This window comes from Martes martes, assembly GCF_963455335.1.
Source record: "Martes martes genome assembly, chromosome: 15".
NCBI lineage: Eukaryota > Metazoa > Chordata > Mammalia > Carnivora > Mustelidae > Martes > Martes martes.
In genome coordinates, this window is record NC_137903.1 from 33,626,498 (window position 1) to 33,698,586 (window position 72,089).

The 72,089-nt window shown below is 42.2% G+C and overlaps 1 protein-coding gene across 10 annotated transcripts; it reads left to right on the top strand.

Moving 5' to 3' along the window:
* Positions 1-16,288: 16,288 nt before the first annotated feature.
* On the top strand, positions 16,289-59,335 carry LOC308355543 (membrane cofactor protein-like). Of its 10 annotated transcripts, none has more exons than XM_080823861.1 (15): positions 16,291-16,529; positions 24,394-24,579; positions 24,971-25,073; positions 29,661-29,755; positions 31,184-31,381; positions 40,497-40,679; positions 41,071-41,115; positions 41,193-41,237; positions 41,346-41,390; positions 42,531-42,584; positions 48,525-48,578; positions 50,017-50,052; positions 50,595-50,649; positions 54,288-54,380; positions 56,618-59,335. In XM_080823861.1, exons 1-14 carry the CDS (start codon positions 16,409-16,411, stop codon positions 54,337-54,339), a joined length of 1,272 nt encoding a protein of 423 aa, XP_080679987.1. In that variant the 5' UTR covers positions 16,291-16,408; the 3' UTR covers positions 54,340-54,380; positions 56,618-59,335. The 10 variants fall into 10 exon arrangements, with proteins under 10 accessions (XP_080679994.1, XP_080679986.1, XP_080679992.1 ...); XM_080823863.1 differs by lacking the exon at positions 54,288-54,380 and adding an exon at positions 51,237-51,269 and having other exon boundaries at positions 56,618-57,092; XM_080823859.1 differs by lacking the exon at positions 54,288-54,380.
* Positions 59,336-72,089: the final 12,754 nt, after the last annotated feature.

Below are 72,089 nucleotides of genomic sequence, written 5' to 3' on the forward strand. Positions count from 1 at the left end.
TCTCAAAAGTTCCAGCTCAAGTTGGCTTATAGTTGGTTCTACTACCTGCCCTCACTGTCTGGATCTCCTAGTTCACAAAAGTCTCCATGATCTTCCTAAACTAAGTGAAATTTCTTTAGCAGAGTTCAACAGAACACAGCACTAAAAAAGGAGCAGGGAGGGGTGCCTGGGTGGTTTAGTGTTAAAGCCTCTGCCTTCAGCTCGGGTCGTGATCCCAGGGTCCTGGGATCGAGCCCCACATTGGGCTCCCTGCTCAGCAAGGAGTGGGCTTCCCTTCCTCTCTCTTTCTGCCTACTTGTGATCTCTGTCTGTCAAATAAATAAATAAAATCTTTTAAAATAAAAAAAAATTTTAAAAAGGAGCAGGGAAATGCAGAAACTCTTAGAATGCAGGATAGGGAGACAGAATATAAGCATATATTCACCCTGGCCCATAAATCTGGAAATTTTTACCTCGTTAAAACTAAAGAATTGCAAAATCAAAGAACAAGATACCTTTAATCCCCATTATATTAGAACAACAGATAGCTTCTTATGTGAACACCCAATAAAAAGCAAGGAGGTGATGAAACAGATATCTTCCTATGTTGAAAGTACCGCAGCGACTGGCAAAAAGCCTATGAAAAACAGTTATGCAATGTGTATAGAGAATAATACAAATATTCATGCCAATTAGCCCTCCTAGGAATCCATTCTAATGGAATATATTTTTTTAAGATTTTATTTATTTATTTGACAGACAGAGATCACAAGTAGGCACAGAGGCAGGCAGAGAGAGAGGAGGAAGCAGGCTCCCTGCTGAGCAGAGAGTCCGATGTGCGGCTCGATCCCAGGACCCTGGGATCATGACCTGAGCTGAAGGCAGAGGCTTTAACCCACTGAGCCACCCAGGCGCCCTAATGGAATATTTTGATATGAAAAATATTTCATGCATTTTTAGCAAGGGCTTCATTACCAATAAAACTGGAACAACTTAAATATATAATAGCAATTTTGGACTACCCAGATACAGCCACTAGAATAAGTTTATATTTCCCTGTCATGATTTGGATTTTTATTGCATAACTTGTACAAACTTAGATGCATGGGAAAATGTACTAGAATGGATGGCACCAAAACATTTCAGGGTAGGAGGAGTATGGGTGATATTTTGTGTTCTGTTTTACAAATTCTCTGCGAGTAATTTTATGAAAAAATATTAAGTTAAAAGAAGAAAACACATACTTTGCTGAGTGCACAAGAGAAAATGAAGTTGTATGAGGGAAATCAATGGCTTTTTATACTAGAACAACATCAGACTGTGTGCTGAAAAAATCAGGATGAATCGTCAGTGACTGATCTCCTGTTGGTAATGCTGTGAGCCAGACTGACGCTGTCCTGCTCTTGTCTTCCCCTCAGGCACAAGTGCTCTCATAGTCGGTAAGTTTTGTGAAGGGCTGGATGAGCAGCTCTAGCACCCTGAACAGTAAGTATGCACTTAGATGAGTGAAACCTAAAAGGAGAGATCAGTGTCTCCCACATTACAATTTCGGTTAGAAGGAAAGCAAGTCAAAATTCAGGCCAGAGTGTGGCAAGACTGGTATCCCCACAGGCAAACAGAGTGAGTGTCCTTGACGGAAGGTTCTATACTGGCTTTAAATTGTTACAACTGAATAATCATCCTTCCTGTTCGTAGCTGGAGAGCCCTACTTCCTCTTTGGTTTATAACCCAGGAAGTTTCCTCAGGATGGTATCATGCCCACTCCCACAAACTGGAAGCCACAAAGATCAACTTCCTAAGAGCATTTAAGAGGAGTGATTTGGTGGCAGACTCTGTGGCGGAGGACAGCTCATCCCTGGGCCTTAACACAAGGCGGGAGCGCAGGGCCCTCGAGCGCAGGGGCCAGGAGCTCCAGGGCTGTTGTCACCTAGCTGTTGAAAGGCTGTTGTGGACTAAAGGTTACAGACTGCCCTGCTCACACCTTATCAGCCACCCTGCGGTAGTAAGACTAAGCGCTAGATTAAACCAGGAACAGAGGGAAACTCCTAAAGGTAAGCCTGTGCGAGGTGTTTCTTAAAAGTAGAATTTATCTGCTTCCCCCTCTCTCTCTGCCTTCTTGTGATCTCTCTCTCTGTCAAATAAATAAATAAAATCTTTTTTTTTTTTAAAGTAGAATTTATACTTTCATTTAAAGAACTCACTGGCAACCTCGAGTGGGACTAGATGTTTAGAGTTTAAAACGTATGGGTTATATTTTCTGTGCATTCAATGACCCTGTTTTACTGCCTAGGTATTTTCTTTGGCATGATCTTCTTTCCTTCATCTGCCATTGGCTCTTGTTGGATAACTGTAAAGCGCAAAAAAGGGTAAGCATAGCCATATTGTCCTAGAAAATGTCTACGACTGTACCTGCCTCCTCTTGAAAGCCAAAGAGAAGTGAAAGTAAACCTCAAAAAAACAAAAACAAAAACAAAAACCACTACTACATAACCAAATATAATAATTCATAATTATAAAAAAGGCCCTTGATGTACATTATGGACACTAAAAGAAATATATATGATATTAAGAACACCTAAAAAAAAAAAAGTCTAGGATTTTATGGAGGACTAAAGTTTTACCAAAAGGGAAAAGAGGCAGGAGGAATTTTTTCAAAAGTGTTGATGAGACACTTGGTATCCCAGTCTTGTGGAAACATTCCCGGCTCTGAGCTCTATACATAGACCTCATCCAGGCACGAGAAGTTACACAGTGTGTCCTGCTGGCCCACACAGCACAGGCTGCCAGTGTAAAAAGCACAGGCTTTTTACAGGGCATTAAAAAGTAAATACTTTATAAGCCCACCTAATTTTGAAACTTGCTAAAACCTTCCAAGGATTAGATCTAAATAAACATTTGTGGCCAGGAAGAGAAGGCATTTAGCTTTTGTATTCGCTGATGTATTTAGAACAACATCTGTGAGGTCAAAGTCAGTAAGATCAATGTTTAACAGTGATAAGCAAATTCTATACCTATGAGACATAGCTCGTACCTTCAAGCAGTTTGCTTCAGTAAACATTCTATACACACACAGTCCCCAAAAACAAGCCTGAGAGAAACTAAAGTTGCTACTTCACATAGGATGCCAGGATACGTGTTTTGGGTTTTTTTTTAAGATTTTATTTATTTATTTGACACAGACAGAGATCACAAGTAGGCAGAGGCAGGCAGAGAGAAGAGGAGGAAGCAGGCTCCCCACTGAGCAGAGAGCCCGATGTGGGGCTCGATCCCAGGACCCTGAGATCATGACCTGAGCCGAAGGCAGAGGCTTAATGGACTGAGCCACCCAGGTGCCCCAGGGTACTTGTTTTAAAAGCAAAATATCACAGCCGAGGGTACTACAATCTAGTCAGGAACTCCATTTCATGATAAAATAATTAGTAGAGATTTACATTTAAGTTCAATCTTTAGCCTTCCTAAGTAACATTTTCTGTATGTTGTGGTTTGACAGATAAAAACACGTCGCTCTTCATTATTAAAAAAAAAAAAAAAAAAGTGAAAGTAGCCCTGATACTTTATATAAGCAAAAGTCTTTGTGCCAATAAGCTTTTCCCCTTAACGTTTTTTTAGTGCTATCGTTTGTGAGTCACTTTTTTTTAAAATTAGGCTTTTTAAAAAATTAAGGCTGAATTAAAGTAGTTGGGGCTTCTAATTTTCTATTTCCAGACCACTGTCCAGGTAAAACCAGGCAGGGCAAACGATTCTCTTTCTCTTAGAGACATTTAGGACAGTCTCGCCCCTCCTCCCTTCTCCCAAGGACTCCCTTCCGCTTTCCTAGGGCCTGTTCCTAGTTCATCAACTGAAAGATCGAATTCCCGAATCTAGCTATTGTTTCCTTCATGTAACTTAAGATTATTTCCTCATATTATCATCCTCAGGCATAAAAAAGATTCGATATCCATTTCATAAAATTTCTTTCTTTAGAAATGATTATCCGGTCTCATCGAAACACCCTCAGATCACACACCATTTCTTCCTGCGTTCCATGTCTTAAAATCTGCCTCCTGTCGTTGCCATGTTCTTTCCGAGTGTGATGTGTGATGGCCTCGCATGAGCCTTCTGTGAGCAGCAGCAACCAGGGGTGGGGCAGCAAAGATGATTATGGTCTTCCCTAACCTGAAAGCTCAGGGAGCAAAACCCTCAACCAGCAAAGTAACCCACTATCGAACCTATCATATATGTGATCCATAAACATTTCAAAACTTCTCTAAGCCTTTATTTTTTGGGCCCGTGTTTCACTTCTTGGGATAACGAGTGGGTTACTGTAAGAAAATGTTTTGTTTTCATGTTAGAAATTATATATAACTAACAGGAGGAAGTGCTGAGTTTAAATAATCAGAATCTCCAAGGTCCTTCTCTTGGAAGCAATTGGGTGATTAATCATTGTTCTATGTCCATGTATGGTGAAGCTGATAGACTATGGAGCTGAGCTGTGGCTTCTTATCTGGATCTCAAGCTTTCCTCACAGGAAGGGCAGGAAAGCCCTCTCAGAAACGAAAGGGAAGTCATATGAGAGGCACAGAATAGAAGAGGAGGGGACCTTGGCTCTTGCCCTCCCACCAGAGCAGTTTACGTCAGTGCCCCAAGACTGACAGAACAGCGTAGAAGGAACGGCCTGTTCTGTGGGAGCTGCAGGATCAAACCAGGCCCGGGGGGGTACAGGCACAACTCTGCCTCTGACAGGAGATAGCTCAGAAACTGCCTAGTTTCATTTCGTGGTAGCCCTCTGAGGGGATGTTTAGCACACTCATTTCATTCTGTAAATACTTGAGCAACTGCTCTGTCCCAGGGACAGCTCTGAGGCTGGTGTGAGTATCCATTAGTGAAGATGGACTCCTTTAGGGAGTTCTCATTCCAGTGATGGGAGAGAGACCACAAACGAGACATGTAATTAATTAATTATAATAAAGGGGATAAAGACTAGGAGAAAACAGAGCAGAGTAAGGGAGCTCGGGAACGTGGGTGTGGGGGAGACGCCAAATTTAATACGATTAGGTGAGTCCCATTGGGGAGGGTTTTAAAGTGAGGTCATGTCTATGGGTGTATATATAATATATCCTTTCTATTTTGGTCTAATTTTAATTTCTTATAGATCTTCAAACTGCTTAATTTTTTAATTACTTTTTTTATGCCTTGTATAACCAGCCAGTGAGGAGTGAAGTAGCCAGAAGTGGTGTTAGCAGGGAAAAGCGCAGCTATAAATCCAAGTCACCAGCCTGAGGTGGTGGTTAGGGTCCAGCCGAAAGCGGTGTTGTAATTAGTGGCATCTTCCCACAGTGGTGTTGTGATCCGGGACTGAAGGACCTGATGGCTGTAACTAGCCCTCTCCTCCATCACGGAATTCTGCTCCAGCTGTTTACCAGTTAGTACGTCTCTAATTGTCCTAAACTTACCCTGGGTTTCAAGGTTGCTCTTTGTTTGAATACACTAACGCTGAACTTGGGGAGCAAGCCTGTTCTAGACTAACATCACATCACTGATGATTTCCTATGCCTCCTTGATCTTTAGCTTTCCCAGTTTCAGGATGTCTAATTACTCCATGCATTTCCTCCCTCTGCCCCCACACTGCACTGCCCACTCTATTAAATTATCTTTTTTTTTTTTTAATCTCTTGTGTCCTTGGTCTCTACTATACTCCTTACCAGTGCTCCCAGCAGAAAATGAGCTTCTTGTGAGCAGAGACCACCTATTATATCAGACTCAAAATCATTTTTATCTAGTGATTTTTGACTTCCACTTCTACAGTAGTCATGATTAATAATAAGAATAGCAACAGTGGGGGTGCCTGGGGGCCTCAGTCGGTTAAGCGTCTGCCTTTGGCTTAGGTCATGATCCCAGGGTCCAGGGATCAAGTCCCACGTCAGGATCTCTGGTCAGCACGGGGAGTCTGTTTCTCCCTCTGCCCCTCCCTGCTGCTCACTGTCTGCCCCTCCCTTACAAAAATAAATAAATGAAATCTTAAAAAAAAAATAACAACAGCTAATATATTTGCTTACAAAATACTTTAAGATGTATTGTCTTTGGTCTCCAAAGCAACTCTGTGATGTAGGTAGGCTAAATAACATCGTTATCCCAAAGCAGAGAAGACTCTGAGGGGCAGAGAATTTCCGTGACTTGCTTAAAATCATACCAGTGGGAAGTTGCTCAGGGTTAGGGCTTTGGTCTTGATGATGGAACTCAGAATCCTGAGCCCATTCGGCTTCCCGGTAACAATTTCAGCTGTCACGACTTCTGAATCTCATTCTGTATCACCCAGAGCTGCATATAGTACAAAGGGGGAATATTTCCTTTTTTCTTTCAATATTGTCCCCCTATCAATTTTACTGGATTTTTTTTAAGCTACTCTGGTACATTAGGCCAGTATCCTTCCAGAAAACAGTAGGAAATCTCTCCCTTTTTACGGTAGTCTGTTATTAGCTTATAAGAAAATTGCAGTATTTCTGTAAAGGACTCTGTCCCTAGTAAGGTTTGGTGAAAATGTTCCTGTCCATTCACACAGACTAGCAAGTTCTGTAATTTAACCTTACTGGCCTTTCACTAGCGAAAAATGTGTCATCTGCTTACCTTATATTTCACTGTATATTTATATAATAATTTGTAACAAAGATTAATTAGCAGAAGTCATGCATTGGTCACTCAGGAAAAATGTTAGACTCCTCCATTCACAGCCCATTTATCCTTGCCTCTTGTTTCTGCCTCTGATCTATTCCTATTCCTGTACAAACAAGCCTTTTTGTATATACTCAGATAAGTCATTAAAGTCTTCATTAGTCTGAGGCTTGGAGCACAAAACTATGAAGACCACTCACTATAAAGCATCCGTGCATTACTCCATGTTCCCATTAACTCTCATCAGTCAGGTGGCTAGCCATCCCACATCCATGTTCCACTCATCACTCAAAACCACTTAGAACCATTCCTCAGATAACCGCTTAGCCATTGTTCCTCGGAAACGCCTCCCCGAATACCAGTCAGTACAACCCTCTGCTCTTCCTCACACAAGGATCTCAAGTTGCCCTTCCTTATCCTCTGAAAACTTTGGACTGATTCACTCTTGCTCTTTGTCTCAAGGGATGCCCTCGTTGTAATTCCTAAGAAAGGGTAAAGAGTAACTGAGTAATGAAGTACTAGCAAGTGGCCAAGTGACTTAACTCTTTGTGCTTCCACCCTGAAACCCTAATGCCAACACATACTCAAAACCTAAAGGTACCAGTATTGCATCATGTCTCATTTAATTTCTGTACAGGGAAGTGCTCGCTTAGCCCTTGAAGAGGCAGAGCAGCACACCACGTGAGATCCCAAGATTTGTGAGCAGTGAGAGCTGTGTTCACTCCCACCTACTGGCTATGAAACCCCCAGGGAGACACTTCCCTTCCCTGAACTTCATTTTCCTTGTCTGTAAAATAGGGACAGTAGTTCCAAGCTCACTTAACATAGTGCCTCGCTTAGGACGAAGGTCAAAAAATGTGAGCTATTGGGGCGCCTGGGTGGTGGCTCAGTGGGTTAAAGCCGTTGCCTTCTGCTCAGGTCATGATCTCAGGGTCCTTGGACAGAGCTCGGCATCCAGCTCTCTGCTCAGAGGGGAGCCTGCTTCCTCCCCCTCTCTGCCTGCCTCTCTGCCTGCTTGTGATCTAGGTCTGTCAAATAAAAAAATAAAATCTTAAAAAAAGAAAGAAAGAAAGAAAATGTGAGCTATCATTCTTCACACGTGATCATTACTGGCATCTCAATGCGATTAAATCCTTGGAAATACTGTCAGTCTTCCTATGCCTCATGACAAGGACTGCTGCTCTCCAAACTGTGGACGTTATTTGGACAGAACACAGAACTTCTACCTTCACTAAAGCAGAAGAGGAAGCTTTGAGTCAGACCCACTGTGCAGGGCCCCTGACCTTGAGAGGCTTCAATGTCACAATCAGGCGGTAAAGGGTTATTTGCCAGGAGAACTGCTTTGGAAGGAAGTGTTGCTTTAGGCATGGACACTTGTCTGTAAGAATTCAGACTCTTCCGACACAATGTACAGGGTGGTTTTCATAGCTTTTCCTCCTTCGAGTTTTGACTTAGTCTTGAAAGGGGGGATTTGGTTATGTTTTCCTTTTACATATCTCACAAAGATTTCAGAAACTTAGGCAAATTCTGCCCTAAATTTCAAAGTGAAAGCCACTGACAAATTTCTTCCAAGACTGAAATGTATATAATTAAGCTATTTTCCTATTTTTCCTCTTCTGCCCATTAGCAATAATACAGATGGAAAACCTAAAGAGATGATCCATTTAACATCCTCAAGAAGACAACAGTGTAAAGCCTCAGACTCTGCAAACTAATCAGGAAGACCGCAGGTACCTCACGTATATCCTGAACTCACGTCTTGGAAAGCTCAAGTACTGAAAATGAGAACAAGATCTGCATGGGTTGCTGGTCTAGCTGGATCCCTGGGGCTGGGGTGTCAGAAGGTACTTCAGGAAGTGGAAATGCCTTGGTTGCTGTTGTGTTGGATTCTGGCTGTTTCCAGCGGTTGGGTGAGGACTGCCATCTGCACTGTGCACAGGCACTGTTTTCACAGAGCATTCCTGTATTTTTGTGCAGGGGTGCCATGAACCTTTGAGAGGGAAGCTTTTGTTTTTCTTGTGGAACCCAAGCATCTGCCATGTGGGTGTGCCTCCGGGTCCCCCCACTCCCCTTAAGTGCACAGGGTCACCTCAGGATCCTGTGGAGACTTTGCATTTCCTGCTTCCCAGCTCTGACTCAATTCTCTGCCTCACCTGGCCTCCTAGGACTGCTCTCTCCCTTCTGTGCCCCTCCCCCGCCCCCAGAGGCTTGTCACCACACCTCATGCCTGCATTCCAGGAACTGAGAGCCCCAGCTTGGCTTCACAGGTGTTGTGTAGTAAATGTTGAGCTGTTTGCTGAAGGACTGGGGTGAAAAGGGAGATTATGCTACAACCCAAAGGGGCACACAGTGTAGAACTGAATAGTAGAAATCATGGAACCTAAAAGTAACTGTTTTTGTAAATAAGGTCTTACTGGAACGCAGCCTCCCTCGCCTACTATTGGCCTATTTACAGCTACAACAGCAGAGCTGAGTAGAAACCACAGAGCCCCAGAGACTCTGTGTGTCTTTACAAAACTTAATTTAAAAACTGTTTCACAAGAGGGCTTTAAATAGCATTTGATTCCTCTTCATTCCTGCCAGGTTACTGAACTACTAAACACTTCACCAGCTTTCTTCCAATTTAAGGTGCATTCATCAGGCTCGGACTCTACTTACCCAAGGAGCTCTCCCCAAAGTGCCCCAGTCCTAAGTGATGTCAATCTTTAAAACTCCCTGCACTTTCTGTCTATAACATTTTTAAAGTAAACTATTTCCTTTTAAGAATAATAAGTGCCCATTAAGGAAAATATAGAAAATAAAGAAAAATATTAAAAAATATAAAAATGACCTGAAATAGCCTCCACCCATTAGGTGGTATGCTTACGCTTGTCTGCCTACATTTACATGAGCAGCGTTATACACTGAAATTGTACTGACTTTATAATACTGAATTTTGATTTTGTTTTCAACAAATGACAACCATTTCCTTTATCAGAAAACCTATATTCCATAGTATTCAACACAATATTTCTTGATTTTTGCCTATTAACACTCTTCTATTCACTTGGTCATTCCTACTTTCTACAAACATGGATTAGTCACTTTTTTTTTTCAGTTTTGTTTTGTTTTGTTTTAATTTCAGAGAGAGAGAGAGAGCACAAGCCAGGGGAGAAAGAGAGAGAGTAGTTCACCCCCACTGAGCAGGGAGCCTGATGTGAGCCTCTACCAGGACTTTGGAATTATGACCTGAACCGAGGTCAGATGCTTAACTGACTGAGCCACCCAGGCGCTCCTGGATTAGTCAATTATGACATGCACCACACTTTGTATTGATGAGTAAGGACCTCCTTTTTAAATTTCCCTAAATTTGTGAGTAGAGACTTTATCAAATGAGAAGTATTAATATGTGAGAGTAAATTTACCAAAATTTTATTTTAACTAACATTTTGGAAGTGTTCTTTTGCATCAAGGTTTATGTCAAACTGTTTACTTTCACCGTTGATCAACTTTTAATAAATGGTAGGAAGTCCTTAATGAATTTGTCTCCAATCTCCTTTCTAAGACTGGAATTTTGGCCATAATGTTTTCCAGGAGCAGGGCTGATCATCTGTGGCAAGATACGGTAGACAAGGAATGAGTCAGAATCTTCACCCTGTGCCCAAGCCAGGTGCAAGGGCCGAGAGGGTGATATGGGTAAAGAGGCAGATTCCAAAGACACAGCTGCGCGCTAAAGGACGTGAGAATGTTCAAAGATGACACAGGTAACAGATGATGTTGGGCAATCTTGTGAGGTGGAGAGAGAACACGGAGGCATCAGGTAGCAGTAATAATAGGGGGTGTCAGGTGAGCGGCTGGGCCTCCGCAGGGATCTGTCCCCTGGTGGGAGGACAGTCATCCTGGCCTTAAGCATGGCCAGGGAAGTGTTTGGACATCTTGGACTATATGGTATCTTCTGCAAATCGTGACTGCGGTAGGGGGAGGACATGCTCTCGGAGGCAGAGCCTCGTCCAAACTACCAGCTCCTGTTTACTCGCCCTGCCGTGGCCTGGCTCAGAAAAGAGAGTCAGAAATATTTCGTGTGTTATGAGGGACCTCTATGTTTCTGGAACGAGGCTCTTTCTAGTTAGTTGCTCAATTGTGAGAACACTTTTCCTTTGGCAAAAAAGGCGACCAGGAAAGGTCAACTTCTTCATTAATCTCTCTCTTATCGACTCAGTGTCTCAACTTTGGCCATATTTTCTTGGGCCCTACACAGCAACCACTAAGGAGGGCAGAAACACGTCTTCTGAACTCGTAATTATGTGTAATGCCAGTATCACCATTTTAAGCAGCAAATTCGTGGGCCATTCCCTTGTCACTCATGCTGTCACCTGAATAAAAATATCCTGTTATTTCAGTGCCCTTCCTTGACAAAGTACCACAGAGCTGGGGAACACCCTGAATCACAATGTTGTTGGAAAGGAGCCTATTCAACAGAGTAAGATGTGAGACTCATACAATGAAGACGTGACCTCGCAGGCACCAGACATGTGCCTAAGAAGATGCTGACACGCTTCCAGGAGCCCGTAAAAGCTCCCTCCTCTTAGCCTGGATTACTGTCAGTCCTCCTGCTCTCCCCTGCTGAATGCGCACATCAGCTAGTAAGGGGAAAAGACTGCACTCAGGGTTTATAAATAGTCTCAGTTACATAAGGAAGACGGCGTCACTTTGGATTTCTGTTTACAAGTTTGTGATTTCCCTTTCTCACTTTCAAATCTTTGTACTATGGAATGGGCTCATTAACGAAAAGATCAAAATCCAGGAGGAAGATATGAAAAACAAATAAGTCACACACAATTATACTTTTAGTGATAACCACTGTTAATATTTTGATTTTCTGCTAACGTTTCTTCATACATGTTCGTTTCGTTATATACATATCTTTAATAGCCACTTTTTCTTCTGTAGAGCAAAATCTATTAGAACAGAATAAAATACAGCTAGATCTGTTTTTACTTTCACTAGGAAAAAAGTATCTTCTTTGTATTATATGTGCTGCTGAAGTGAGCATAGTTCTGTTTATATGAATAAAATCTTTTTTAAAAAGGCATTACATGAATCCGGGGAAGAGGTTTTCAAGAGAAACATCTTAAAAAATGAGATCTGGGTATTTCCTAAGCTCTATTTCAAAAGCAATTTGTACTGTGTGTATAAAACATACTAACTTAAATAAAAGGATAATTCTATTATAAAGCATGTGACTTACTTTTTGTATAGATTCAGAATAACCCAATAAACTAGGAAACCCTGAATTTAAGAATTGCAACATTAATGTACAGGTCTCTAAAGAAGTGGTCCTGGAGTCCGTAACTGGTCCACACACTTACAGATCGGCCATGCTAATGATCTATAAGATACCAGAATCTTTCTGGGTAGTTAACAATAGACTTACATATGTCGACTGCTAACTACTGTGTAATTCTGGGGTGCTTTTCAAGTGTATTGTGCCACACTTACCTTGATAAATATAAAGAGGGAACTGGATATCAACTTGAAGTTTTCTTTAAAATCATAGAAGAAAGGGGAAAAAATAGCATTAACAAAGTCAACTGACAAACTAGGAGGAAAAAATCACAACTTATATCATAGACAACGGCAACTGGCATATTTAGAGAGTAAAAATGTCGAAGACCAAACCTCCTCACCTCTCCTCCCTGTAAATGGGCAAAGGATATCCAGCCGGGCCTCCAATAAAAGAAAGGAAGTAACCAATGAATATATGAAAAGATCCTCAATGGTTTTGCTTAGTTGAAACTTGGGGAAACTTTGGGAAATATATTAGGTCTTGAGTTTCTGAAGAAGTACATTTTAAACAAGGGCTAGAAATTAACTGATGGGAATTGGCCTTTCTTAGAATTAAAATTCCCTATCACAAGAAAAAAACGTAAATTCCTTCATCCCCCCCAGAATGCAGTAGGTCAGTGAGCATTGTGATTAACCAGCATCTGATGACCATGCCATTGAATTTCAAGGATTCATGAGATTTTTTGCCTGTGACATCAGTGATACATGGGAAATACTGCTTATACTAACTATGGGTAAAATACTGACCTAACTTCATTTGCATTGTTGAGTAATTCTGTTAACCTCTGGCCTTACATTTTTCATCCGAGAAGCAGGTCTCCAAGATTATTCTTAGTGCTAAAATATAATTCCGTTTCTCATTTCCTTTTTGTGTACACGTAATTGTGAGGTGTAAGTTAAAGTCTATGACATTTAAATGGTATGTTCTATTTTCATCACTATAATGGGATGGGATTAAAAGATTTTTTTTCCTTCTAAATCTATGTCTGAAATATGGTTTGTAATATATTTACTTTTTAAAGCCTTCAAAAGCCAAGAGGAAACAAAATGAACATGCTTTCCTTCTGAGAAGTGCCACCCTCTCTGCACCTAATGGTTTCAGAATCCCTCCCTGCGTGGGGTGTGGCTTATCACTGGAATGTTCTTGCCAGTAACAGCTAAATATGAAGGTCAACTGTCTGGCAGGTGCTCACCAGGTACAAACGGAGGTGGCACAGCTCCCAGGGCCAACATCAAAAAGATGGCTTATCTTCGCTCTGTTTAGCCAGTCTCTCTCAGCTTTTCACAGCTAACCTAGTGCGTAATTCACTGTGACAGTGGAAAGCCTTTTCTGAGAGTCCTCACAGGCCCATTTCTCTGAAAAGCATGATAGAAATACACTAATTTAGGAGGCCAAGAAGCATCTGGCATTCAGATTAATTTTACAGAAGTTGGCCTCTGTTTAATGACATCCACACACCCTTCCCTCCACCCTAGTGCCATTCAAAAGGCCTTACAGGAGATCTAGCACACAGCTCCAAACCTGGTCGACACACAGGCATACTCTCCATGCTCTCCTCTTTGTCACTTGGGCAGGCTGACAAAAATCTTTAGGGGAGTTGCAGGCACCAGGAGCCTTTACTGCCCAAACTCACTCAAAGCCTTGGCTCTTGAGTTCTGTTCCTGTCCAGGCTGCAGGATGTTCAACGTCAACACTCTCCCTTTGAACTAAGTCACTGAAATGATCTCAAGGCTAAGGGACAGACAGTAGCTCCACTTCCTATCACAGCTTGCACTGCCTGAGACAGGACGTCTTCTGGGCAGACAGTTGTCCCTCCCTCCTTTAGAGGCAAACCCCACCGTGTTCCTAGTGTCTAAGATTATTAAAACAAAATCTCTCAGAACCTTCCCAGCCCTTATTTGGTAAATCCATGCTGGGGGAGAACTGGCAGAGACATGTTAGAGGCATTTGACAGCAACACCCATTTATTTCATGCAGTATTCATAGGCATTTATTATGCACCTACGAGAGACCTAGAACTGTCTTAGCACTGGAGCTACAGCAGGAAAACTCTATCCCTGTGTCAAGGAGCCTATTCAGAAAAATATGGAAAAGCGCTCCAAATTTCCAATGGAGCTTTTATTGGGGCAAATGAAAATAAATTAATCTATGTGAAATTATCCAATTATATTTAGAGTGTCTTGATGATCCCCCAGTATAGATTTTACTGATTGAAAGAAAGTTCCAGTAAAACCCCAATTCTTGACTCTAATCTAGTTTGTGTAACTAGGAAACCAAACACCTGCCATACTTTGCCACCTTTTAATTTACTCATGAGAATAAAAACTTACTTCTAAGACTAGAAATAGATGGGAAAGTATTTTCATCTTACTGAGATGTACCTGACATATACCGTTGTATACAGATGGTGGCTGAGAAAAACAGACTCTCTGTTTTCACAGTTAAGTGTCAACATTGGACAACAGAACATTTCTGTTATATAACTCTGTGTAACAGTAATAATAGAAATAATCCCCCCTCATTTTCTTACTCTCTCCATAATTATACCTCCTTTAAGTCAGTGTTGTGATGGAGTGTCTGGATTTTAGAATCTAAGACAGTGAGATGTTTTAGGTATTATTTCCACACCTTTTGTTTCATAGGCCATCAAGAATCCAAACATTGTGGTGTTCTGGGAGAAGGAGGCAATTCCATGGTTTGGTGAACCCACAGAGTTTTTAGTACCTCTCAGCTACAAAAATCTTTAAATATACAGAAAGTTTTGTAATTCCAGAAGATGCATTTGAGGTTAATACAGAAAGTTTACCTTTCCCCAGCATTCTGTTATACCCTAATTCTGTGTGATGCGGGATCAACCCCCATCATTCTATGAACAAAATAGTAGTTGATACATAGGTTGGACTGAAAAATTTTTTTCTTCCTCTCATTCCTAAAACATAGGGTCAATATAGAAAACTGAAAAGCATAAAAAAAAATACCCATAATCCTATCACTGACAGTTAATTTTAAACTAATTGCTCTATGAGAATGCCTAAGACAAACATTTATTTGGAGTCAGTTATTTTTTTTAACTTATATATTGTAGTTTGTCGCGTAGATTTTAACTCCTGCTGCATAGATGTTCATAAAACCACCTATCAAAAATTCCTTGTTCTTTGGCTAGACACTGAAGATTTAATTATTTTTTCCAAAATTATACATCTTTGGTCACAGCTCTGATGATTCCTTTGGGATAATGTGCAAATGCAACCGGTGGTTTAAAAGTCATGGTCATTTAAAAACTTAACATATGGAAAAGTTAAATTGAAAGCCAAAGTTTGAAGGTGTTGGTCCCCCCAATACATTTACTCACATTGGCTGACATTTGTCATTCTTTGCCAGCTAATGGGAAGAAAATGTCAATTCCTTTTGTGTACTCTTTTAATACAGGTTGTGACTTTTTTTTTCCTCTTCCTAGTCATACCGGTTTAGTCAGAATGCTACAAACAGATCTGGCTCATTCTTAATTTTCCACTTAGAGACTGGGTCATCAGGAAATTTCCCCCCTTATGGATTCCTCTTCATCCCGACAATAATGGCTTTAATTAAAACACTTCCAGGAGATCGAGATCGGGAATTAATACACCCTTGTCCTTACCTTTCTCATGCATCTTTTTTCCCTCTTCAATAAAGCATTTAGTTGCTCAAGGGCAGGGTCCCCAGAGAGGTGAGGCCCCAAATGCTAATGGCCCGGTGTTGTTTAATAATTCATCTACCTTGCTTTACTTGAGGGGTTGGGAGTGCAGTGGCCAAACCTTCGAGATTCTGAAACCTATCAGGCCTCCAGAGGATCCCAGAGCAGATGCTGAGAGCCCCGCAAATCACAAGTACTGTCCCTCCATATGCCCGACTCATGCCAACTTGAAACAAGGGCCAGGGAGTCCGGGCAGCTCGGAGGCCCCAAGACACACAGCAGCCGCGAGGGGTGCGGCCCCACGACGACCCGCTGCCTGGCCTTGGGTTTCTAGTTTCAGGTCGCTGTGCTTTTCGCTCAGTGAGGCGTTCGGTTCCGGAGAAGGGACAAAGAGGACCCCGCCAGCTCTGCTTCCCTTCGCACCCTCCTGAGTCCGGGCGGTGAGCCCGCCGAGCCCCGCAAGCCGCCGGGGACGGCGGGTCAGTGCGCAAGGGATCGTCGCAGGGCCGCCTGGCGCCCGCGGAGGGGACCGAACAGCTCTGTGACCCAGCGGCCCGACCCTCTCCTCCCAACGCCAGGTCCCAGAGGTCAGCGGGGCCCCACGCCCAGGCCCCGCCCAGGTCGGGAAGGAGAGCCACTTCCGCGCAAAACGCGCTGAGGCCACGCCCCCGCGGCTGGCGGCTGGCACCTGACACAGGGCAGCTGGGGATTGTTGCGTCTTCTCCCCGACTTGGGAGAGTGTCGCTTGGCTGACTCTCAGGTTCCCGCTGGTCTCCGGGAAGATGACGGTGTCCTGCGCGCCGCTCGCAGCCCATCCCTGCTGTCTGGAGAAGCGCTTTTCCTTGTTGTGTTGCTTTGGGATCTCTTTGATGGCCGCAGTGCTCCTGATACCCAAGCCCTCGGGTAAGAGCCTGGAGGGGGTGCGCGCTTCCGCGGCGAGCTGGAGCGGGTCGGGGAGCAGGCCGACGGGTCCCCAGGGCCCGGGAGCTTTGTTTGGTGGTCGGGAACAGGCGCGGTGCTGGGGCGGCCCCAGTCGTGTTTTGCGGGTACCCAGGGGGTGGAGGCCCTGTGGTGCGGGAGCTGAAGGTTTGGGCCGAGTTGGACAGTGAGCCGGGAGGGTGTTGGGCGCGGCTTGTGCTTTCCCGGGGCGAAACTGTGACCCCAGCGAATGCTTGCAGTGTGCTTCCGGGCGGAGGCACCTGGGGCAGGGGAGCGCGGACGCGGGGCCTGGGGACACTGCTAGGTCTCCGTACCCAGTGCGTGTGGTTGTTGCTAGGATCCGCGGTGTGCCCGTGGGAGGTTTTCCTGTGTTCCTTGCCGGGGTGATGGCACTGGGGAGAGGGGCGTTATTTGTGCCGGGCTGGGAGACCCCGGGCTGGGTGTTACCGGGTTTGTGCTTTAAGGAACTAACCAGGCTTGTGGTATGGATGTGGTGTGGGGTAAGAAAGCTCACCGTCTGCTGTGCTTGGGGGCTGCGAATCGAGTGTAGCTGCGCAGTGCTTGAGCGAGTGGGCTGCGGGCCCCTGGGGCTTAGAAGGTTTGGGAAGGCCACACCCTGCTTTTTGTGTCTAAGGGCACAAGTCTCCTCGCTTTCCGAGATCATACTGGTATTGGTTTGCAGGGTGTTCCTCTTTCTTTCTTTCTTCTTCTTCTTTTTTTTTTTTTCTTTATATAGAATCATCTTCCTGTTAACATTCAAGAGACATTATCCGATTCCATTACCCAATGGCTTTTTGCTATTGTTTTCCTATGGGTGGGCCATATTTGAGGGGAATTCTAAATTAATTTTAAAAGCTTTGGTAGCTTACTGTCGTCAAATGAGTAAGAAATAACCGATATATAATGTCATTCTGGTTTCCCCTACACCCATTAACGGAAACTGAAGATTCCCACCCAATAAATTTGTTTCCTGTTTCGCTGAATAAGAATTAGTGCTCATGCTAAAAAGACATGCTAGTTGTGTAACACATTTACAATGAAGCGTCGACCATTTTCAGTACTTCGGTATATTTCTGTCTTTATCTACACCTGTGTTTCTCTGCCCAAGTTATTTCTAGGATCCTGTTGCGTATACAGTTTATATGCTGCTTTCTTTAGTAGCATTCATTCTACACATAACTGCCTTGTATGTGCCAGGTTCTATACTGGGTCCTGAGGATACACTGGTAAGTGATAACAAAACTGTCTGTTTTTATGATCCTGATTTCACTATTGATCTGCTTGCACTCACACAAATAGAAGCAGACACGTTTGCTCGCTGTGAGAACCCCAGTGCCAGGCACACAGTGGCGGTGGAGAAATAGTTGCTAAAATTTATCAGGAGTGGCAGACCAAACATACTGCTCGTGAATACGTTATAACCCAAAAGAAGGGCTTTGGGGGAAAGGAGCTTGCTCCTCTGATAGCATTTACCAATCACTAGGGGACCCTGGTGGGCCAAACTCTGCCTCTGTGGGGCTTCTGTACTTACTATTCCCTCAGACTTGGAACATTCTCCTCTGGCTCCTTCTTATCTCTCAAGCTCAGTCGAGGTGTCAGCCTCTCAGGAGGCCCCTCTCTGACCACCCTATGTCAGACAGACGCACATGCTCCAGCCCTAATCCCCCCTGACTGGGAGTCACCCCTGCAAACCTGTTTTCCGCTCTCCCCACGAGAATGCAGAGAGCTTCTCTGTCTTGTCACACTTGCGGCTACAGATTTGCGATTTTTTGCCCAGTGTCAACGCTCTTGTATAAATATTGAGTACCAGAAAATGAATTATAATAATTATATAGATATAAATACATAATATAAATTAAATACATAATATAACGAAGCTGGGGCTTAGAGTGCCGGAAACAAGTCCTCCCGCTTCCAGGAGGAAGGTTCTTTAAACACCTGTCCTTAGGATGGCCTTCCTGCCGTGCCTAAGCTAAGTCAGGGGAAGCTGACCATCACAGAGGCTCTGTCTTCCCTGTTCTGTAGAGTCTGCAGAGCTCACCGTACTCTAATGTTGCTTGTTCCCGATCATGAAAAAGTTCATTTCTGTGGGGGGAGTAGCGTGGGGAAGGGCCAGGGGCAATAAAAAGAAAACAAAAAAATGTTTGTTTGTTTGTTTGTTTGTTTCCAAAAAATGTTTTGAAAAGGATCAAGTTTAGATGATCCTTGGAGCTCACAGTTGAATGTTGTTTGGAAGAGAGAAAATAAAATGACTGAGGTGCAACACGGAAGGTAGCAAAACTTAAAAATGCAGAAAAGGAAACACAAGGCCAAGTTGAAAGTTCAAAGGTAAAATCAGGATAGGTATGAAATTAGAGAAAGTACAAATGAGCCTCCTTATGTCGGTCAGGGAAAATACGGGACTAGAATACACATTCAGTTCTGAAGCAGCTCACAGGCCCGGAAGCAGGTTTGTAAGCAGGCAGCGTTGTGCCTGGAGGCTTCCCATCTCAGAGGTAGTTAGTTGCCAGCTGCATGAGATGGTAGAAGCCAACATTCGTCCAATTCAGAACAAGTCTTACTCTTCTAGAAAGGGTCTGCATTTTGGAGACAAAACCCACCATCTCCTGCTGTGAGTGGTGTCTCTTTTAGGTCTTTTCTTTTTCTCTGGTGGATGAAGCCAGGATAGACCATTAAGTGTTTACAGGGTAGTTTCTTACTTTCTTACTCTCCAGGTTATGATGCAAAGAGAGCAGTCCTTATCTGGTTAGTTGCTAGGTCACCAGAATCCTGGGAGTTAAGCAACAGAAGAAATCCTGTGGCCAGGTCTTTCTGGCCAAAGCTTAAAGATGATGCTTTTCAGTATTAGGTGCATCCCAGTATATTCTTCAGCGAGGTGTCCTGTTGGACACCAGTGGTCCTTTGAGTGCCAGATGGTTTTGCCCAGCTCCTCTGAGGGACATGCTGTGCTTGGTGTTATGGCCACATGGGTGAATGGAATCGGCCAGGGGAACTATTGAACACAGAAACCCGTGATAGTGATTGAGCGATCCATGCGGAGGACAGTCCAAGAGGAAGCCACTGGGCACTGCCTCCCGGGGGAAGCAGACGGTGCTTGCTAGAGGAGTAGTTGAGTGGATTCAGTATAAGAAGACGGGAGTGGAGTGGGGGTTGCAGCTGAGCAGGAAGGAAGGATGTTCAGAGCAGAGGGGAGCAGTGTGATCAGAGGCTTAGAGCTCTGACACGGCTGGGGGCTCCCAAGGACCATGGAGCTGCCCGGCGTGGCAGCTGGAGGGCAAGGGAGGCAAGGGAAAAGTCAAGGACTAGAACACGGAGCCAGTCACTGCGAAAAGCAACAGGATAGTGAGGAATGAACCATCCCCATAGTTAAAATTCAGGCATGATGTTGTTATCTGTCCCTTCAGGGCACTTGAGCCCTTTTGTTTGACTTAGCACACAGCAAATCTAAACCGGGGTTCCTTTAATTTCTCCAGACTCAGTAGAAGACCATTTCTTGAGGACGGCATTGCAGGGTGTTAGTGTAAGCGTGGGAGGGTTTCAGGTGAGTGTGGTGAGAAGCGGTGTCTGTAGTGGAAGCAGGCGGCCTGGCTGCTGGAGATGTTGGCCTGGGCAAGTGACTTAACCTACTGTGCCTTAGCTGGCCCATCTTAGAGAGGGGGCAATAGTGCCCAACCCGGAGGATAAGTATGAAGACAAGTTAAATTGTACTTAAAATAATAGTACAGGTAGTGTTGAACGTTTGCTATTTCTAAAATTATTAATACTATCACCACTATTGTTTTAAGAAAAAAGACGTAGAGTCTTCAGTTACCGTACTTGGGAAAAAATAAAATCCCCATTATTTGGAGTTGTCCTTTGGTAATGTTCAAATGCTGTTTCTAATAATAGCAGTAATGGAGAATGGGCCCAAAATGAAACAAGAAAGCGTAAATATTTTGACATCAAAGAAATCAAATACCCTGATTACGGGAAAGAGCTATCATTCAACCAATGAGAAAAGTTGAAGACAGGTGTAAAACAACAAAGAAAAAAATTATGATTTGTTGATATCTCTGGAAGAAGTTGGCTGAGCAGAAAAGGATGTGAGCTTTGGTCTAAGATAGTGTGTGGAATTGACAGCGGCACTCATTCAGCTCTGGTGGTCGGTGTTACAGGTGCAGTGAGGTGTCCCCCATGGTCCTCAGAAGGTAACAGTCTGGTAGAGAGCACAGACAATAACGATCCCCACTGTGGGGTAGTCTGTGGACAAAGTAAATGTGGATCATGAGGAAACTGACCACGGTTTTTTGATGACACATGTCAAGAGCCACAAGAAGTGGCCTGTCAGCTGAAACTGAAGCATGAGTGGGTAAGAGGGTAGGAGGAATACAGGGTCTCTGGTCAAAGCTAAAGTTAATTGAGGCAGGGAGGTCTGGAGTGTTGACATAATTGAGGTTATTTAATGGACACTGCCAGGAATTGAATAGGGCTTGAGAATAGGATGCAAGAGTGAGCAGAGTCCCGGTAATGATGGGCTTCACAAGACTGCTGGCCATGATAGACAGACATGATAGACATTGTCACGAGGGCGTTGGGAAGTCATTGAAAAGTATCAGACTTGGATGAGCTTTGGTCACTGTGTCCATCAGCATGACTCCGGCATGAGGTGAATGAAAGGTGGCGAGGTAGCTAAGGGGGCCTGTTCAGAAACACTGGTAGCACTCTAGAGAAGAAATGGCAGTGGTTTGAACTGGAGGGAAAGGTAGAATTAGAGAGATGGAATCGGCATTTGAATTGTCAACTTAACATCAAAAAAACAAAAACAAAAAAACCCAGATAATCTAATTTAAAATGGACAGGAGACATGGACAGTTCTCCATAGAAGGGAGACAGATGGCCAAGAGACTCATGCAAAGGTTGATCAGTATTACTGATCATCAGGGAAATGCAAATCATCTCACACTTGGCAGAATGGGCAAAATCAAAAGGATAAAGATGTGGATAAATGCCTCCTCCTCCACTGTTGTTTGGAATTCAAACTAGTACAGCCATGTGGAAAACATGGAGGTTCCTTAGAAATTTAAAAATAGAATTACCACATGATCCGGTAATGTCATTACTGAGTATTTACCCTAAGAATGTGAAAACACTAATTTGATAAGGTATATGTACCCCTGTTTTTATGGCAGCATTATTTACAATAGCCAAAATATGGAAGCAATCCAAGGGCCTATCAATAGATGAATGGGTAGAAGAAGGTGTGATGTGTATATGTTTATACACACACACACACACACACACACAGAGTGGATATTACTTAGCTATGAAAAAGAATGGAATCTTGCCATTTGCGGCAGCATGGATGGATCTAAAGGGTATAATGCCAAATGAAATAAGTCAGTAAGAGAACGGCAAATGCCATATGATTTCATGCACATAATGGAATTTTTTTTTTTTTTTTTAAGAGAGAAAGCATCGGTGGAGGGTTTGGGCAGAGGGAGAGGGATTGAGAATCTCAAGCAGCTTCCACACTTAGCATAGAGCCTGATGCAAGGATTGATCTCATGACCCTGAGTTCATGCCCTGAGCTGAAATCAAGAGTCAGACGCTTAACCAACTGAGCCACCCAGGCACCCCCATATATGGAATCTAAGAAACAAAACAAATGAACAATGAAAAAAGAGATAAACTAAAAAACAGACCCTTAAATTTAGAGAACAAACTGCTGATTACCAGAGGGGAGGTGGGGGTGGGGGAAGGAATGGGTGAAATAGGTGAAGGGGATTAAAAGCACATTTATTGTGATGATTACTGAGTAATATATACAATTGTTGAATCTCTATATGGTACACCTGAAAACTAATACAATACTGCATGTTAATTATTGAGAAATTAAAAATTTAAGAACTCATCTGTCTTGTTTGCTGGACCTGTGTGAGTGTGAATAATCAAGAGTCTACACTTTGGCTTCAAAATGTTATATGGATGGGGTGCCTGGATGGCTCAGTCGTTAAGCATCTGCCTTCTGCTCAGTTCATGATCCCAGGATCTTGGGATCAAGCCCTGCATCCAGCTGCTTCTCCCTCTCCCGCTCCCCTTCCCTGTGTTCCCTCTCATGCTGTGTCTCTCTCTGTCCAAAATAAATAAATAAAATCTTTAAAAAAAATTTTTTTTTAAATGTTGTATGGATAGCATGTGGGGTATGTGGGGAGGCAGTTGAATACAAACAGCTGGCCCCTGGGCTAGAGGTCATGCATGGAGACCAGGATTTAGGACAGCTCTTCTCAGTAGTAATGAGGTCATGGGAGTGTGCACACTCCCTCACAGGGATGTGCAGAATGTAGTAACCAGGGTTCTCACAGCAACCCATTCGGAGCGTCACATTATCCAACTGGGCAGAGAAGGAAGAGTAGCCAGAGGATAAAAAACATCAGTGTCCTGAGAAAGAGAAGTAAGTTTATTGTGAAATAGTGTAATATTGGGCACAGTTATTATAGTGTGTAAAGCTTACAGAGCCAGTTGTAAACTCTGCATATTTTTTAAAGTATGTCATATAACTGCACATGCGAGGAAGAGAAATACTTCAAATTAGTTGGATGGATAAACCATCCCACTGACATTTCTTTTCCCAAACAGATTACTCTATATGAAAGTCATATTTGGAATTCTGTCTTCTTTTTTTTTTGTTTGTTTTTTTTTTAAACTCTAGGTCTTTTGGGTTTTTTTTTAAAGATTTTATTTATTTATTTGACAGACAGAGATCACAAGTAATCGCAGAGGCAGGCAGAGAGAGGAGGAAGCAGGCTCCCTGCTGAGCAGAGAGCCCGTTGTGGGGCTCTATCCCAGGACCCTGGGATCATGACCTGAGCTGAAGCCAGAGGCTTTAACCCACTGAGCCACCCAGGCGCCCCTAGAATTCTGTCTTCTTTATCTGCTTTCAGAATAGTTACTGAAATTGCATAAAGCAAGGAATACTTGTATTATTTAGTCAGGGGCATGCTGTTGCTTAATTCTTTCTTGGTGGTTCCATGATTTCTAATGATGTAATGGATTGGTATCTAGAATGGAATTATATAGAATTTCTAGCTGAAGGAATGTGGGATCCATTAATGAGTGGAGGAAGATGAAATTATATTTAAAATAGTGCCCCCAAAGCAACATTTTTTTCTTGTAAGGATTTTCATGGTAAATTTTGATATTTGACTGGCATCTGTTCACTTGTGAGAAGCTCAGTTCACTTACATGAAGCATGAAATGAAGTCTTACATGGAAGAGTTTGTGCATATTTATCTTGATCTGTGAACTACACAATGCTTATTTAATAATCACTTGATACTCTAGCATTTCTGAAGTACCCACTGGATACTGAGTGAGTAGAAAAAGAAGACCTGTGATCTCTGGCCTCTAGATACTTGCCTTCTGCAACGAGGAGACTGAGCCTGAAGTGACGGGTTATCATTAGTATGTTTCAGACTATGGGAGAGTCATTGGAGCAGGTGCTGTGTCCTCTAGAAGGCTTCTCAAAGGGGAGGCGAGTTTTGACATGAATTTAGAAAAAAGTGGGAAAGGATATTTATCTACATATATTGTTAGACCTAAACCATTCATTTTGTTTCTTCAGTTGATTGTTGAAAGAAAATTCATCACCTAGTAGGACGTTACTGAAAATAAGCAAGGCACAGACTCAACTGCTATCACCACTTGGGTAAAAGCTTGGGAGAATCATTTAAAATCTTGCCAAGGATCTTTCCGTTTATTCTGTATTACCTATCTGCTGGGACATCATGGTCCCTGGTTGGCGAAAGAGAGAAAATACTTCATTTTCACGTTCTCGTTCTCTTATCCCTAGATGCCTGTGATGATCTTCCAAGATTCGAGTTTATGAAGCCAAATGCTACTAAACCCAGTTATAATCCTGGGGACATAGTATACTTTGTTTGTCGACCAGGATACAAGCCTATTGTACCTCCTCTTCCCATGTCTTCCGTTTGTCAGCCTAATAACATGTGGACACCTCTCGAGGAGGCTTGTACAGGTAAGGGTACAAAAGTTTTGTTTTGTTTTGTTTTTTGTTCTAGAGATTTCACGTATTTTAGGTTGCATACTGCACTAACACAATGATTATTTTCTCATGTGAATGTAGGTTTTAGATAGCAGTGTAGCTTTTCAGGTTTTGAAAAATCCCCAGGGAATCTTTCTTGGCAGTTGGTTACCTGGTTAAATGTGAATATTAAGTTTGGCCTTACAATAGTCAAAGAAAGAAAGTAACACTGTCCTGAATTCAGAAGAGCAGTGTAAAATTTTGATTTTAATTTAAATGTTTTGAAATTGCTATGAAATAGGCTAATTTAAACATTTAAGCATTTAAATCTTTTGAAATGTTTTGAATTCATTGTGAAACAATGAATTTATAAATTTTCTTTTAGGAAAACAATGTCAGAATCCAGGAGAACCCGCAAATGGTCGGGTAGTCGCTGTAAATGCATCTTTTTCCTTTGGTTCGCAGGTTCACTATTCTTGTAATGAGGGGTAAGTTGTTCCCTACTGGAAATAAGATAAATACTACTAATTCCATTTTTTGTTCTGCTTCTCTTAAGCATTCCCATAAAGTTGACTTCATTTTCGTTTTATGTGACAAGTCATACTTATAGCCTAACAAGTCTCGGGCTTTTTATTGAAACTGAGAAGATGTGTAATTAGTAGAAAGAAATATAAATTGAAGAAAAGGAAAATTCTATAATACATACTATATTTACTATAAACATACTGTAAACATTAACAATGATGACTTTTTTTTTTTAAGTAGCTTCTTTTTTTTAAAGATTGTATTTATTTATTTGACAGACAGAAGGTGGGGGAAAGCAGGCTCCCTGCTGAGCAGAGAGCCCAATGCGGGGCTTGATCCCAGGACCCTGGGATCATGACCTGAGCCAAAGGTAGAGGCTTTAACCCACTGAGCCACCCAGGTGCCCCTAATAGCATTTATTCTGTAGGGCTCTTTTAATAATATATATTGGGGATACTGGGCATTTATGAAGTTTTCACCTAGAGGACAATATGGAAATGTGTCTTTTTCTTTTCTTTTTGAGTGATCGAGCGAGAGAGAGAGCACGTGAGCATGTGAGTGGCAGGGGGGAAGGGGCAGAAAGAGAGGGAGAGAATCTTAAGCAGGCTCCACTTGTAGCAGAGAGCTGGAAGCAGGGCTTGATCTCACAACCCTGAGATCATGACCTGAGCCCAAATCAAGAGTTAGATGCTGAACAACTGAGTCACCCAGGTGCCCTGCATCTGATTTTTTTTAATATTGATTTTGTATCCTGCTACTTTGCTGAATTCATTTATTAATGCTACTAACACTCTTGTTCTGGTGGAATCTTTAGGGTTTTCTATAGAGAAGATCGCATCATCTGCAAACTGATAATTTTACTTCTTCCTTTCCAGTTTGGATGTTTGGGATGTCTTATTTCTTTTTCTTGTCTAACTGCTATGGCTAGAATTTCCAGTACTGTGTTGAATAGAACTGGTAAAAGCAGGCATCCTTGACTTACTCCTTATCTTAGAGGAAAAGCTTTCAGCCTTCAGCTTTTCACCATTGAATATGATATTTGCTGTGGGTTTCTTATGAATGGCTTTTATTATCTTAAGATAGTTTTCTTGTCTTTCTACTTCATTGAGTATATTTATCATGAAAGAGTGTTGAATTCTGTCAAATGCTTTTTCTGCATCACTTGAAGTGATGATGTGGTTTGTGTCCGTTCTGCTGATGTGGTGTATGGCACTGATCATTTTTCATGTTGAAATATCCTTGTATCCCAAGAATAAATCTTGCTTGTTCATGGTGTATAATATGCTGTGGAATTTTGTTGTTTAGTATTTTTTGATGATATATGCATCATTGTGCATAAGAGATATTGGTCTGTAGCTTTATTTCCTTGTAGTGCCTTTGTCTAGTTTTGGTATCATGTTGATGCTGATCTCATAATGAATTTGGAAGACTTCCTCTTGAATTTTTTGGAAAAGTTCGAGAATAGGTTTAGTTCTTAAATGTTTGGTAGAATTCATCCATGAAACCATCAGGTCTAGGCCTTTTTTTTATTGGGAGAATTTTGATTGATGATTCGATCTCCTTACTAGTTATAAGTCTATTTGTATTTTCTGTTCCTTCATGGTTTAGTTTTGGTAGGCTTTGTCTTTCCAGGGATTTGTCTATTTATCTAGGTTGCCCAGTTTGCTGGCATAATCTTGTTCAGAGTGTAATATATTTTTATTATATTTTATTATATTTTCTATTTCCGTAAAGTTGATAGTAACCTTCCCACTTAAATTTCTGATTTCAATAAATTGAGTCTTCCCTCTCTCTTTCTTAGTCCATCTATCTAAAGGTTTGTGAATTCAGTTGATCTTCACAAAACCAACTTTTGGTTTTGTTGATTTTCTGTATTGTTTTTCTCATCTATTTTATTTATCTCCTATCTAGTCTTTGGCATTTACGTCTTCTGCTACCTTGGTTTAGTTTTTCTTTTCTAATACCTTCAGTTGTAATGTTTGGTTGTTGATTTCAGATCTTTCATTTTTTAAAGTAAGCCTTTATGGTCATAAATCTTCCCCTTAGCACTGCTTTCACTGCATCCCATAAGTTTTGGTAAGCTGTGTTTTCATTTTCATTCACCTGAAAGTATTTTCTCATTTCCCTTTGATTTCTTCTTTGATCCATTGGTTGTTTAAAAGCGTGTTGTTTATTTTTCACAATTTTGTGAATTTTCTGGTTTTCCTTTTAATATTGGTTTCTCACTTCATCCCATCGTGGCCAGATATGATATCTATCTTTTAAAATCTACTGATTAATTAATATTAATTTGTGGCCTAACATGATTATCTTATTAACTATTCATTGTATAATTGATCATGTTATTAATATAATAATACATATTATTATTTTGTGGCCTAGCTTATGACTGTCCTGGGAGGTGACCCATATGCAATTAAAAGGAATGTGTATTTTGTTGTTGTTGGGTAGAATGCTCTATATATGTCTGTGTCATCTTGTTGGCTTATTATGTTGTTGAAGTCCTCTATTTTCCTTATCTTCTTTCTAGTTGTCTTTCCATTCTTGTGAGTTGAGTATTGAAGTCTCCAACTATTAGTATAGAAATACCTGTATGAGAAATGTGTAGTCCCCCCTTTAATTCTGTTTTTGATTCATATTTATTTATGTCATGGCATATATAAATGTTCGTAATTGTTATATTCTTTGAATATTTAACCTTTACTAATATAATGTCCTCCTTTGTTTCCTGTAATCGTTTTTTAATTTAAAGTCTATTATATCTGAAGTATAGCCACCCCTGCTCTCTTTTGGTTACTATTCGTGTGGAATATTTTTGTCCATCCTTTCAGTTTCAACCCGCATGTGTCTTTGAAGCTTAAGTGAGGCTCTGGTAGATGTTATATAGTTGCATAATGTGTTTCTTTCCATTCTACTGATCTCTGTCTTTTGCTTGGAGAGCTTAATCCATTTACACTTAAAGTAATTACTGACAAGGAAACACTTCTGAAATTGTGCTATTTTTTCTATATTCCTTATAGCTTTTTATGTTCCTCATTTCCTGTATTGTTGTTTTATTATGTGTGTAGTTGATTTTTGTAGTGTTATGTTTAAATTCCTCACTTATTTCCTTTTGTGTATATTCTATAGCTGTTTTGTTTGTAGTTCCCGTGGGGACTACAGTTAACATTCTGCAGGCCTAGCACTCCAGTTTGAATTTCAATAAATTACAAAAACTGTTCATTTACAGCTTCATCCCCACCCCTTTTGCTTATTGATGTCATACTGATCTCTATACCAATAATTGTAATATTAGCTTCTACACTAATAATCTATTTGCTTCTAAAAGATTACTGTCTTAAATCACATAGAAAACAAAAATCTTACTTATAAGCCATTGTTAACAATAATATTAGCTTTTATAATTACTCAAGTATTTACCTTTAGTGAGATCCTTATTTATCCATACAGCTTCTTTCAGGTTACAGCTTCATACAGGTTACTTTCTAGTGTCCATTCATTTGACCTTGCAGACCCTCTTTGTACATTTCTTGCAGGTTAGGTGTAATGGTTACAGACTCCTCAGATTTTTTCTCTACTGGGGAAACCTTAATTTTTCCCTCGCTTTCAAAGGACAGTTTTGCTGGATAGAGGAATTTTGTTTGCCAGGTTTTTTTTTTTCTTTTAGCACCTTGAATATTCAGTCAGCCCACTGTTTTCTGGCCTCTAAGTTTCAGGTATGAAATCTGCTGATAATCTTATTTAGGATCCCTTGTAGGTGATGATTCACTTCTGCCTTCAAGCTTTCAAGAGTCTCTCTCTTGGTCTTTTAAAAGTTTGATTATTATGTGTCTTAGGGTGGGTCTCTTTGAGTTCATCTTACTTGGAATTTTGGAGCATTTTAGATATTTATATTCATATCTATCATCAAATTTGGGTTTCCAGCCATTATTTCTTCAAATACTGTCTGTGCCCTTCTATCTTCTTCTGGGAGTCTTACAGTGTATATCTTGGTCTGCTTATTGGTGTCCCAATAGTCCCTTTGCTTGTGTACTTTTCTATAGTCTTTTCTCTTTCTGCTCAGTAGTTTCCAGTTTGCCGGTTCTTTTCTTCTGCGTGCTCAAATCTGTGTTTAATTCCCCTGGTCAAGCCCTACATCAGGCTCCCTGGTCAGCAGGGAGTCTGCTTCTCCCTCTGCATCTCTCCTCTGCTTGTGCTCTCTCTCTCTCTCTCAAATAAATAAATAAAATCTTAAAAAAAAAAAAAAAGTCAGGAGCATATGCATAGAAATGAATGTGTAAGGTGATTGCTGGAGATAGCAAAGTGGCCAGACTGAGAGACAGAACAGATTTATTTGGACATCTTTGATCCAGGCCAATGTATATTTAAAGCAGAAACTCTTTGGTTAAATTACAAATATGGTCAGCATTCTCATTATATGTCACTTAAAGAATATCTTCAGCAAACTACTATAGCATAAACAACCAAACAAACAACCAAAATTTTTTTCATTATTATATACCTCTTGTTAACTGCTAAAGAATCCAATAACTTTTTCTTTTCTCATTCAGTTATCAGCTACGTGGAGAAAGTATTCTATATTGTGTAATTTCTGTTACTGATGAAAAAAAAGTGGTTTGGAATGATGATCCCCCACTATGTATAAGTAAGTATATTCTTTCGTTAGAATCTAGAGCACTAGTTCTTAAAATTTTGTTGTTAGGATCCCTTTATGCTTTAAAATTAGAAACCACAATGCACTTTGCTTTATGTGGTTAGGTCTGTTGATAGTCATTATATTGGAAATAAAAGAAGTGTTTAAAATAAATATTTATTAATTCACTTTTAAGAACTGTAAGCTCAATGCATGTCAATATATGCCACATATTTTATTTTTTTATAAAAAAGCATTATTTTCCAAAGGAAAGAGAGTAGTGGCATTGTTTCACAGTTTGGCAGATCTCTTCAAAATCCGGCTTAAAGGAAGATGTGTGGATTCAGTCTATTGTGCTGTCACACAATTTATATATATTTGGATAATTTCACCGTAGACTCATTAGGATGAAAGTGAAAACAGACAATAGTATCTTGATACTGTAAACTACCGATTCAGTGAATGGATATACAGTTGACCCTTCAACAACACATATTTTAACTGTGCGAGTTCACTTATATGTGGTTTTTTTTAACTGTACAGTACTATAAATGTATTTTCTCTTCATTATGATTTTCTTAATATTTTCTTTTCTCTAGCTTATTTTATGGTATGAATATAGTGTATAGTACATATACACAGTGTGTGTTAATCATCTCTTTATGTTCTTGATAAAGTTTCTAGTCAATCGTAGGCCATTAGTAGTTAAGTTTTGGGGGAGTCAAAAGATACATGGGGAGTTTCAACTATGCATGGGATCAGTTCTTCTAACCCCTTCGTTGTTCAAGTGTCAAGTATATTTATAAACTATAAAGCATTTCTCAGCCCTGAGTTTTATTTTTAGTCACAAGCATATTTTCTCATTAAATTCTCAGCATTTCTCTTTTTTAAAAGATTTTATTTATAAATTGTCAGCATCTCTTATAATGAGAACTTAAAATGGCTTTCCAGGTAAACATAGGTATTTCATAGGTATCTTATATAGGTATTTAAGAAAATGAGTTCTATTAAAGTTCACATCTACCTTACTGGTTTGAATTTGGGATAATATATTTTTTCACTAAAACCTTTTTCTTTTCTTTTTTTTTAAGATTTTATTTATTTATTTGACAGACAGAGATCACAAGTAGGCAGAGAGGCAGGCAGAGAGAGAGGAGGAAGCAGGCTCCCTGCTGAGCAGAGAGCCCGAAGCGGGGCTTGATCCCAGGACCCTGGGATCATGACCTGAGCCGAAGGCAGAGGCTTTAACCCACTGAGCCACCCAGGTGCCCCCAGAAACCTTTTTCTAAATGAATATTGGAGTTACACCTAGCTTGTAGAAATCATATGTTAATGAATTTATTGAAGGCAATTCATAGGTCTTCACAAATGCTATTGTAATCTTTTCCTTTCCTTTTGCCTTTTGTGTCCTCTTTTTTTTTTTTCCCCCCACTTTCTAAGGGATAATGTGTCCACCACCTGGAAAAATACCAAATGGAAAATATACCGGTAGTGAGAAGGATGAATTTGAATATAATGAAGTGGTAACTTACAGTTGTAATCCTTCAAATGGACCAGATGAATATTCACTTGTTGGAGAGAGTAATCTTATTTGTTCTGGCAATGGTGTATGGAGTAGTAACCCTCCTGAGTGTAAAGGTAATATTTTCATTTCTTTCCTTCTTCATTTATAAATATTTTGGAAACACTTGGTAATACTTACCTACCAATAAACAAAGCAGCCACATGTGCTTGCTCCTCCCATTAAATTGGCTTCTCATTTAATTTTTTAAAAGATTTATTTATTTATTTGGGAGGGAGAGAGAGAATATCTCTAGCAGACTTCCCGCTGAGCAGGAACCTGAGGCAGGGTTCACTTTCACCACCCATAAGATCACAACCTGAGCCAAAATCAGGAGTCAGACGCTTAACCAACTGAGTCACCCAGGAGCCCCTAATTTAGTTTAACGTAGGTCCAAGTGACTCAAAAGTAGTTCTGTTTACAGAACTCCCCAGCCCTTACCCTACATGTTTTTGGCATTCTAATTAATACATTGTGAACTCCTGTGTGTATGTATGACTTAGGATTTTTTTCTTTGGAAACGTCAAAAGAGCATACAGTGGCTTAAAAATAAGTTTTATCCAAAACCCATCAATATGCTCTCTACAAGAAACTCATTTTAGATCCAAAGACACCTCCAGATTTAAAGTGAGGGGGTGGAAAACAATTTACTGTGCTAATGGACATCAAAAGAAAGCTGGGGTGGCAATCCTTATATCAGATCAATTAGATTTTAAGCCAAAGACTATAATAAGAGATGAGGAAGGACACTGTATCATACTCAAATGGTCTGTCCAACAAGAAGATCTAATAATTTTAAATATCTATGCCCCTAACATGGGAGCAGCCAACTATATAAAGCAATTAATAACAAAATCAAAGAAACACATCGACAATAATAAAATAATAGTAGGGGACTTTAACACCCCCCTCACTGAAATGGACAGATCATCCAAGCAAAAGATCAACAAGGAAATAAAGGCCTTAAATGACACACTGAACCAGATGGACATCACAGATATATTCAGAACATTCCATCCCAAAGCAACAGAATACACCTTCTTCTCTAGTGCACATGGAACATTCTCCAGAAGAGATCACATCCTGGGTCACAAATCAGGTCTCAACTGGTATTAAAAGATTGGGATCATTCCCTGCATATTTTCAGACCACAATGCTCTGAAGCTAGAACTCAATCACAAGAGGAAATTTGGAAAGAACCCAAATACATGGAGTCTAAAGAATGAATGGGTCAACCAGGAAATTAAAGAAGAATTGAAAAAATTCATGGAAACAAATGATAATGAAAACACAACGGTTCAAAATCTCTGGGACATAGCAAAGGCAGTCCTGAGAGGAAAATATATAGCAATACAAGCCTTTCTCAAGAAACAAGAAAGGTCTCAAATACGCAACCTAACCCTACACCTGAAGGAGCTGGAGAAAGAACAACAGAGAAAGCCTAAACCCAGCAGGAGAAGAGAAATAATAAAGATAAGAGCAGAAATCAATGAAATAGAAACAAACAAACAAAAAAAAAACCAGTAGAACAAATCAACGAAACTAGGAGCTTGTTCTTTGAAAGAATTAATAAGATTGATAAACCCTTGGCCAGACTTATCAAAAAGGAAAGAGAAAAGACCCAAATAAATAAAATCATGAATGAAAGAGGAGAGATCACAACCAACTCCAAAGAAATACAAACAATTATAAGAACATACTATGAGCAACTATACACCAGCCAATTTGACAATCTAGAAGAAATGGATGCATTCCTACAGACATTTAAACTCTACAGACATTTAAACTACCAAAACTGAACCAGGAAGAAATATAAAACCTGAACAGACCCATAACCAGTAAAGAGATTGAAGCAATCATCAAAAAGTTCCCAGCAAAAAAGGGCTCAGGGCCAGGTGGCTTCCCAGGGGAATTCTACTAGACGTTTAAAGAAGAATTAATAACTATTCTCCTAAAACTGTTCCAAAAAATAGAAATGGAAGGAAAATTTCTAGCTTTATTTTTTGAGGCCAGCATTACCTTGATACCAAAACCAGACAAAGACCACATCATAAAAGAGAATTACAGACCAATATCCCTAATGAACACAGATGCGAAAATTCTCACCAAGATACTAGCCAGTAGGATCCAACAATACATTAAAAGCATTATTCACCACGACCAGGTGGGATTTATTCCAGGGCTGCAAGGTTGGTTCAACATCCGAAATTAATCAATGTGATACAATACATTAATAAAAGAATAAGAACCATATGGTACTCTCAGTAGATGCTGAAAAAGCATTTGACAAGGTACAGCATCCTTTCTTGATCAAAACTCTTCAAAGTGTAGGGATGGAGGGTACATACCTCAGTATCATCACAGATATCTATGAAAAACCCACTGTGAATATCATTCTCAGTGGAGGAAAAACTGAGAGCTTTTCCGCTAAGGTCAGGAACAAGGCAGGGATGTTCATTATCACCACTGTTATTCAACATAGTAGTAGAAGTCCTAGCCTCAGCAATTAGACAACAAAAAGAAATTAAAGGCATCCAAATCGGCAAAGAAGTCAAACTATCACTCTTTGCAGATGATATGATACTTTATGTGGAAAACCCAAAGGACTCCACTCCAAAACTGCTAGAACTTGAACAGGAATTCAGTAAAGTGCCAGGATATAAAATCAATGTACAGAAATCAGTTGCATTTCTGTACACCAACAACAGAACAGAAGAAAGAGAAATTAAGGAGTCAATCCCATTTACAATTGCACCCAAAACCATAAGATTCCCAGGAATAAACCTAACCAAAGAGGCAAAGAATCTATACTCAGAAAACTATAAAGTGCTCATAAAAGAAATTGAGGAAGACACATAGAAATGGAAAAATGTTCCATGCTCATGGATTGGAAGAAAAAATATTGTGAAGATGTCTATGCCACCTAAAGCAATCTACACATTTAATGCAATCCCTATCAAGATACCATCAATTTTTTCCAAAGAAATGGAACAAATAATCCTAAAATTTATATGGAACCAGAAAAGACCCTGAATAGCCAGAGGAATGTTGAAAATGAAACCAAATTTGGTGGCATCACAATTCCAGACTTCAAGCTCTATTACAAAGCTGTCATCATCAAGACAGTATGGTACTGGCTCAAAAACAGACACATAGGTCAATGGAACAGAATAGAGAGCCCAGAAATGGACCCTCAACTCTATGGTCAACTAATCTTCGATAAAGCAGGAAAGAATATCTAATGGAAAAAAGACAGTCTCTTCAACAAATGGTGTTGGGAAAATTGGACAGCCACCTGCAGAAAAATGAAATTGGACCATTTCTTCGCACCACACAAAAATAGACTCAAAATGGATGAAGGACCTCAATGTGAGAAAGGAATCCATCAAAATCCTTGAGGAGAATACAGGCAGCAACCTCTTTGACCTCAGCCACAGCAACTTCTTCCTAGAAACATCGCCAAAGGCAAGGGAAGCAAGGGCGAAAATGAACTATTGGGCCTTCATCAAGATCAAAAGCTTTTGCACAGCAGAGGAAACAGTCAACAAAGCCAAAAGACAACTGGCAGAATGGGAGAAGATATTTGCAAATGACATTATCAGATAAAGGGCTGGTATCCAAAATCTATAAAGAACCCATCAAACTCAACACTCAAAGAACAAATAATCCAATCAAGAAATGGGCAGAGGACATGAACAGACATTTCTGCAAAGAAGACATCCAAATGGCCGACAGACACATGAAAAAATGCTCCACATCACTCGGCATCAGGGAAATACAAATCAAGACCACAATGAGATACCACCTCACACCAGTCAGAATGGCTAAAATTAAGAAGTCAGTAAATGACAGATGCTGGCGAGGATGTGGAGAAAGGGGAACCCTCCTACACAGTTGGTGGGAATGCAAGCTGGTGCAACGACTCTGGAAAACAGCATGGAGGTTCCACAAAAAGTTGAAAGTAGAGCTACCCTATAACCCAGCAATTGTACTACTGGGTATTTACCCTAAAGATACAAATGTAGTGATCTGAAGGGGCACGTGCACCCGAATGTCTATTGCAGCAACATCCACAATAGCCAAAGTATGGAAAGAACCTAGATGCCCATCAACAGATGAATGGATAAAGAAGATGTGGTGTATATATACAATGGAATACTACACAGCCATCAAAAGAAATGAAATCTTGCCATTTGCTACAACGTGGATAGTTACAGTGTATTATGTGAGTGAAATAAGTCGATCAGAGAAAGACAGCTATCATATGATCATATCATATGATCTCCCTGATATATGATATATGATATATGATATATGAATTGAGAGGCAACAGGCAAATTTTGATGGGTAGGGAAGGAAAAAATGAAACAAAATGGGACCGGGAGGGAGACAAACCATAAGAGACTCAATCTCAGAAAACAGACTGAGGGTTGCTGAGGGGAGAGGGGAGGGAGAGGGTGGTTGGGTTATGGACATTGGGGAGGGTGTGTGCTATGGTAAGTGCTGTGAAGTGTGTAAACCTGGCGATTCACAGACCTGTACCCCTGGGACAATAATACATTATATGTTAATAAAAAATAAGAAATTTTAAAAAATAAGTTTTATCTTGTATTACAAGACATTTAAGAGTTCCAGCTATAGGAACTGGTAGAGCAAATTGTAAAAGACTAACCCTCTCCCAAGTAAGAATGGTAAACTCTGGACAAAACGTATTTTAATAATAGTGTGTAAGGCTGTAAAGAGTGGCCAAAAGCAGGGAGATTCTGGAAGGGATTTGACTCTTGGAAGAAAGAACCACTGAAGGGCAGCAAAATATTTACTCTATTGAGGTACATGTGGAACATTCTCCAGCATCATATTCTACAAAATATGGTAGTTTAAAAAATTTTTAATTGAAATCATGCAGAGTATAATGTCAGATCACAATGAAATGAATGTAGAAAACAAAGATATATAAAAAAGCCCCAAACATTTGAAAATTACGCAAGACACTCAATCCATGAGTCAAAGGAGAAGTCACAGGAAAATCAGAGCATGCTTTGAATTGAATAAAAATGAAGAACACAACATATCAAAATATCACTCTTTGTGCAATACAGCAAACCAGGAATTAGGCAAAACTATCTGAACCTGATAAAGATGCCACAGCTAGCATTATATTTAATGATGAAAGACTAATTTATTTCCCCCTAAGGTAGGAACAAGACAAGCATGCCTGCTATCACCACTGTATTCAGCATTGTATTGTGTTCAGCATTCAGCAAGAGATGGAAATAGGAACACACTGGAAAGAGAGAAATAAAATATACTATGTTCACTCATGAGATGATTAGGTGGTAGAAGATTTGAAAGACTGAAGTTTTAGCAAGGTTGTGAGACAGAAGATCAATGTACAGAAATCAACTCAATGTCTACATACTGGCAACAAACCATTAGAGAATGTTGAAGTTCATTTAGAACTTCAAACTTGTATAAATACTTGTGTATAAATCTGACAAACGTGGAAGATTTGAGTGGCTAAAAACAGCTAAACACTTAAAGAAAGAATATCTCAATAATATCAATAATAGAAATTCAGTAACACTAATTAGAACACTCAGTATAATAAAGATGTCATTTCATCATAACTGATCTGTATATTTACAACCCCAATAGGATTTTCTATATAAATTGACAAGCTGAATGTAAAGTTAGTATGAAAAGACAAAGCAAAATATTCAAAGCACTTTTTGAAAAAAATTAGAACTCTCCTCCTTCCTGGTTTAAGGACTTAATTATAAAACATAGTATGAAGCATATAATCAAGACAGTGTGGTATTGTTGAAAGGGTAGCCATATGTAGCAATGGAAAGGAATAAAGTCCAGAAATAAACCCTTCCAGGTGTGTCTAGTTGATCTTATCACAGTTTACAAACAAATCAGTGGAAAATGATAAAAGTACAGGCATATTTAGATATGCATATTCAAAAATACCAAAAACAACCCTTAACTCGTGTTAGTTTAATATAAAAACGTTTACTCAAAATGGATAATAGACTTAAATATAAAACCTAAAACTATAAAAGTTTCACTAGAAAACAGAAAATGTTTGTGACCTAGTCAGAGATTTAAATACAACCGTAAAAGCTTGATCCTTTAATGAAGAAATAAATTAATGAAATAGACTTTTTAAAAGTTCCACTATGTCTGCTCTCACAAGACACTGATAAAAGAATTTTTTAAAATTAGCCATGGACTGGAGAGAAAATATTTGCAGAACTCGTACCTGATAATGGATTTATATCTACAATATGTAAAGAATTCTTAAAATGCAATAATAAGGGATGCCTGGGTGGCTCAGTCAGTTAAGTGTCTGCCATTAGCTCTGGTCATGATCCCAGTGTCCGGAGATCAAGTCCCATTTCAGGTTCCTTGCTCAGCGGGAAGCCTGCTTGTCCCTCTGCTTGCTACTCCCCCTGCTCATGCTTTTTCTCTTTCTATTTCTCACTCTGACAAATAAGTAAAATCTTTAAAAAAAAAAAAAAAACCACAATAATAAGAAAACAGCCCAGTTTTTATTTTATTTTAATGGGCAAAATGTTGAATGCAGCTATTTCATCAAAGAAGATATATGGGTGGTGAAAAGTACATGAGAAGTTGCTCAATATCATACAGAAATGTAATTTAAACCACAAGGAGATATCACTAGATAGCTGTTAGAATGGCTGAAATTAGGGGCGCCTGGGTGGCTCAGTGGGTTAAGCTTCTGCCTTCGGCTCAGGTCATGGTCTCGGTCCTGGGATCGAGCCCTGCATCGGGCTCTCTGTTCAGCAGGGAGCCTGCTTCACCCTCTCTCTGCCTGCTTCTCTGCCTACTTGTGACCTCTCTCTCTCTCTCTCTCTCTCTCCAAATAAATAAATAAAACCTTTAAAAAAATAAAACAAGAAATGGCTGAAATTAAAAAACTAAAACTGAAAGCTAATATTGGTAAAGATACGGTGCAGTTGAAACTGTCTTACACTTTTTATAAGAATCTAAAATGTATGACCTCTTTGGAATACAGTTTGATGATTTCTTGGAAAGTTAAGCATACCTTTAACATACAGCTCATCAATCCAAGTAAAATGAAAACATGTGCATTTAGGAACCTTTATGAGAATGTTCAGCTGCCTTAGTTATAATCACCCCAGATTGGGAACAACCCACTTGTCCCTCAACTGGTGAAATGGATTAGCAGCTGTGGGACATCCAGATGGCAGAATGCGACTCTGCAATAAAAAGGAGTGACATGCAATCCATGCAGCAGCACGAATGACTCTCAGATGCATTATGCTGAGTGAAATAAGCCAGAGTCAGAGGCTGCGATCCCAGTATGACATTCTGGAAAAGCAACTGTACAGAGAAAGAAAACAGATCAGTGTTTGGCTGATGGTGAAAGTGATTGTGTGGGGGTGTGTAGGGTCAATTACAGAGTGGCATGAGGATGTGTTGGGGGGTAATGGAACTTGTCTGTGTCTTTATTGTGGTAATCACATGATTATTTGCATTTGTCTGCCCTAATACAGCTGTATTCTTAAAAGGATGAGTTTTACTGTATGTAAATTGTGTCTAGCCGACATAAAGAAAGCCATTATTGCCACTAACAGCCATCTAGCCCAACAGCGCAAAAATCGGTGAACCTGAAGTCAGGAGAATATGATTTGAAAAGAAATACTGGAAAGGGAGAGAGACTTACAGACCTGTGGAAGAGTAGCGAGAAGTCAAACATACAAGCTGTTGGAGCTTCAGAAAGAGGAGAAAGAACAGGGTAGACACCAATTTGAATAAACATGGGCCAAATATTAATCACATTTGTCCCCAAACAATAACCTCACAGAACAAGAAAGTCAGGGACCCTAGCAGGACAAATACGTTGTTTTCATTTGCCAAGAACCCCCCAGGGTCGAGTGACTGAAAACAAAAGGTGTGCAAGGAAAAGCAGTCAGGGAGAGTGGAGAATAAACACGTGTCACACTGTCCTCCCCACCCCCCACCATCGCCTGGAGTAGGAGTGACAGCTGACTTGTCCTGAGGAACGCTGGAGACTGGAAGACAGTATCTGCTAGGCTGCTGGAAAAACCCCACAGCACTTCATCTAGAATTCTCCGTCAGGGGTCAGGGGGAAATCTTTCAAATCAGAAGGTGAGGAAATGACACCTTTGGAGCGAAACCCAAGCCAGAGAATCACGAGCTGACCTGCGCTATAGGAATTGCTACCGGAAGGTCCTGGGCTGAAGGGAAAGGACAGCTGCTAGAGAGTCGGAATCCCTGGGAACAGAGGAAGAGCAGTCCTCTGGTTGAAAAGGTGTCCACTCTCCACTCTCTGGCCCTTATCTACTGCTCAGATTTAATATCATAACATGTTCTGTTGTACTCACTGCTCAGCCCTGTGGTTTTGTTTCCAAATTCTCCCAAGCCTATGAGTCGATTCTGAAATCCATCTGTGAGGTCATGACCCGTGTGTACTTCTTAAGAGGGAGAGTAGAATGGGAACTAGCAGAGTCCTCCGGTATGAGGCTAACTTGTGTTTCAGGCCTGTGTGCTCATATACTGGTTTATAGCAAAAAATGTGTTGTTTGATCTCTGGGTTGCCGGCCAGGATGTTTGCAAAATGCTGCCCTAACTCCATTGGCCTTTCCATTTCTTGAACATTCCATTTGTGTGTTATTGCTACCTGAGAACTTCCTTTTTGCCTCTCTCTTCATGGCTGCCTGCTTTTCAACTTTTAACTTTGAGCTCCAGAAAGCTGGGAAACGCCTTCTCAGAAGGCATTCCCCAGCTTTCTAGAAAAGCAGTGTCAGCATGACCTTGCGAAAAATCCCTAGAACAGCGGGGAATTTAAAGTTGCTCTTGAACTTACCCCAGATTTGTATGTGGCGGTCAGGCTTTCTCAAGCCTTGTCAGTAATGGGAAAAAATACAGGAAAGCCAATAAACTATAATGCTAGTCTTTCTAGGTGGAAAAAAGTTACTAGATTTCTCTAAGTCTGTCTCCCGAGGGCTAAAATGTATATATGCATACAGGTTTCTTCGGTGTTTTTAAATTTTCTTTTATTTAACACCCTGCCTTTCATTCCTTATATGTCTCTTCTGGCAGGAAATTACTTCGTACCATTTTTTCTGTTCCTGTGTTCAAGCAGCTCTCGATTAATTCTGGACTCTCTTTATATTTCAGTTGTCAAATGTCCATTTCCAGACCCTGAAAATGGAAGACTGTTATCAGGATTCAGAAAAAAATACTACTACAAAGCAACAGTCACATTTGAATGCTCCCCGGGTTATTACCATGAGGGTGAGAACATAGCAGTCTGTGGTAGTGACAGTACTTGGGAGCCTGCGAAGCCAACCTGTCTTAAAGGTACAGTGGGTGTCACTTGCCTTTCTGTCTTTTTTTTTTCCTTTTAATTTTGTTTCCTCGACATTAAATAACAGTGATGCCAAATAGTTGAATAGAAGCAATTTTAGTATTTAACTCTGTCTTGTATTCATTTCCCTGACAGATGTATGACAGAATTCACAAAAGAATTCTGTGTAATTTTCTGTTTTCATAGGGGCTTTGCATGTTAGGTATGTCACAGAGATATATACATTTCTCGTTTGGCTCTTTTTATGTGCAAAACTGAATAGCAGCCATTTTTCAGAAAACTGAAGCATGGAAATTTTTACCTAAATAAGTTAAGAATGGAAGGTATGCTTCATAAAAATGGAAAGAAAGCAATAATTCCCAGTCTACATTATTTTTTTTCCAGTGCTGATTCCTTCCAGTACCAGTCCTCCGATTTTGAATCATACAGGTTAGGAACTTTCTGCTTGTATTTTTCAAAAATCAAGTCTGATCAAGCTGATCAAGTCTACATTATTTTTTTTCCAGTGCTGATTCCTTCCAGTACCAGTCCTCCGATTTTGAATCATACAGGTTTAGTAACTTTCTGCTTGTCTTTTCCAAAAATCCTTTAAATTCCTGGTGTACATGCCAGCAATAACTCCCAATCATTTGATGCATCTACATTATTTTGTTTTCCAGTGTCGACTCCTCCCAGTACAAAACCTCCAATTCCAAGTGTCTCAGGTCTAGTACCTTCCTGCTTATATTTTTCAAAATCATCTAAATCTCTAATGTTTTACATGCATTCATTATGCTCAGTAATGAAAGGAGGAAGAACATACTGGTAGTCATTTTTAAGTTGTTAACAGTCCCAAAACGATTTGCCATAGCATACAGATAGAAACAGGTATGTAAACGTGGGCAAGTTATGGACTCCTAAATGTGTATGTATTTGTAAAATGATTTGAATGCCTTCCCCAGTGAGTGATGGTAAACTTTTCATGGGATTCATTTGAAACAGCACAGTGCCTCGCATATGGGAAGCTCCTAAATGTAGCTCATATGACATCACTCGAATGAGTATTAGTGAAGAGGAAGGTCCTTGTCTTCTGTTTTTAACGTATATATTTTCTGTGTCTTTTACTTTGCTGTTTTATTCTTTGTAAAAGGGATCTCTCAGGTCCTTTAAGGTGTCTTCCTAGTCCGGGACTGTGTTTCAGTTGCTGGACTGCAACCAGTTTAGTTTGGTTTTCAGTGTTGGTGTTGATGTTGGTGTTGGTGTTGGTGCTGGGTACTGGTATTGGTTTGTTTTGTTTTGTTTTTGTAGCACAGTTTAAACTGGGGCATTTCTGCTGTCTCCAGAGTAAGACCTGTATTTCCATTCTCTACCCCCACCAAACTCCTTGCTTCATAGAATTATTCTTTTCTTTTTACTGGGCATTTTTATTTGGGAATAGAAAATAAATTTCATAGCCACTGAAGGCAGTAATAGTCCTTATTCATTGAAATGAAATGAGGGATTTCTTGCCAGTTCTGCTAATAAGCTACTCTACTTAAGACCTGAAAGATTATTTTGCTATGGTTGGAAGGAAATATCTTCCAGATTTCGAAGTTGCTATCTCTGAACTCCATTATTTGTATGACTTATTGTCAGTTAACTTCTGGGATTTCCATTTTAAAATACAAAGCTATAGCAAACAATGTTACACATACATTCTCATGTACTTGTGCAAATAGATGTTTAGGTTAAATTCCCAGAAATAGAATTACAAAGTTTAAAAGGTAAGTATTTTTCACTTTGAGAAATAATCTTTTAAAATCAAAATTAAATCCATAATTTTGTATTGATAAATTTGGTGAATTAAAACAAATTAATTTTTTCAGAACCCGAGTCTCCTCATACGACTATGCCTCCGAGTTCAACAACTACACCTCCAGGTTCAGCAAGTCTTTATCCTACTCTTATTAACACTGGGGCCCCTGGTGGCTCAGTCAGTTGGGTGTCTGCCTTCTGTACAGGTTGTGATCTCAGAGTCCTGGGATTGAGCCAGGTCCAGCTTCCTGCTGAGTGGGGAGTCTGCCACTCCCCTTGCTTGTGCACGTGCTTCTCTTTTTCTCTCTCAAATGAATAAACAAAATCTTTGGGGAAAAAAGAAGTTTTATAAGGTGATGGGTTAAAAATGATGTCCTATATTAATTTACATTTCCTTAATTATCAGTGAAGCTGAACTTTTTTTTGGTCTGCTTTGATTTATTCGTGCCCTTTGCTCATTTTTCTATTAGGTTTCTACAATATTTTTCTTGTTGATTTGTCAGAACTCATTATAAATGAAAATCCTGTTAACATGAAGTGAACAAGTTTTTTCTAGGCTTTTTTTCTTTGCCTTAATTTTACTAGTCAGGTTTCTTTTAAGATTTTTATACTATTGGATATAGATTGCTTTTTGTAATTTTAATATATAAGTTTATGAATGTAAGTTTATAAAATTTCAAACATTGCAAAAGTATACAGAACAAAAGATGGGTTCTTACTCTTTAGTCATTAATAGTTTAGAGAGTTAATCACTCTTAGTCCATTACCTGAGTTAATCACTTAATAGTTTAAATAGTAAACTTTTTACCTGTTTCTGTATATAAGTATCCTTTTCTGTGTAGTTATACATATTTTGGTATTTTTTTCTTCATTCTTGAATAAAAATGGCATCATGCTGTTCATATTTTTCCGAAACTTGCACTTTTTCCACTTCCTGGATTAGTGTTGTATTCAGATTTATTATATCCCATCCTTTTTAATGGTGACTTTAAGATATGCCACAGTTTAGGAGTGTCTGGGTGGCTCAGTCAGTTAAGTGTCTTGCCTTCAGCTCAGGTCATGATCCTGGAGTCCCGGGATTGAGTCCCAAAGTCCACTTCTCCTTTTGTCCCTCACCCTGCTTGTGCTCTCTTTCTCTCTCTCTCTCTCTAAAATAATAAATAAAATAAAATCTTAAAAAAAAAAAGAGATATGCCACAGTTTATATAAACTGTTCTCCCATCAGGGGACTTTTATATGTGTAGTTTTATATTAACAGGTAGTAGGGTGTATTGCTCTTATCCTAATGGCTATGTGTGTTTTGCCTTAACCTTTTGGTCTTCCCCATGCTGAAATATATAGTCATTTCAACCATGCATTCTGATTGAGTTGTTTGCATTTAAGTCTGTTGGTGCATCTGAAATTCATTGTGGTATATGGCGTGAGATAGGGTTCCTCTCTACCCCACCCACTCCAACCCAGTGGTGAAGTAGGAACATCTATAGAATAAGTTGTCCTATCTCCAACTATTTTCAAGTACCAGTTTTTATTATGAAATTATGAGTGTTCTAGTCATTCTCCTGTACCCTTGAACTCTACATTCCTGAGCCAGTACCAGATCTTTTTTTTTTTTTTTACTGTGTATTTTTTTTTTTTACTATAGTATAGTGTGATATGTTTTAATTTCTGGAAGAACACTTCCTTCTCAGAAATGTTTAGGCTATTCTATATGTTAATTTTTAAAAAGATTTTATTCATTTATTTATTTGATTGAGTGAGTGGAGGGAGCAGCAAAGAGAGAAGGACAAGCAGACTCCCCTCTGAGCACAAAACTCAGTGTGGGGCTCGATCTCACCATCCCGAGATCATGACCTGAGCTGAAATCAAGAGTCAGATGCTTAACTGACTGAACCACCCAGGTGCCCTTGTGTGTTAATATCTCTGAATAAACCTATACTACCATTTTAACCACTTTAAGTGTACATTTCAGTGGCATTAAGTGCATTTACATTATTTGCAACCATCATTACTATCTGTATCTCCAAAATGTTTTTATCATCTCACTTTGAATCTTTAGACCTATTAAACAATGACTCTCCATCTCTCCATCCTTCCCCCACTCCCCTCTCTCCCAGCTGTGGCAGCCACTTTTATACTTTCTGTCTCTATAAATTGGACTATTGCAAGTACCTCACAGAAGTGCAATCATTTCTGGCTTATTTCAGTTAGTATAATGTATTCTGGCTTATTTCAGTTAGCATAATGTTTTCAAATTTCATCTATCTTGTAGCATATATGAGAACTTATTTCTTTTTCTGGCTGAATAATATTTCGTATTATGTACCACATTTTGTTTATTCATTCATCTGTTCATAAACATTTGGGTCATTTTTGCCTTTTGGCTATTCCATATAACGTTACTCTGAATATTAGCATTTGAGTAACTTTTCAGTTTTGGCATTACGTATACCTAAGAGTATTTTATTGGGTTATGTGGTAATTCTTTGTTTACTTTTCTGAGGGACAGCCATACTATCTTCCACAGTGGCTACCCATGTTATAGTCCCACCAGTGATAAACAAAGATTCCAAATTCTCCACCTCTTTGCCAACACTTGTTCTTTTCCATTTTTTGACAATTGCCATCCTAATATACATATAATAGTATCTCATTGTGGGTTTTTGTTGTTGTTGTTGTTTGTTTTGCCTTTGGCCGGGGTGGGGGGGGTGCTGAATTTATAACCCAGAGATCAAGACCTGAGCTGAGATCAGGAGTCAGTCAGAAGCTTAACCTACTGAGCCAACCAGGCACCCCCTCTCATTGTGGTTTCTATTTGCATTTCTCTAATGACAAGTGATGAGTATCTTTTCACGTGTTTATTGGTCTTTTGAAGATCTTTGGAGACATGTCTGTTCAAGTCCTTTGCCCATTTTTAATTGTCTTGTTTTTCCGCTGTTGAGTTTTAGGAGTTCATTGTATATTTTGTGTATCAGTGCCTTATTAGGTGTATGGTTTCCAGATGTTTTCTCATTCTGTGTACTGCCTTTTCACTCTCTGCAGTGTCCATTGATGAAGTTCAGTTTTTCTGGTTCTTCTTTAGTTTCCTGTGTTTTTTGTGTCACATCCAGGCAATAGTTGCCAGATCCAACATCACAAAGCTTGTTCTATATGTTTCCTTTTTTTTTTTTTTTTAATTAAATTTTTTATTTATTTTCAGCGTAACAGTATTCATTGTTTTTTCACCACACCCAGTGCTCCATGCAATCTGTGCCCTCCCTAATACCCACCACCTGGTTCCCCCACCCTCCCACCCTGCCCCTTCAAAACCCTCAGGTTGTTTTTCAGAGTCCATAGTCTCTCATGGTTCATCTCCCCTTCCAATTTCCCTCAACTCCCTTCTCCTCTCCATCTACCCTTGTCCTCTATATTATTTGTTATGCTCCACCAATAAGTGAAACCATATGATACTTGACTTTCTCTGTTTGACTTATTTCACTCAGCATAATCTCTTCCAGTCCTGTCCATGTTGCTACAAAAGTTGGGTATTCGTCCTTTCTGATGGAGGCATAATACTCCGTAGTGTATATGGACCACATCTTCCTTATCCATTCATCCGTTGAAGGGCATCTTGGTTCTTTCCACAGTTTGGCGACCGTGGCCATTGCTGCTATAAACATTGGGGTACAGATGGCCCTTCTTTTCACTACATCTGTATCTTTGGGGTAAATACCCAGCAGTGCAATTGCAGGGTCATAGGGAAGATCTATTTTTAATTTCCTAAAACTGGTGGCATCACGTTACCTGATTTCAAGCTTTACTACAAAGCTGTGATCACCAAGACAGCATGGTACTGGCATAAAAACAGACACATGGACCAGTGGAACAGAGTAGAGAGCCCAGATATGGACCCTCAACTCTATGGTCAAATAATCTTTGACAAAACAGGAAAAAATATCCAGTGGAAAAAAGACAGTCTCTTCAATAAATGGTGCTGGGAAAACTGGACAGCTATATGTAGAAGAATGAAACTTGACCATTCTCTTACACCGTACACAAAGATAAACTCGAAATGGATAAAAGACCTCAACGTGAGACAGGAATCCATCAGAATCCTCGAGGAGAACATAGGAAGTAACCTCTTTGATATCAGCCACAGCAACTTCTTTCAAGATATGTCTCCAAAGGCAAAGGAAACAAAGGCAAAGATGAACTTTTGGGACTTCATCAAGATCAAAAGCTTTTGCACAGCAAAAGAAACAGTCATCAAAACAAAGAGGCAACCCACGGAATGGGAGAAGATATTTGCAAATGACAGTACAGACAAAAGGTTGATATCCAGGATCTATAAAGAACTCCTCAAACTCAACACACACAAAACAGACAATCATATTAAAAAATGGGCAGAAGATATGAACAGACACTTCTCCAATGAAGACATACAAATGGCTACCAGACACATGAAAAAATATTCATCATCACTAGCCATCAGGGAGATTCAAATCAAAACCACATTGAGATACCACCTTACGCCAGTTAGAATGGCCAAAATTAGCAAGACAGGAAACAACGTGTGTTGGAGAGGATGTGGAGAAAGGGGAACCCTCTTACACTGTTGGTGGGAATGCAAACTGGTGCAGCCACTTTGGAGAACAGTGTGGAGATTCCTCAGGAAATTAAAAATAGATCTTCCCTATATGTTTCCTTCTAAGAGTTTTATACTTGTAGCTCTGTTTAGTTTTTTATCCATTTTGAATTAATTTTTGTGTATGCTATAAAAGTAAGGGTCCAACTTCATCCTTTTGCATTTGGATATCCAGTTTTCTAAGAAATATTTGTCAAAAATTTTGCCCTTTCTCTGTTCGGTATTCTTAGCACACTTGGTGGAGTCATTTGAGCACAGTCGTAAAGGTTTATTTTTGAATTCTCTGTTCTGTTCCATTGGTCTATGTATGTCTTTATGCCAGTACTTCTCTATTTTGATTATTGTAGTTTTGTAGTAGTAAGTTTTAAAATCAGGAAGCATGAGTCCTCCCAACTTTGCTCTTTTTCAAAATTATCTTGGCTATGAGATACTGTAGGAATTATGGGGGGGGGTGTTTGTTTTTTTGTTTCTGCAACATGCATTTCAAGATGGTGATGGGGGTTGCATTCAATCTGTAGATTGCTTTGTGTAGTATTAACAGTTTAATGATATTAAGTCTTCTAATTCATGAACATGGGATGTCTTTCCATTTATTTATATCTTCAGTTTGTTTCAGCTACGTTTTGTAGTTTTCAATGTGTGAGTTTTTCACCTTCTTGCTTGTTTTATTCCTGAGTATTTTGTTTGTTCTTGAGCTATTGTAAATGGGATTGTTTTCTTAGTCTCATTTTTGGATTATTTATTGTTTGTGTAAAGAAATACAACCGTTTTTTGTGTGTTGATTTTGTGCCCTGCAGCTTTGCTGAACTTATTTGTTCTAATAGGGGTGTTTGTGATCCTTAACAGTTTTCTGTGTAAAGGTCATGCATGTCATTTGGAACAGGGATCATTTTATTTCTTCCTTCCCAGTTTGGATGCTTTTTATTTTTTTCTTGCCTGGTTGCTCTGACTAGAATTTCTAATGTTATGTTGCATAGAAGTGGAAAACACAGGCATCTTGTCTTGTTCCTGATCGTAAGCGAAAAACTTTCAGTCTTTGACCATTGAGTATGATGCAAGTGATGGCCTTTTCATAAATGGCCTTCATCAAAGTTTCCTTCTATTGCAGATCAATATCTAAATTGTTTATTAAGCCCCCCAAATTTTTACTGTTAAGTAGAATCACATTGAATCCATATTTTAACAATGAAACTCATAATTTTAACAATACACTTAAGATATAGTTGCTTACAGTACCACAGAATATTGTCACAGGAAATATTACTGGACAAGAAGAACGCTGATCACATACAAATTTGTATTATGATGCCACCTTTAACTGGAGGAAAAGGAAATTATAAGGGTTTTTATACAAAGGCGAAAAATCAAAACCTATGAATTTAGAGATCTTTGAGCTTCATTTTTTTCTTTTTTTTTAAACGTATTTCCTTGGTTTTTTTTCTAGGACCTCGCCCAAGTCCTGGTGATGACTCAAATCCTGACGGCACTAAGACTTTAGGTACTATTTTGGTTATTATGAGATCTTAGAGTTCTATGTGTAAATGTCATATTTCAGTTACTTGTAGTTAGAGAAGAAACAGCGTGTGTGTCACAAATTGGTAAAAATTGACACTTGGAATTATTTTAATAGTGTAGATACCATAGTAGAGGTAAGCAGCAGTCTTTGTAAACACATGTAGACAATATAGTTTTTAAGAGGTGTCCCCCCAAAAGGATTCCTAGTAGGGTGAGGTACCTTCCTTAAATTCTGTAATTATATATAGATTAAAACACGTAAAACGTAACTTGCTGTCCATGTGGTAGTGTTATCTTTTGATGGCAATTTGTAGATCAGTTTTCTTTCTACTTGTACCTTGTATACATAAGCCTTAAAGTACTACAGGTTGGATTAATTTTTTTCTAGAACATGCTGGTGTGGCAAACTTTATATAGGCTCACATAGTTCACACAATGTACGTAAAAATGAAAAAGAAAAGTATAGTTGTGACAGTTAAAGATTTCTTGATAAGTAAATGAAGAGAGCTATCTATTACTTTTATTTATATTAGACAAGTGTAGTAAGGTTAACCTTTTTATAACTTTAGGCTTGTTACATATTCCCTCTGAACACTGTAGTCAGACTGTCATTGTACAGTAAAAACAGTGCCATCTTAAGGTGCTTAAGAGCTTGATAATTTTTTATGAAATGAAAAGATCAGACTTAAACATGACATTTTATGTATTGACTTTCAGAAATTTAGTATAAATAATGGCAGTTTAGAAGCAGAGGTGCTGCTGACATCATTGCTAAGCATTAAGATTTTGTGGTATGATTTATTTCTCTCTGGGTAGTCAAAAACGCATGTTTAAGTTTCTGTGCATTATTTTCATCCATGTGCCTGGTATTTAGAATCTCCTTGGTAATGAGGATTATGTCTTGGTTTTAGGGGGTGGAAGATAGAAGGGGTTGATGATAAGATAAACTATTACTTTATAGATTCTGCCACTAACATCTGATGGATGGAAATTTATTTGTGGCAGTCCACAGGCCCCACTTTTGTGGAAAAAATACGAATTCCTAACAAAATCACAAATGATAGAATGAATACTGAACTAAACCAACTATAATGGAGTAATACATTTTGAAACAGTTTTCTTCTAATCTGCTGAATTCTCATTGTCCTAGTAAGCTGTTCTAACCTGGTATGGTAACAACAGCACAGAACAGTCAAAAGTGAAGTTCCTGTGAAGAGTCTTACAGAGGTGAAGCCAGAACAGGGATCCAGTTCCAAGAGTTATGGAAAAAAGTGAGCCGGGCACCCTAGTGCTCACACCAAAACTAGACTGAGGAGCAACTTCTCTGCCATAGCGTTAGATGATCTGATCAAAATTAAATGCAACTACCTCCTGGGACCTGTGGGTGCTCAGTCTTGAAACTGTTTTCATTTTTTTCTCAGGTGGAGGCATCATCGCGGTGATCGTTATTTCTGTTCGTAAGTAGCCCCAACGTTGATGCTACTTAAATAAGAGTGTTACTCTGAAAAAGTGCATTATTTTTAAATTTATATAATTAAATGGTTTTTAATTTAACTTTTCAGTTGCTATAGTTATATAACTTGAAATAAAGTCCACCAGTCTAGAACAGCCTGACCTTGGTATGACACACTGCGTTTTGCGTTTGGTGAATGTATAGTTGTTTATACTGTACGTGTCTGCTTAGTCACAAGCCCTAAACATTACATGTGTTTTCAGGGTGATTGGGCACGAGTTTGCATCCCAGAGATGCTTTGGGTAATTTTCTAAACGAAGCAAGGATTCTTCTCTGGCTTCCTGTGGACTAGTCCAGTGACTCCAGGGAATGGGCTTTATTTAGATAGTAAGAGAGTCCAGAGGGAACATGAATAGATAGGTGCTTAAGTAAAACAACATTTTCTAACGACTGCAGTGTAACCAGCATTTACTTAATTCTGCTGCTAAATCTTGAATCTTGACACCCAGATCTGTTACATGTTATTTGTTTCCTGTTTTTTTGTAGTTGCTGTTGTTGTAGCACTTTGCGGCTTCCTGTATTATCGACACAAGAAGAAAGGGTAAATAAAAGCATGTTCTTCTAACTCATGATCCTGCTCACTCTTGACATCCTTTCGTGCAGCTCTTCTGTTTGTCCCGCATACCGCCTTTTCAGAAACTGTGCCTGCATGTGCGCCCCATCCCGTTTGCTTGTGTTTACTGAAACGGCCTTGGGCTGCTGTTAAGGTCCCTGCAGTCACAGGGCTCGCTGCAGAGTGGCTGCAGCTGTTAGGGCTGCAAGAAAGGTTTCGGTGGGATTTGAGATTTAAGTTGTGTAGCAAATCATGGACTGTTATGGGGCCTTCCCCACCTAGGTTTACCCTGCGTCCTACATTGGACTAGTGGCCAAGATTAAATTTAGAACCGCCCACTGTGGAGGCTTGGACAGTTGTACTCCTTGAAATTTTTAAATTACATGGTTTTTATTTGTCTGGGTAACTTAGGTAATTGTTTCCATTTGTCTGGGTAACTTAGGTAATTGGAAGAAGCTATGTAGGTTCTCATTCAAATACCCAATTTGATTTGTTTTTATGTTATTATACTTGTTGAACTGGGAAGGAAAAGCAGCACTATTTGATTTCCCTCTTATGTTCTCTTAATTTACTAGGTTGAAGTAAAACGGTTGGGGTTGCTGACAGGGGTAAGATTTACAAAGCACCTCATTAACTTTATCTGTGTTTTAATCTATAAAAATGAAAAGTGGGGAATCTTAAGACAGAAAAAAAGTGTACAAATATATGTCTTCTGAGCAGAATAGGGTTTTTAAGCATCAAACTTAAAATCTTAAATAATGTACAATTTGCGAAAGACTTGAAATAAATCCTGGAACATAGACAAAATTAGGTGCTTTGAAATATCTGATCTTTAGTGATTTATTTTTTCCCTATTGCTTTGAGAAGAGCTTTGAAATCAAACTAATGATTTGAAGACTTTTGGTATTCGTGGTTTTATGGAATATATTTCCCCATAAATTAATATCTGGCTTAGGCTATATAATAAAAGTACATTATTTACTCATAAAAAGCTCAGGCTTTTAAAATATTACTTAGTTATTTTTTTAAGATTTACTAATTTAGGGATGCCTGGGTGGCTCAGTCAGTTAAGCGTCTGCCTTTGGCTTGTGTCATGATCCCAGGGTCCTGGGATTGAGTCCCACATCGGGTTCCTTGCTCAGCGAGGAGCCTGCTTCTCCCTCTGCCTCTACCATTCCCCTGCTTCTGCTATCTCTGTTTGACAAATAAATAAAATCTTAAAAAAAAAAAAAAAGATTTATTTGGAGAGAGAGAGCATGCACAAGCATGAGGGGCAGAGGGAGAAGGAGAGAGATTCTCAAGCAGACTCCAAGCAGAGTGTGGAGCCTGACATGGGGCTCAGCCTAACCACCCTGAGATCAGGACCTGAGCTGAATCCGAGGGTCCGAAGCTTAACCAACTGAACCACCCAGGCGCCCCTACTTAGTTGTTATTTTTAAATACCCATAGTGCCTTCATTTGAGTCTTCAGTCTTATATTTGTCGAACAATGATATGCATATTTGATTGCTAAGTCAGCAGTATATTTTTAAAATTACACATCACTCTGGGTAGGAAATTGCAGAGAAATATTTTTGCAAGTCCTAAAGTTTTGTGTAGAAGTAGGTTCTCAAAACAAACAAAATAGCTCCTTGCTCCTTACTTTTACTTTGTTTACAACAACATTGCATCAGAATACATAGAGGTTCCTTAACAAGTGTTGGTGATACTCTCTCTGGCTACCGGTTATTGGGTCTTTTAAAGCTGCACAGTTACCTGAGCAGTGTACCCCAGGTGAAGGGTTTCGGTAGCATTAGTGATCTAAAATCCATGTCTCATGAGCTCCCAGTGGTGGTGACACCCTTACTTGCCAGGCTGGAGACTATAATCAGTGCACCTATATTCTTGAAATTTGAAGAAATACTATCAAACTTAATGGTAAAATTTTTTTCCTCTTTAAGATAATTGGATTTTCTAAAGATGCCACATCTGTGTGTATGTTTTTAAAAAGTGTTGGCAATGTAGCTTTATATTGTATTTAGGAAAAAAAAAAAGTTAAGATTCGTGTTATATTCTTTGTAGTACCTAATACCCATCACCTTTCTCCATGAAACTGAGCGTTGTTGCCTGAGAAACTTGCTTACAAGACTATAAAGTGTAAGCAGTCACTGCTCTGTTTCTAGGGGGTAATTCCAGCAGCAGGGCACTAGGCACAGACCATCCCAGATGGCTGCTGGAACTTGGTACAAAATGGATTTTGGTGGAAACTTGTATTTGTGATGACTTGGGAACACAGTTACCCTTCTGCAGCCTCCATCCCAAAGCACAAACATTGTGGAAGTCGTCACATTTCAGGTCCTCAGACGTCTCTAAGTTGTTTGATGAACGTGGCCCCACACAGATGGGTTCTGCTGTGGTCGTCTGTTCTTAGTCTCAGCTAGGAATAGAATGGGATCCCCAGGACATGTGAAATGGGCCCTTTTCCTTCAGTTTCCTTCAGTTTCCTTCTAGAACTCACTTGCTGCCAGACTTTCTCATCCGGGAGTCCGCACCCCTTGCCCAGTGCTTTGCTGTTGCTTGAGTCCTGTCTGGCTTCCCATGAGTGTGTGGCTCTGGAAAATAGATGCATTTGCTTGGCATTAATGTGTTCACATGTGGGTGGTGATTTTCGTTTCATAAATGCATGATTTTCTCTACTCTGGTGACATCATCCCTGCAGAAGCGAGAGTTTGCGGAAGTCCATTAGAATCATTTACATACTTTATGTATTTTATTACGGGTGACGAAACAGTTTTCCCATTTTTTTTTTCTATTAAGGGTATTTATTATTTGGTTTAACTCAGACCGATTTTTACAATAATGACTGAACCAGTAACTGTAATTTTTAAGCCGTCAGTGCTTCAGTGAAGGTTAGAGAGGTCTGGGATGTCCATCGAGTGGCCAGATCAGGCTGTGGGGAGAGTAGTGACAAGGGGCAAAAAACAGAAGGATCAAATCAACTTGACCCTTTTTCTACGTGGCTGTCAAATCCTTGAGCTTTCAACAAACTCTTCAGACAATTTTAAACAGCTAATAAATAAGAAAGGATTTTGTATTTAGTCGAGAGAGCAAACTTTAGATCCATCCCAGGAAAATGGGGTGTCAGGTAATAAGTTTTACGGAGGTCCTCCCTGGGGGGAAAGCAGATGTGCCTCAGGGAGAAACTGCTCGATGGGGAAGTCAAGATGCATCTGAAGATGTCTGCTTGTCGTAAAACTGACTTCTCAGGCAGTGCTCCATGGATCTCATACGTGCTCTGCGTGTTCCCTCTGAATCTAATGTGTGAGAGGCAAGGACCCTTTGTCCTCACAGAGAGTTTACATGATTCGTGTCAGGCTAAATGGTTTCAGGGGTAAACAGATTGCACAGAAATTTAAAATCTGTTCATCTGTGACCTAGAAGACCTCCAATGTCAAAGTAGCTTCTTGCACAAATTTCCTATTTCAGGTTCCTAAATGAGAATCAGAAAAGTTGTCATTTAATGATTCTAACTGTCAGCTCTGCGTCCATTTTTCCTGTCATTGATTTTATCCCACTTATTATGCCGCTCTGCTGCCTTTTGGTTTGATGTGACTGTTTTATTCAGCCCTTTTCCCTTCCTCTGTTCAGCACATACCAAACTGGTGAGAGCCACAGAGAAGTAAAATTTAATTCTCTCTGAGAAGAAGAGATGAGAGAAAGGTTTGCTTTTATCATTAAAAGGTATCGGCTTTGTGTGTTTCTTTTCAGAGATGTCCTTTCTAGAATAGAAAATAGTCAATGAATATTTAGATGTCAGTGCTCTGAACTAAGATATGTTGGCAGTAAACATCAAAGAGGACACTTAGATTCCTGTGCCCTTCGCTAAATTATTGATATTTTTGTACCATTCCTGTTTTAAATAACATGTCCTAGCAGGTGTTTACTTTGACATAGGCTCCAACTGAGTAATGTCTCCATTGTCCTTTTATCAGACTGTCAGGCTTCCTTGACCTCCTAGTAGCTGTGATTCCAAAAGTGCAGGAATTTTTTAGCCCAGTGGGAAGAAATAGTATCTGTACATTTTAAGTGCAGGGAGGAAAAAGACCCTTTCTCAGAAACCAAAATATATTTTACTTAATTTTTTAGGGGAAAAAAGCATTTAATTTCAGATTGTAAATATGGAGTTTACAGGCATTTATCTGTTTCCCATGAACAGGATATCTGTAGTGTATGAAAGAGAAACCAATAGAAAAAAATCCTTAGATTTTGAAAAACTGTGAGTTGCCTTGCTTTAGACCCTCTGACTCCATCTACCTTGTATTGTTGAATGAAATGAACTGGAAGCCGTCCTCTCTCTGTGCCAGAATGTGTGTCTACACGGCCAGGAAGAGAGAGATACGTTATCCCATCACTTATAATGTGAGGTGCTACCCCACCTTACAGTCAGGAGTCTGGGAGCAGACTCTACAGAGGCCAATAGGAAAGGCAGTTTCTTGGTAAAGCAGAGTGGTGTCGGGGGTCACAGGAGCACAGGGGAAGACCCATCATACCAACTGGAAGTGGCAGGAGGGGCCTCCCCAGTCCTGTGAATCTTCTTGGTCTCTCAGAATTCCTTTGAGGCTAAGGCCAACCAGGAAGGTAGATTTCAGTCTGTTGTGAGCTTCAAGGTGTCTGCAAACATTTGAAGGTCATATAATGGTTGCTGAAGGTCATATAAGACATCTGTGATCAGTAATCCAAGGTTAGATTTCACCATCTTTAAACTGCTTCATTGTTCTATCAAATAAGTGTTATCTTAAAATTTAGCTGAGTCCTTTTTATCTTTCTTGGATTCTGTTTAAAATTCTATGTGAAAAAAAGGATTCCACCACCACGCAAACAAAAGAAGTACTGACTCCAAAAAGTATAAGAAGATGTCAATCTCGGAGAATTCACTGACTGTGCTAACTCACAATATAAAAGGGCTCACAGTAGTCCCCCAGAAATTGCTCGATCACAAGTACTTTTGTGACCGTGGTGGCTCATGTGATGGCCTCCCCCAGAAAGAAGTACTAGGGCATCCCAAACTGACAGGGTTGCTGTTAGGTTGGGTAGACATCGCTGAAGGGTTCGCTGTGACTTGCAGACTGGTGAACCACTGAGTCATCCATGGGTAGTTTTCATCTGTCTGTTCTAGTCATCTTACTAAGGCAGGGACTAGACCTGCGTTTTCCAGTTCAATAGTTGGTAGTCTGTGTGGTTACTAAGGACTTTGCAGTGACTAGTCCTATGTCAGTTGTCCTGTAAATGTAAAATACACACCAGACTTTAAGACCTAGTACAAAAAATGTAAAATAACATGTACGTTGGGTTAAGTAAAACACATTAAAAATAACTTTGCTAGCCTCTTTTACTTTTTTTAAATATGGCGTCTAGAAAATGTAAAGTTAGCCATGTCACTCATAGTATATTTCTTTGGACAGCACTGGGCGAGAATAATACATTTTAGAAAGATGTGTATTGTTACCATGAAATTTTGATGTTATCCTTAATTATTTAGGAGAATTTCTTAGTGAAACATATGATCTCCTTGACAGTGAGGGCTAAATGGGGCATTAATGAACTTAAAAGGCTGGTGGAATCATTACCTTTTCAAGTTTCATCTCAGAGCCAGATTTAAAATTTTAGTATAGGAAAATAAGTGTTTCTCTCCAGTCTTTTCCATTAGCCCTCATTTTAATTGAAATGAGAAAATATTTACTAAGTACTTCGTATCATACCACTCTATTGTTTTGAAATAAAACATATATAACAGGGATAAAGGGTTTCTAGAGTGAGACTAGTTATACATTTGAAATTATTTTTTAGAAATCATTTATTTCCTAGTTCATGTACTCCTACTTTTTTTTTTCCAATTGTCAATTTTCTAAATAGACTTTGTAATTGAATTTATGTCCTTAATTATGTTTATCTGTGATACTTTTTACCTCGCCTTATAGGAAAAGAGAAATTAGGGCCGAATACAGTGCTTGCCAGGATAAATCAACTATGCCAGCCGATCACTAAATGGTTTCTACACACTGGTAAATCCTTTGAGATCTACAGTAAATTCCCACAGCTTTATGGAAAACAGTACAAATGTTCCTCAAAAGATTAAGAACAGAGAATCATCGGATGATCCGGCAGTCCCACTCATGGGTGTATATCCAAAGGAACCAAAATAACTGTGTAGCACTCTTTTCACTGCAGCATTATTTATAAGAGCCCCAACGCAGAAACAACCAGTGTCCATGGAGGGAGGCATTCTCACAGAAAACGTACTACGCAAATATGACGGCATACCATTCAGCCATAGAAAAGAAGGAAATCTTGCTGTTGAGGACAGAATATGTGGCCCCTCCAGGCGTTTTGCTAAGTGAAATAAAAGTGAAACAGAAGGACACATGCTGTAGGATTTTACTTGTTGTAGAATCTAAAAACAACAACAACAAAATAGAAAAAACTCCTAGAAACCAGATTGGTGGTTGCTCCACGAGGGGGGTGGGCAGAATTGGGTGAAGAAGGTCAAAGGGGACAAACATCCAGTTTTAACATTAGCAAATACTGGGGTAGAATTAACGTGTGGCCTGGTGACTTTCAGCAATGCTGCTCTATTGTATATTAGCAAGCCGTTAAGAGTAGATCTTAAAAGTCCTGATCAGGAAGACAAAAATTTTTGTAACTGCGGTGCTATCAACTAAATTCTGTGGTGAGCATTTCACAACATATGTTATCCATTCGGGCTGTACCCCTTAAATGTATACAATGTTACATGTCAGTTACATCGGTAAAACCAGGAGGGTTTAAAAAAAGGGTTCTATAAAAATCATTGTCTAGGTTTTTTTTTCACTCAGATAAGTGCAGCCGTTAAGCCATAATGCTAGCATTTTAATGTGATTTGAATGCTTTGATGCTGCTTTGAACAGTGTATGAATATGGGAATGAACTGGCCCGTTTTCCCTTAAATAACATCTGCATTTATAGGACAACTCAACACAGTATCCCTGGTAGTATTTACATGGGAAGATAAGTTTTTTAAATGAAATACCCAGAGTTAGAGAACTGTTGTGCAAGATAAATTACATTTTATTTATAAAGAAAGCAATTTTGAAATCCTTTTTGTTCAAAGATCGAGAAGTCTTGATTCAGTCTTTCAACAACTCTTAAGATGTGTTTTATGTGTTGTTCCGTGTAAAAAGCCTTAAAATATGTGTATTCTACTTCGGCCCTTAACATTAAAAACAGGAACACTGAAAATTGGGATTTCGAACAAGTCTGACTTCCTTAACTAAGAATATTATTGGAAACTACTCTGGATGGGGTAGAATTCTATATATACATATTTTTAACTGTTTGTAATTTTCCTGGTGATTTAAGGAAGCTATAACGTGTATGGATCTGTGCTTCACTTTTTAAAGCATCAGCAAGCAGTCTGAGACACGCATGAGGGATCAGATCTGTTGCAAACTCCCGTAACAACATCAGGGATCCAGCGCTCACGTAGCAAGAACGCCAGCCGGTGCCAGAGGGAACACTGTGGCCTTGCAGTTTTCTCTAAGAGGATTCTACTCTTTAGGAAAATTCGATTCCACTCTAAATTCTGGCAGGGGGCCCTCTTCTCCCAGTACTTGAATACAGAGAGGTCTTATTTTAGACAAGGTCCTATAAAAGGGGTGAGGTTTGCAGGAATGCGGCCATGGGAGAAGCTCAGGTTCTGTCAGTCTGAGTGTTCAGGCGCATCTCACCTTCTGTGCTAAAAGCAGAGTAAAGATGAAGGCGCGCATTTCAGAGAAGGAAACTCTGCCTGCCCTTGGTCGTGCAAAGGGACAGAAAGAGCCAGCAGCTGAGGTGGCAGCGGATGCTTGGGTGGGACAGACTGTGGCCCCTGCGTCCTCACCCCAGGCAGGGTCTCCTTCAGGGAAGCCCGGGGGGGGAGGGGGCAGAGGAGGGACGGCCACTCGAACTCACATGACACTTGGATGAGTTTCATCTTTCACTTGGATGGTTAGTAGGGCCAGTTCGGCAAAGAAGCGTTGCCCGGAGAAGGATAGGGTTGGGAATCCAGCGTGGAGCAGCGTAAGTCCTGTCTGCAGATGAAGGCGTGTCTGTGATGCACTATCCGTGTTCCTGCCCTCTGGGATCCAGGAGGGACTCGGGGAAGGTCAGCTGGAGCAGAAAGAAACAGGAGTTCTGAATTCAGTGCGGAGGGGAAGCTGTACCCTCCCCATGGGTCCCCTCCCCATCGCCGCCTACTCTTCAGGGAGGTAGCACTGGCTCCTAAGCAAGGGATGGCTGGGCCCTTTATTTGTAACAGGCCGAACTGAATCTTTTCAACCAAAGATTGTTATGCTTTCGAAAATACATGGACTTGTACAGTAGTTTCTGCTTCAAATTTAATTTTTTCATTTTAGTAGATTTATATGGAAATTGTTATATATGTGTAAATATAAATTATGCTCTTTGTCAGACAACTTGTCAATCACCTAACATAAGGGGAAAACAGAAAGTTTCTGTAATGACATAAAAACATGTATGTAAATTTACAAGTTTGCTGAAACTGTAAGAATGTATTTGCAGTGAAATGAGACGTCCCATGTGTCAGATCTTTATTGCTCATTTTTTTGAAAACTCGATCTTCAAATGTTGCAAAAAATAAAGTGTAGATTGGAGAAGTTTCACTTGTGATGATGTGTTATTTCCAGCGTGCTTGATCTCAGAGGACACGTGCTTGCCCCTGGGGCCTAGCTTCCCTTAGCATCCCACTCCTGCCCGGAGGTGTGCAGCCACAGCACATGACCTACAGCATCAAGTCCAAGTTGCTTAGTGTGTTCCTTGAAGGCTTCCTACGATTAAGTCCCAGCTTTTCTTCCTAAGATTTCTCCTCCTGCTGTTCCGTGTACTTCTTCACATAAGCTGCGTCCACCAAGCAGACCGTGTGCCCCGAGTGCTCTGCTGAGTTCTTGGTTCACGGCCGCCCAGAGCCCTCATGGTCCGGCCGGGTCCTGGGCATCTTCCAAGGCTCAGCTCCCACTGCCCACCCGCTGAAGCTTTTCCTGATTCGCCCAGCTCTCAGCCTCTGTGATCTCACAAATCAGCCTTTGTGATTACCCAGCTTCACGTCACACCACCTCTGTATCCCTGCCTCTGGGAAGGAGAGACGCCTTCCTCATCACTGGAGTGCAAGGGTGTGGTCAAGTACAGAAAAGCCCAAGTCCCAGCAATGAAAGTGTAAAATTTGATTTGTGTAACTAATAATGGGGTTTGCTTTTGTTTATGCAGAAAACTTCCTGGTCATCTTGCAGATTTGAATAAATTCAGAGTGTTAAGTGTCTGGGATCCGTCCTCAGTGTTTTGCACCATGTTGCACAGGGAATCGCCTGAGGTACCAGTCCCCTGGGTTTTCTTATGTAATTCACCTGGGATGGGGCCTGGGCATAGGGATTTTTTTAAGCCTCCCAAGTTATTCTAATATACAGCTAAAGTTAGGAGTTTCTGCATTAGTGATTTATAAAGTGATTTGTAAATGTACAATGGCAAAATAAAGGCTTACGTTTTTATAAAAGAAAATTAGAGTTTTATTAATTGTCTATTTAATAAATTAGAAAATATCTTAAGACTTAAGGTCTTATTACCTGGCTAACCAAACAAGGCTATGGTTTTAAAGAGACTGAAGCAATCTTTACAATATCAACACTTGATATAAATTAGGTTGTCTATAAATAAGGAAAATATTTTACAAATTTTATTGGGCCTTGAGATTGTAATGTATTTTTTAAACTGACATCAAATGTAGGAGAGTTTAAGGTTCCTAACAAAGTATTCTGTGGGAATGCTGCAGAGACATCGGATAAGCTGGAATTGTATTGTTAAAGAATAGTCTTGGTTTAAGGAAAACAGGCAACTCCAGTATTCTAAAATTTAGTAATGCGTGATAGCTAGCTGCAACAAAGAATGAACTTCCTCACATATTTTAAGTGTTTGCGTATTACTCTTCAAGGCCAGAATTTAACATAGTACTGACTTCCAGAATCGATGCAAAACCGAGTGCCCATGCACACACTTTTGTTTGTTTTTTCCACCTAGGGTGTGTTGCTTTCATTATTTCCAGGTTCATCACAAAAGGTTGCACTGAACTGAAGCGGTCCCTCTTTCTACGGCGTAGCTCTGCTGCCCTCCAGTGGACGCTGCGAGCGTATGCCAGTCCCCAAGTCCTTCCAACCAGGTCATGATTCAGAGGTTCCTGTCCTTGCTGTGATTCCCAGAAGACATTTTAAGTTTTGTTTTGGATCTAGCATTAACGAGGTCTTTTCTGCTTTCCTTCTATGAAATCAACATTTTAAAAGGGCTAACCTCTGCGCCTTATTGCTTAAATATGGGGAAGCAGAATACTGGGGGCTGTGGTCCTTAAACTTGTTCCTTCCCTCTCACACACCGGAAGGTAAACAAATCACCGGAAGTACAGGTCCCAATGAGAAAGTTACCCACCCCGATTCCTGGCTTGCTACCCCAAGAAAACTTGTATATGGGGCGGGGGGGGGGGGGCGGGCAGTAGCAGGAGAAGCTGCTTATGTTTACATCATAAACATCGATCTCCCTTACACAGCTTTTCAAAACTGAATTGTTTTCTGTGGCAGTGGCAGCACGACTTGAGCTGAACAATGGGAACCAAGCAAGGGCTCTTGTATGCTGGTGCTTAAGGCTGGTGGCTTCAGAGAGAACCCGTCATTCAGATGAGCACTTACTTATGCTGGCTGGGAAAATGCTGGTCATCAGATTACCCAGCACCAGCAGAAAATGCTCCTGGGAAAACACCCCTTCAATCTGTATTTGACATGGGGCTCAATTCCTTACTGTAGAATTCCTTGGATGAGACCCTATGGGACAGGTGAGTCTTGTTACAAAGCATATTCTGGAGGCGCCCGGGTGGCTCTGTTGGTTAAGCCACTGCCTTTGGCTATAGATAGGATGGAGCCCTGCATCTGGCTCTCTGCTCAGCAGGGAGTCTGCTCCCCCCTGCCGCCGCCCCCCCCCCCCCGCCTGCCTCTCTGCCTACTTGTGATCTCTGTCAAATAAATAAAATCTTAAAAAAAAAAAAAAGATTCTGGGGACGCCTGGGTGGCTCAGTTGGTTAAGCTGCCGCCTTTGGCTTGGGTCATGATCCCAGGGTCCTGGGATCGAGTCCCACATCGGGTTCCTTGCTCAGCGGGGAGCCTGCTTCCCTCTATGCCTCTGCCTGCCACTCTGCCTGCTTGTGCTCTCAATCCCTCTGACAAATAAATAAATACTTAAAAAAAAAAAAAAAAAACAGATTCTGATGCAGCAGGTCCCAGCTGGGGCCCAAGGTTCAGCATTCCCAGTTCTTCTACCTCCTGCTGCTTGTGGTAGGCTAATGGCCTGCAGAGATTTCGGAGTCCTAATACCTGACCCCTGTGAATGTCCCTCCCCTCTGTGGCAAAGGGTCTTTGCACCTGGGATCTTGGCTGGGGCCCTGAGTGTAATGAATGGCTCAGTTCCCTGGAAGGGAGGACAGTGGGGAAGCTGAGTGTGGCCAAAGGCGGCTGCCTGTCCCAGAGGCTGAAGGCTCTGCTGGGGGCCTGGAGGGTGCAGAGCCGGGACCACAAGCCGCAGACGCAGCTCTAGAAGCCAGAAAGGCAGCGAAGCAGGTTCTGCTAGGACCTCTCGTGGGAGCTTGGCCCCGCCAATGCCTGAGTTCAGCCTAGTGGGATGATGCCACACCAGGATTTCTGAGCTGAAAACAATGACGTGTGTTATTTTAAGAGTTACCGTGTGAATGTTTGGGTCCCGCCAGAATCCCCAGGTTCAAATCCTAACCCCCAAGGTGACAGTCCTAGGAGGTGGGGCTTTGGGAAGGGACTGGGGTCATGGGGCAGAGGCTTCATCAGTGGGCTCAGTGCCCTTGTAAAGAGGCCCGAGAAAGTTCCCTCAGCCCCTTTCCCCTGGGAAGGCAGGGTCTTTGAACCAGCTAACTGCTCCCAGCCAGCACTGAATCTGCCAGCCCCTTGATCTGGGCCTTCCCAGCATCCCAAAGAGAAGTATCCGTTGTTTAAAGCTATGCGGGCTGTAGTATTTTCTCACAGCGGCCCAAGGAGACAAAGACCAACCCCAGGTTGCTGCATTTGTTACCGGAAACACACACCTGTGCTAGGGCTCCTCACAGCACCGTTTGAGTAGGAAAGCAAGACCACAGAGTGGGGGTTGTCGACAGCGACTGCACCTGAGAGTCTCCTGGGGAAACTAGAACAAAAATGTAGGTCCAATGCTGGAACGGTATAGCCAGAGTCCGTAGGGCGGGGGACCTAAGAATCACTAATTGAAAGGCTCCTGGTGAGTGTTTAGAAGTTATGGTGTGTGGAGCACTACTGACTAAAAGTAAACCCAAATTGTAACTTCTCTTGTGTTCACGGAAAGCCCTTAACCTTGCCCCATGTATGGACAGCCTAGTCTTCAAGGTAGCCCCTGGCACCATACGCCAGCTCCTCCTTGCAGGCCAGGGCCAACATCTTATAGGAATTATCAGGTTCAAGACTTAACACATTCTGTCTTGCCTAAATTGGTCAGATTGGATTTGTATTACAGGCACTCATTTCCAGAGACCGGAAGTATGTGCCAGTTTACAAGGTGCGTGAGGCTTCTGTCCAGTCCTCCCTCTCTACCTACACACCCACAGCTAAAGAGATGATAAAAACAAACAAACAAAAGAAGAGGTGGTAATGGGGACTCATGTCTGACCCGGCACTTTCTAAGTGGAGAGCGTGGCCCCAAACACTAGGTTCAAGTTGTCTCCAAGAAGAAACATTCTGCTTACCGAATTGTTATGAAATACCACCTTGAGATGGCAATTTTCGGTAAAGAGCTGTAGCATCTCATTGAATAAAGCTAATGGATCCTCTCTGAGGCACGTGGGACCTGTGTTTTGCTTCTCATGACCTAGCTGTGTGGCACCGTTGAAGGACTCCGTCACCTTTACAGAAAAGAGGTCTTGAGTCATGGTTTTTGTGCTTGGATCCAAAACTTGATTTTCCAGCATTTCTAGAGAGCATTTGGGGACCAGAATCCATGTTGTCTACTTGTTCCACGAGGAATATTGAGGCTGGGGCTTGGGACACGGGAGAGGAGCCAAACGCTGGCTGAATTGTGGCCATTGGGCCATATACAGATCTTAGTGTATCTAGCTTAGCCAAAAAGGGAGTAAAACAATCGTGGGTCCTAACAATTCTCACCATCCCATCCTGGGGACAGCACATGGATTCTTCACTCAACAGCCCTAAATAGCATGGCAGCTGCAGTGAGGGGGTGTGGCACGTTCCCCCGGGCAGGGTTCCCGGCAGAGACTGCACCGCCCCCCATCCCCACCCCACCAGGCGCGGCAGCCATCTGGGGGTGCAGACTTGGGAAATCTCCCCCCGCAGTAGAGTTGCCACCACTTCTCGTGAACTGCAGGCATGAAAGGCAGGTGCTGCAGGCAGCTCACGGGCGGCCCCACGGGTCTGGGGCAAAACACTCGCTGAAGGGGCCACAGCCCTCCGACCTGCAGATTCCCCAGGTCTCACCCCCCATGAAGTCAAATCTGCCTAATCTTTTGAATACGTTTCCAGAACAGGTTCACCCTGTCTTCAAGGGTTCACGGAGACTGCACACCAGAAGTAGACATCCTGCGTCTTTTATAAAGTAAGGGAAGTCCTCAGTGCTCTCCTTTACCAGCCGTGGGACAAGTGTGTTCAGTTCGGCAAAATTTCTCAAAGGGTAACAGACCACCAAGGTGCCACGGCTCGGGTCCGTTGGGAACCAGCCTCGGTTTCCCCTTCCGTGAGCAGCAACCCTCGGCCCAGGCTGGAACGTTTCTCTTTTCTGGGATCTTTTCTCTCGTTTATGTTTCTTGGCTCACAGAATTCCACCCTCGTCCTAACGGGCTGGCTTCTCAAATGCTTAGGAAGCGGATAAACCTACACGGACCCCACTTATCACGGAATTATGGAGAGGGAATGACAGATGAAAAACAAAGACGTGATGACTTGACTAGAGGGAAATATTTATTCAGGCAAGAGCACCAACAGACCGGTCACAGGAGGAGAATTCAACAGCAACCCCTGACCACGTGTGCTGCACCTACCACCTTCCAGCACCATGCAACCCGGACATCAGATACAGCACGGCCATTTCTCCAAATACATTCGGTTCTCTCTTACCTCTGCAGTAAGGTATCATAAATGCAGTTAAAGAAGTTAGGGGAAACGGCGCGCGGTGGTCCTTGCGTGCTCTCTGCCCGTCCGTCCTCCAGGAACCCGCAGGCGGTGGCCCCCCAGAGCCGGCACGAGGCTTCGGGGCCGCTGCTTTTCCCCCTACATCATAACCGATTTCAAATGGTGCTAGACAAAAACAGACTCTGAACACCAGGAGAAATCGGTCAGCCTGTGTAAGAGATGGGTCCGCTGGTGCTCCCGGGGGGCCGGCACCCGATCGTGCAAGCGGCGAGTCCGATTCCAGCCGCACTGCCGCAGCAGCGGCATGTTCCGGGGCGTCTGGAGCAGGCGCGGTGCTGACGCGGATGGGACCGTCCTCCGGGTACACAGCCTCGCCCCTCCCCTGGTACAATCGATCCCCGCATGGAGCACGGCCCCACCTCTGCGCTCCAAGGCCCAATGGGCAGGTGAGCCCCGGGGGGCTGCTAGGAGCCGGCACCGCGTCTGCCCCTGCTCAGATGCGGAGTTTTTTTAAACACCACACCCGCCCCGCGCCGTCACCCCTGCACGGCCCACATACGCGCGAGGGCGCCTCCTCCTCTGAAAGGTCTTCCTTTCTTGAGCCGGCTCAGGTGGCAGGTGGAGGGCACCCGTCCCACCCGCGGAGGCTCCTCTGCAGGTGGCCCTTCGCTGCGCTGCAATTCTTACTCCTAAAACACTGATTTCAAATGGTGCTAGATACAAAGATGGAAAAATCTAAGCCACCATGTGAAACCAGCTTCCAGAAGAAGAGGATCTCATTGAAGAAAGGAGGAAGATGGCATCGGAAGCCCCAGGCTCTGCCCCGAGGAGGGAGGGAGGTCTTCTTGTGGTTCCACTTGGGACGTGACGTCACCATCCGTGAGAAAGGCCCAGCGAAGAGCTCCCCAGGGGTGCTGCAGGACGGCTGACAGCGCGGCGAGGCTTCACACACCCCGTGGCCATACACAACTCACGAAGTCTAGTTAATGCGGTTTAATTCCACAACAGGTCCTAACAGAGTATTAGCTATAGGATAAAATCAAGTCTCCCAGAGCTATTATTAAAATGCACTGATAGCTTCATTAGCACCGTCCTGCTGTATTAAATATTTCACAGTGCGCAAGGGCTTTCTGATCTTATCTCACGTCATCAGGAAACAAGCCCCCTGTCTGCCCACCAGGCTCTAGCCAGTACTCAGAGGGGGGTTTCACCCAGCCCTGGGCAGCCTTCCGTTCGCCCTCCTCAGAAAGAGCTCAGGCTCCTCCTTCCCGGCCTTACGTAAGGCTCAGAACATTGGCAATCTTACTTATTCTCAGCCCTGACACAAAAAAATGTGATGTTCTAAAGCTGTGTTAAGTAGATAATCCTCTAACAGGAGAACAGAGTTGTGTGTGTGTATGTGTTTTCAGAATTTGTCTGAAAAATAAGATTTGCATCGTCTTCAAATTAGATTTCTCATCTCCTAAATGGGTTGTTTCTGGTTGTCTAAAGCCGCGGAAACATGTATTTTCCTGGGACAGCACAACCAAGGAAAGAGAGAATGGAATCTGTACCTTTCGGACTACCAGCTCCATGGTAGAGACAGGCCTGTATTTATTGTAGCTCCTGGAAATAACAGCATGCACTGCTCCAGGAAAGAGGAGGAAATAAAATTTGAATACTGAGGTGTGTGGTTTAACCGTGTCAGTCCCGGAAGCATGTACTCTTCCCACGCTTGCTGGAGAAAATGCTCCTTATGCTTTAGTAACTCGCCCACGGCCATGTGACCAACACATGGTGCAGATCTCAGATCTAACCCCACAGTCCCTGTTACTGCCCCTGGGCCTACTGTGCCTGCTCTAGGCTGGTCCATAGTCTCATTCTGTTCTTGAACTCAACTGTGAGCAAGGTTGAGGCGGGGCGGGGGGGTGGTAGTCCTAGGCAATGTTTGTACATGGCCATGGATGTGACTGACAACATGTTTAACTTGGGGCGAGACAGGCCCCCTGGTTCTGCAGGGGGCCCAGTGCTGGGAGCTGGCCTCCTGTGTCCTCCCACACTCACAGTATGGCTGTGGTAGGGGAAGGCGCTGGAGAGGAACTGCCCACAATGCCTGTGCTGGACTCCAGATTCTGACCCCAGCACTGGGCTCGGAGCCCAGGGCCTTTGCACGGCCTCAGCCACTGATAGGAAGCAGGGCAGCAGCTCTGATCAAGAACACCTGCAGTCAACAGATGGGCCCCAGGAAGCAGGTAACTTGCAGGGTTGTAAGGTCAGGAAGCTACTGATAAATGATAGTCATTTTCATGGGGCTCTATAACATGAGGGGGTTGGAGCTCTACATTTGGTCCTTCTCAGCTTTTCTGCCTCTGACCCCAGCTGGACTCTTCCTTCTCAGCCACTTCCAACTGCCAGTATCCACAGAACTTTTCCCAGTGTGTTGTCACACAGGTGTTTTTCAGTCATCCAGACGGCCCCTGTCCTCCCCCAGCAGGCCTCTGCATACATTGCTCCCTCTTTCTGGAACATTCTCTGTCTACCCTCCCGGAGCAACCACCCATCAACCCTCCCCCCAGGTAACACAGGTTGCCTGAAGCTTTCCCGGGTAAGCCAAGCATTCTGTCACACCCTCTCACAGCACCTAGCTCTTGTCCTTCAGGACACACAGATGTCACGTGGTCATCAGGGTGATTGATGACTATCTCTCCTGCTACCCAAGGAGCATCAGGCCAGAGTTCGGGGCAGGAGGGCATGGCAGAGGACCAACTGCCAGTGAGGGAACTAAGGACCACGACCCAGAGTTTGGGCTCCCAGCGCCCGAGTTCTACTATACTCAGTTCTCTGGAGAAAGACAGCCATCATTCAGAACACATCATCATAAACACTCTAATACAAGAAGAGGGAAAGAAAGTAATCTTAGTATCAAAACCCTCTGCTCCTCCAACCCCACTGGATACAAGAGTCTATGCAGGTCTCAGCCCTCCCAAAAGAACCAGGCTTCTCTCACGAAGTCTGCCAAGCAATGACTCACTTACCTGAAGCCAGCTGGTGTTTTCGTTCCCGAGCTGGGTATAGCGGGGTGGTTGGATGGGGGCTGGAAGGGGCTTGGGCTCCCTGGCACCCAGCTCGATGGCCATCTCGATCTGTAGGAAGGCAGCCCGTCGAAGCCCCAGCCTGCAGGGACTCGGCCTGGCCTAATGGCCCCATGCAAACTGGACAGCGGGAAGGGTTTGGTGCGCTGTCCGGGAAGGAAAACCGCCCGGCAAGGGGGGGTGGGTATGTCAGCTTGGGGAGGTGCCACCGTGCGGGAAGAGGGTTTGGGCAGCCAGCTGAGGCCCCCATCCATTTCTGGGCAGACATTCTATTTGGAGGTTTTTCCACGCCCTCCTGCCTAGGACACTCCTCTGCCTGGGCAGGGACTGAGGGTGGAGGAAAGGTCACTACACAGTGAATCAGAACACAGTGGCTTTAATGCCTGCTCAGCCCAGACTCTGAGAGCAGGGGCCTGCACTTCCCCGGAATGGACCACAGTTCTGAAAAGCAGGAGGGCTCACGAGGCCTGGTGTCAGTGCATTCAAATGCTCCAGGGCTGGGACAGGAACTAGGACACAAGCAGCGACAGCGTGCACGGCAAGAGTAGGGACCCGGAGAAGCTGTGTTTTGTCTAAAGGCATGCAAATCAGATACATAAAAAAAAAAAAAATCAACAAAAACTGTGCAGGCCAAACAAAAACATCGAAGGGTTAAATAGAACTCGTGGGCCATGGGTTCAAATGCAGTCTGGAGATTTCAAAGAGAGCTTCTACTGCCTTCTAGAAATAATGCTGTGTCTTTTAAAGTCCTAAAAATCCCATGCCAGGCCTGGCGCCCACAAAGTAACATGGGAGGAAAATGGAGAGCAGAGGAGGAATCCTGGTTTATGAGATCCATAAGCAAACCCACGGAGCCAAGAGACACACGCCCCCAGGAAGCTGATGCTGCCGGCTGGTTCTGTGCGACCAGGACGTGTTCAAATCCAGAGCGCTGGGAAGGTTGCCGCGAGGCAGCAGCTTCTCCCTCCCGCCCAGGCTGGGTGCTGAGTCACGGCTACTTACATGACTGACGCCAGCTCCAGCCAGCACGGGGGAGGGGCAGCGGAAGCCGGGCCCAGCTCGGCAGTCTTCCTGCCACCCAGAATGCTGGTTCCGAGGCTCCTGGCAGTGAGGGAGAGTCATCTTGGTGAGAGAGGGGTCTGGGGGGAAGACCCTTTTGAAGATAGGGTCCATTCTGCCCCCCAGACGGTCCTAGCCATTGTATGTGCCAAGGGCCCAGCTTCCTGTCCCTCGGCCCCAGTCCAGACCCAGTGTCCTGGACATTTTGTCTTGAGCTGTCAGGGTGGGGCCTGGTGCCAACTAGCTGTGGTTAATGAATCAGAGGAAAGGGTGATAAAACGAAGGGTATGTGTATGGAGGGCCGGGGAGGAGGAGAACAAGGAGCTGGCTCTTTTCCTGGCTGCTCAGCCCCCCAAAAGGACGGCTCAGCATCTGGGGATCAGTGCACTTTCCAGAGCCTGGATCCTGAAGTGGGAACGGCACACTCGAGACCCACAGAGCCCCTCCAATGCCTGTGGAGGGAACAGGGCAAGAGGTCACAGCCTTCTCTGCTCACGTGGACCCAGCCTCACCAACTCTGGTTTTCCCTGGGGCAGGCGTTCAGAGGCCTAAGTGCCCAGGCGGCTGCTTTCCACAAAATTCGGTTCTCTGTCCCTTCCTTGACACCATCGATGAAGACCTGTACGTGCAAATCTCCCAGATTCAGTACCGGCCCGAGGCTGGAACGGGCGGCTGGCTGTGAGGATGGGATGCCTTGGGAAGCTGTGGGGTGTGGGGGGCAACAGGGGACAGGAGGGAGCACAGAGAAGGATGAGTGATGGGGTGGCAAGGGGAACATGGGGGCCCCCACGTTTCCCCACAGAGTGGCTCAGCTCAGGCAGACGACAATGGGCCCAGCCCTGAACTGCTTCCCACAAGAGGAAAAGCAAGCATGCCTACAGCCCGTTACACAGACACAACGTCCACCCCACGGTTCACAAGTCCAAACAACCCCCAGCCGAAGGCAGACCACTGCTCCTTCCCCCTCATCACTCCCAAGCAGCGCTCCAAGCAGTGCTCCAAGCAGGCAAGACAGATGTGGCACGGAAATTTCAGTCTCAGGTGAAATCTAACTGGGAAGGCTGGAGGGAGATGGCTAGAGCCCAGCTTCCCCCTCCCCCAAGTGGAGCTGGGTCACCCACTCCTTCAATGGCCAAGAGTAACTAACAGATGCGGCACCCCACCAGATACCCCCACTCACAGGACCCTGGGCCTGCCTGCTGCCGGCAGCATGTCTCTGGGGCTCCAGGGCTCCCTAGCTCAGCTCCTGCTCCTCCTGGAGGGAGAGCAGGCCCCCTGCCACAGGCCCCAGGACCCACAGCCTCCCTGGAGCATGGGCCCCCACAGGCATCAGGCCGCTGGGGAAAGACCGACGAGCCGAGTGGTGGCTCTACGCAACACTGGGGCACACAGCTGCTGCGGCACAGGGACCAGGCCACAACCCGTAACATGGTTCCACTTTCCTAGCTGGGGGCAGAAAGGCTGGGCACATAGAGGGTATGTCCGAGTCCAGAGCCAACCCGGGGCACCTTTCCTGCTTGCCTCCCCTCTCGCCAGCCGGCGGGGGTCTGTACCTGCAGGGCAGGCCAGCCTTGTTCTGTTATCGGGGCCTGGCCCGCCAGTCTCAGGACCTGGAACAGGCAGTGGTGGGAGGAGGCAGGCAGAGGGAGGGCGAAAGGGGAGGGAGGACAGGGACAGGGGGGAGGAGGAAGTTTCACAGTCAAGCACACTCCCATCAGATCAGAGAGAGGGGAACACATACAACTTCCCCTTTTCTGGAGCTTCTCTGCCCCTGCTTTTGTTTCGGTTCCTTCCCCTCTGGACTGGGGATGGCTCGGCTGGTGGGCTGGGCAGGGGCAGGCGCCCAGGTACCCGGCCAACTGGGCCCTCGCCCGGCTCCGTCCTGGGCCTGGCAGGCTCCCGCGGCCGTTACCCGGCATGCCCTTCTCCTTGTCAGGGAGGCCTCACCCTCTTGTTTTCAAAGTTTTAGAACAGTATTGTTTGTTGTCCAGCAGATTAAATTCTTTTGGAGGCTGGAGGGCGGAGGCGGGGGCGTTGAGGGAGAAGAGTGAGGGAGAGAAAATACAAACAACTTTCATTAGGGCCAAAAGATTAAATGAGTTCCTCTCTGGACACAGAGTTCACCTGTCTTGGAGAGAGGCCAGTGGCCAGGAGCATGGGTTCCCTTCCCCTCTGTCCCTGTCCCTCTAGGTCATCCTCACCCAGCAAGGTGACACGTGGTCTCAGACCTTCAAGGTCGCTACGCAGGGTTCAAGCTGAAAAGAAGAAAGAGCTCACAGTGTTGGGGGCGGGGGATTCATGCCTGAGCCCCCACCGCCCCCCAAATAGGAAGCATGACAGGAGGCCGAGCTGGGCCCAGCTGAGGGGCCTTGATCTCATCTCCCCGGGGCTCCCAATGGTCTGCTCGAGGATGAGGTGGAAAGGTTGTTTCTGGGGATGGCTGCTCCATCTCAGAGACGGCTCCCCTCTGCAGTGAGCCTGCGGTCTGTTCACATGTGGAAGGAAAGTAATACATTCAATGTTGTCCGAGCCTGGAAGAACGGTACCCCCAGGAGACAGGAACACAAGTGTGCGGACAAATACTCAGGTGTTCCTAAGGACTGTGTGACAGCAGGAAACAGGAAGGAGAGGGGACAGAAAATCAACATAAAATAAGCATGATTTTACAGACAGGAGGGCCCGGGGAAATGTCCCCAACCTGTCAGGTCCTCAGATGCTAAATCTGCAGACAGGAATAACACAAAAGGATATACGATTATCCACATGAAAATAACCCTTGTTCAGCCATTAACTGGCTTATTTCAGACTCCAGGGTTCCCAATAAATAGTATGCCCATGGGGGCACATGTGTGTGCCTCTGGCGTGGCAGGCAGCCTCACGGGTCCCAGAACTGTGGACCTGCCCTGAGACAGTCCTCCTTCCACCTCCGTCCCTCTTCCCAGCAAACTCTGTCTGTCCCTCCTCCTGGCCCAGCCCCCCCCCCCTTCACCTCTCCAGGGCCTTCTCTGGTAGCTCCCTAGGGCTGGGGGAAGCAGCACGGGGCCGGTGGCGGCAGCGGTTCAAATACAGGATTAGCGCAG

Coding starts and splice junctions, on each gene's coding strand:
- LOC308355543 (XM_080823859.1), top strand. CDS start 16,409: ATGACGGTGTCCTGCGCGCCGCTCGCAGCCCATCCCTGCTGTCTGGAG. Junction 25,074..29,660: donor CACTATTCTTGTAATGAGGG/GTAAGTTGTTCC, acceptor TTTCTCATTCAG/TTATCAGCTACGTGGAGAAA. Junction 48,579..50,016: donor TGACGGCACTAAGACTTTAG/GTACTATTTTGG, acceptor TTTTTTTCTCAG/GTGGAGGCATCATCGCGGTG.